General features: G+C 33.5%; 3 protein-coding genes across 4 annotated transcripts; 1 reads left to right on the forward strand and 2 right to left on the reverse strand.

The window, feature by feature from the left end:
* Positions 1-10,054: 10,054 nt before the first annotated feature.
* On the reverse strand, positions 10,055-15,174 carry LOC141688909 (lariat debranching enzyme). 2 transcript variants are annotated; one of them, XM_074493055.1, is made up of 9 exons: positions 14,951-15,174; positions 14,711-14,868; positions 13,581-13,702; positions 13,209-13,402; positions 12,382-12,564; positions 12,156-12,274; positions 11,932-12,068; positions 11,393-11,514; positions 10,055-10,421 (listed from the first exon to the last, which is right to left on the reverse strand). In XM_074493055.1, exons 1-9 carry the CDS (start codon positions 15,071-15,073, stop codon positions 10,311-10,313), a joined length of 1,269 nt encoding a protein of 422 aa, XP_074349156.1. In that variant the 5' UTR covers positions 15,074-15,174; the 3' UTR covers positions 10,055-10,310. The 2 variants fall into 2 exon arrangements, with proteins under 2 accessions (XP_074349156.1, XP_074349157.1); XM_074493056.1 differs by having other exon boundaries at positions 10,055-10,411; positions 11,395-11,514; positions 14,951-15,173.
* Positions 15,175-17,754: 2,580 nt separating this feature from the next.
* On the forward strand, positions 17,755-21,341 carry LOC141693566 (glutamyl-tRNA reductase 1, chloroplastic-like). Its single transcript, XM_074498707.1, has 3 exons — positions 17,755-18,178; positions 19,220-19,461; positions 19,835-21,341. The coding sequence occupies exons 1-3, from the start codon at positions 17,920-17,922 to the stop codon at positions 20,963-20,965; spliced, it is 1,632 nt and encodes a 543-aa protein (XP_074354808.1). The 5' UTR covers positions 17,755-17,919; the 3' UTR covers positions 20,966-21,341.
* A 12,609-nt stretch (positions 21,342-33,950) lies between these two features.
* LOC141689327 (transcription factor bHLH93-like) lies at positions 33,951-36,237 on the reverse strand. Its single transcript, XM_074493587.1, has 4 exons — positions 35,533-36,237; positions 34,867-35,049; positions 34,488-34,655; positions 33,951-34,291 (listed from the first exon to the last, which is right to left on the reverse strand). Exons 1-4 carry the CDS (start codon positions 36,118-36,120, stop codon positions 34,205-34,207), a joined length of 1,026 nt encoding a protein of 341 aa, XP_074349688.1. The 5' UTR covers positions 36,121-36,237; the 3' UTR covers positions 33,951-34,204.
* Positions 36,238-72,089: the final 35,852 nt, after the last annotated feature.

Genomic DNA, 72,089 nt, shown 5'->3' on the forward strand with positions numbered 1-72,089 from the left:
TCAGAAGAGAATGGAGTTTCTTCTTTGATTGCATCATCAAAGCTTTTAGGAACAAATGTTCAAATTTTGATGCTATCCCAATTCTGAGTCAGCACATAGGGTATGCTATTATCCATCAAACTCATTTTGATTTTGCAACTGGAATAATTGGTTTTATTGGGGATAGGATGACAGAGGATCGAGATGTTGTTTATTTTGCTAGATTCTGTCAACTTATTTACACTTACTGTACTGATGAACCTCATTTAGTCAGCACTCAAACCCCACCTTTTAAGGTTGTAAAATGATACTTTAATGACCTGGTAAATGCTGATACTAAGAAGAAAGTGGTTAGACCATTACAGATTCCTAAGTCTGTGAAACAGATCCTGGTAAATGCTGATCCTGATACTTATAGATCTGTTTACTCTGATGTCCAACCACCTCCAACCACCCAAAATCCATCAACCTCAGTACCTACCTCTCATTCTACTCAACCTACCCTCAGAACTTATCTCAAATCCTATCTCTCCACTTCACAGACTGCTCAACCTTCTTCTTCAGCACCTACTGTGAAGCCTACATCCTCTAAGCCAAAGAGAACAAAGACTGTTCCTCAAACACCTCAAAAGAGGAGGAGAATTACTTTGAGAGATGAATCAGATTCTGAGGAACAGATTCCTTCTTCAGAACCTGTGGTGGTTGAAGCTGAGAAAGCAACTTCTCAGAAGGATTCTGAAATTGGGGGTTCTAGGCTTCTCAAGAGGCTTAGACGTATGATAGTTCCTGAAACTCCCAAGGAATCCAAATCAACAAGGAAGTACAAGAAACAGAGGGCACAAAGGCCAGTTTCATATGATGAGGAGGAAGCAGCTAAGGAAGGAGATCAGGAATCTCTGATCTCACAAGACAAGGAATTTGCTCCAGTCACTTCTTCTCCATCAACTCCATCTCAGGAAGCTGTATCTGACAAGGCTAACTCACCATCTGTGTCTCTTGTTGATCCAGGCACAAGTGCTGAAATTGATATTCAGAACCTGATTGTGCCTGCAATACTTTTCTTAGAAGCTCCAACAGCAAATAATCCTTCCACAACACATGTTACTGATGCTGTTCAAACTCCAGAGTTATCAATAACACCTTCTCTGCATCAAGATGCTGATGATCAGATTTTAGGTGAGCATCAGGATATGGCTGTTGATCAGAACTTAGTATCAGATCAGCAATTAGAGGATGCTGAAGCCTCCATTGCTACTCACACTGTTGTCTTATCAGACGATACTGATTCTTTAAGTTCTGATGCTGCAAATGTTGGAGATACTGGTGAAGCTGCTACAACTGTAGATGCTGATGAAGCAGGTCCTTCAGGACATACTCCTCCACCGACTCTTCCTAAGTCTAATTGGTAAAGGAGTTTGTTATCAGGGATGCACCAGTGCCTTGGAGTGAAACTCCTGCAGGTCAGGAGTGGACTAAGGAATGGAACTCAGTTTCATGTGTTCCAAATGCTTTACATCTTGCTGAGCACTTGACTAAAGCTGATGAAATGTTAAATTCTGATGATTTTAAAACCCAGTTTAGAGTCACCGTATTGAGTACTAAACATCTACAAGGTCTTCATTCCAATACTCATGCAGAGCTACACAAGATTCAGGAGAACTTTATCAAACAGGAACAAGTTTGGAAAATTGATAAGAAAAAGTTCTTTCAACCTACCATTGACAGGATTGCTTATATTGAGAAAACTCAAGAGAAACAACAAGCTCAGATTGATCAAATTCTGACAAATCAAGCTTCTCAGCAATCGCAACTTACTGAAATCCAGACCTCAGTGGAACTACTTATCTCTCTTTTATTACCTGCTGATGCCAAAAAGGGGGAGAAGGTAATTAAGTCCAAATACAAAACCAACAAGACATTGCAAGGAAAGGATGATGGAAAAGATGACCAAGGAAACTCTGGAATGGGTAGTGGTCATAGTCAAGGTAGAAGGTTTACATCAAGACAAGCTAGTCACAGAACAAGTTCTGATACTGGGAAAAGAATAAGTTCTGCTGCTGGTAAAAGGATAAGTTCTGATGAACTTCTAGATCTTGATGAGGAAATGTCAAGACAGTTATTTCTTCAAGAAAATCCAGGGATGGACTTGGAAAGTTTAAAGGAAGAAGAAACCAGACTTAAATCAGAGAAAGTCACATCTAAATCTGAAGCTTCTGGTAAAAAGTTACTTCCAAAACTTAAAGGCATTGTGATCAAAGAAAGGACACATATTGAAGCAACATTGGCTAGATCACAACCACAGATAGATCCAAGATCCAAGGGTAAAGAAAAGGTTGGTGAACCTATCAAGGCTTATGTACCTCCTGAGGAAGAAGAAATTACTGATGGAAAAGATGATCTTGCTCTGACTTCAAGAAAAGTTCTTAAAACAACCTCTGACATGGCTCAAGTTGTTCAGAGTCAAGAAATTGTAAGTTCTGATATTCAGAAGAAGCAAGTAACCTCTGACAGAGCTCAAGTTAACTTGATATCAGAAAATAGATCAAAGACACTCCTACCAGGATTCACTAAAGCAAAACAGACTCAATCTTTGAAGACTACTGCAAGTGGTTTTGAAGCAAGAGTAGTTACTGGAAAGGAAGCTAGAGATAAAACTAGATTGGGAAGTGCTGATGAAAGAAGAGTACACAACACTAACAATGATCCAACTTCCTTGAGTGAACCAGGTATTGGAGCAACTCCTGAGAGATTGAATCAACTGGAATCTGTACAGATGGTTTACCATACCTACTTGAAAGAATACATCATGTTGTATTTCATGACAGATGGTAGGGTTTATCATATAAGACAAAATGACATTCCTTTGAAGTATTTTGAAGAATTGGAGCATGTACTTTTCTTACTTCAAGTGGATGACAGAATAACAGAGACTGCTGCAAACTACTTAAAAGAACAGATTCAGAGACAGAAAAGGCTTTATTCTGTTAAGTCTGACAGCATATATTTTCCAAAGTACAGAGATCACAATGGTGATATTGTTGATATGAAGCCTAATACTGCACAGATCAGAACGTATCTTGGTATTAAGGGACTTGAATTCAATCTTGAGTCTGACAAAGCTTATGTCATAAGACTAGATCAGGAGTTGAGAAAAGCAAAGATTAATGATCTCAGAGCTGCAATCTTTCAAACTGGTGAAGATACTGCAGAGCTTAAAGGTGTTAAAAGGAGAATGATTGATGAACTAAGATATGCTGAGAAATGTTTGTTGAAGAACTATCTCAGAACAACTCCTGACATCAGAGAGATCAGAAAATGAAGAAGCCAAGTCGAAGATCTACAACTGCTTAAATTCTGATATTTATACAGATTGAAGTTGTTATCAGAAATTGAAATTGGTAAAAACTTTAAGGACTGTAAGTTGTAGTTATCTAGTCTATTTCTCATGCATTTGTACTTAATGTTTTTGACATCATTAAATATCTGTTAAACTTGTATATTTTGTTAATTTACAAGTTGGGGAGATTGTTAGATATATTTGATAATGTCATGGCTAATATGTTTTATGTTTAGCTTTCAGATCTTACGTGAACAGGATAAATCAGTACTTAACTGTTGATCAGTACTTATACTGGAAGTCAGGACTTAAGGATATCAGTACTTATATTATCAGGAGATAATCATCAGAAGATAGATATCAGAAGTGCTGAAGGACAATCAGATAAGGACAGTAGCTGATTAAAGGAAAGAAGATCGAGATAAACATAAGAAGAGATATGCATGAAGAAGGAATTCCGTGAAGAATGGAATACTTGGAAGAAAAGATATCTGATTGATATATTTTAGGAAGTAGAATTATATTCCATATCAATTAGCGATTATCTTGTAACTGTGTAGTATATAAACACAAACATAGGGTTTACACTATAAGTGTTATCATTATTAGAAAAGATTATTCATTGTAACCCTAGCAGCTCTCGTGATATTTGTTCATCACTGAGAGGTAACAGTTCCATACTGTAACAGAGTTTATTGTTTCAATAAAGTTTGTTTTCTGTTACTTAAGTTCTTAAAGTTCGATTTAAGTGTACTATACACTGTATTCACCCCCTCTACAGTGTGTGTGTGACCTAACATAGATCAACATGCATAATTCGAATCAACTTCACACTTCATTCTATTCCAAGGTCATCTAACAATTTCTATAACACATCGTTCACAAGTCATTTTATCAATTAAACCAACTAAATTTCTTAACACAAATCCAAGAATTCGAATTTCACCTAAATCACAACATGTATGCATCAATTCAAGTTTATAAATCACCAATCAATTCTAATTATTCTATACTTTCTATAAACAACTATCCACCATCAATTTCATTATCAAAAATCAACTTAATCTCTTTTAAAATCAAAACCCATTCGGCTTTATAGAAAACACCACATGCAAACACTAAAATTCGAGTTTATATAGTCTAAAGTTCAGTTTACACATCATAACTCACCACCGGTTCATCGGAGTTCATCACCGGTGGCGGTGGCTTCACGGTGGTGCCCTCATTCGAGGGTGTCCAACCACGAAACCCCCGTTTTTCCATCAATTCCTCAAAATAACTAACATGTAAATCTTATATATCATTCATTTACAAGAAATCATGCTTAAACAAGATGATATCAACAAGAACAACAAGAACCGAGAGGTTCTCGGGTGAACACACACATCGAGCACACACAACACACACACCTACATGCAAGTGGATATACACACATGCACACTCTTCTACCTACATATAGGTGTTTATCAAGAAGATTTAGGGAGGATTGGTGAGATTAAACAAGGAAAAGAGAGGTATACCGAGAGAGATAGAAGAAAGCCGAGAGAGAGAGAGAGAGAGAGAGGGAGAGAGAGAGAGAGAGAGAGAGAGAGAGAGAGAGAGATTGATCGAGAGAGAGTGAGAAAGAAAGAGAGAGAGGGAGCCATGGAAAGAAAGAAAGAAAATAGGGGGGAATGAGCTTATATATGATAGGGGCAGGGGTAATTTAGTAATTTACTAATTCCCCTTTTGATTTGATTTACTCTCTCTTTTTACTCCAATAAAATAGAAATTGAATATTAAATATATCCCTCTCAAAAAGTTGAAAATTATTGTGGATGACAAATTTAAGACGTAGATCTCGAAATTAGCTTTCCAACCATTACTCATAATAGACTTTTGAGCGTACGGTTGATTTTATATAATTGTTTTACAAGCTCACGCTACAAATAGCATTTTATCACATAAAAATCATTTTAAAAGCAACGATCATGAAATAAATCCGTCTATCATTTTTAGAAAGTCTCTAGGACTATTTCGAAGATAACAAAACAAATCTCATGCCTTTACCTTACTCAGATAATTTTATAAAAATGTGCAAAGGTTAACTAAACCTTATTTATATCAAATAATTTCCTTAAAAATATCAACAGATCACATAATCACGCATACAGACAAGCAAGCACGTATACTCACACATCACAACTTATGTCTGATCATAAAAATTTCTCTTTTTATCATTATTCCTCTTTTCGCGTACCAGGTCACGTTCTGCCTGACGGCCCGACGCTCAGCGTTTCAATTACGCTTCACAATATCCTTACTGACCGACACGTCACTAGAACACAATACTTTACTTAAACATTCATTTCACATAATAACACATATTTCATGTTTTAAATACTTTAATCCCTTTTTAGGACGGGTTCCGTTCTACCTGACGGCCCGACAACACAGCTTAACTCCTAAGCTGACTCTTTAAATTGGAACGCGTCTATCTACACTCCCAGATACTAATATACAATAAAGATAATTAATCAATACCTTAATCACATAATTTATAATCACGTCACATAAATCATACTTTATTCACTTAATTACATCACAAAATTCTCAGTCGTCACAGCCCGTATCGCCATCTTTCTTTGCAACAACACCCACAACAACACGATCTATATTGTATATATGCATGGTTTTACTAACAACTTTTTCATTCTCAATTGCATCTGAAAGCAGCATGATTAAGATAAATAGATATCGAAAAATAATTATTCCTGAGATATATAAAAATTTCGAGGATTGGGACGGGGTCGGGGTTTAATGTCTCCCCGCCCCGATCCTCGACACTGATTGTGTGCATATATATAAATAAAAAAATATTTATATATATTATACTAAATTAATTATTTAAAATATATAGCATTTATAGTATTATTAGAACTTAAAATAATTTATAATTTATTAATCAAATTTTTACATTATAATATAATGTAATATCTTTTAATCATTTAAAATTTGTCATTTATTTATATTATAAATGAATTTTAATATATATTATTTGATGTAAAAGTTATATCCTTTATATATAATAAGTGTGAGTAACTTCTCATCCAAAACTTTGATTATGTACCGCCAAAACAATCTCAGTCGTTCATTTGATAGTTTTAAAAATAGACGATCAAGATTAAAACTTATTAAAAAATAAGATCTCTAAAATCAATTAAAAAAATTCTAAATAAAATCATAAAATAAAAAATAATTACATTATTCTACTGCCATACAATGTCCTAATAAAATTTTAGATCGAATATGGTTAGAGGTTGAACCAATGAAAAATATAAAAAGATTATATTATTCTAATACTATTCAAACGCCAAAATATGATACAATGATACAAACCCTGTTTTACTTGAAACTCTGTTTTACTTGATGATAACAAAAAGGGGGAGAAGGATGTGCACATTCAAGTCAGCAAAGTGATAGTGCCAGCTATTACTATCTCTAAGCCATCAGCCTTGGACAACATTGATCTAATCAATCTTGCAGCAGCTGAGCTCAAGATAAAATAGCAAAGGAAAAATATTGATGACGGATTGCAAAGGTTGTTGGCTCAACTGCTACTCAGGATCAATATGTCAAGCATTTCACTAAGTTGAAGCCAATCACCATGGATGAGATGTAGCTAGGAAAAGGAGATAAGGGTGAACCCTCAATGAAGAATGAGTTCAACAACTTTGTGGTGCTGAAGCCTAAACAAGCAAGTGTCACAATATCAACAAAGCACCCAATGTTGGTTGATTATTCTCTTCCTAGGCCAGATGAAGATAAGCTGATGAGTGCATCAATTACAAGCTTCAAGACCACCAAAGATGCCATGTTAAGAACAAGAATTGCAAGAATCTACATATATGGAAAGATGATTTGTGTGATGACTGGGCACCCTCAGTTTGGGGAAGCTAAAGAAGAAGAAAATTAAAGATTAGGAGCTTAGAGAAGAAGAAAGAAACAGGTTGTTAAAGGAGTTAAAAGGAAACTGGAAATGCCTGCTAAATCAACTGAAACGGAGAAAACTTTAGTTGATGAACCAAAGTATGAAGAATCAAGACCTGTGTGGGCAAAGGGGAATAGGAATAAATCCAAAGAAAAAAGGCCAACTAGTGCTACTGAAAAGGAAACTGAGCCAATTCAATCTACAACAACAAGTCAACCAACTGTGCCCACTGTGGAGCCTGTTAAATTCAAGATTCATCCATGCACCAACTTTTATGGTGAGCCTATTATACCTAAGGATGAACCCATAGATTAGGACGGTTTGCCTTTACCTGAACTCGATCTACCATTGCCACCAAAAAGAGAAATCCAAGGAAGAAAAGTATACGAGTCAAGTCAAACCCATATCAATTCAAAGTGGTCTCTAATCCTAAGCACAAAGACAACAAAGATGATCAAGATTCATCTGTGACATTAAAGAATTCTCACATATCAATCTTTTCTTGGATGAGCTGGATGAAGTAAGGGGAATTGATGCTTACAACAAGCTGCTAGAAAGATTGGTGTTTAAATACAAAGGAGGCAAGGAGATCACTTGGCCTCTACACAGAATTTTTAATGAAGGCTACAATGTCCTAGTGAAGGCGTTCTCTGCAATGAGGAAGGATTTTGGATTCACCAAAGTTGCCAAATCAGAAGTACTTAGTAAGATCATCCAAATCAGACAAAGCTGGAGAGATCCAAATACATTGCCTAGAGTTTTAACTATCTCATACAATGGTGATACAGTGCATTTGATACCTTATTGGATGATAGAGTTCAGAGATGAAAAGGGTGTCAGAAGATTTTTCAGACTTGAATACCAGCTACAAATATCAAGCAATGATACACTCAAGGACATGCAAGAGATGCTGGATCTCAATGATGAAAATGAGGCTGAATTCTTTAGACAACTTTAAAATCAAATTGGGGAAAATGATAAGAGGATGGGAAAGAGGACTAGGGATTCAAGGAGAAAGAAATGATCAGCTCAGACTAGAGGAGCACCTTGAAATGACATGTAACTATACTTCACCTTCTTTGTTCAAATTTTAATTGAAGCATTTTGCAATTTATCTATTGTTTACTGTATTAGTTTTATTAGGGTGTTTTGTTATCATCAAGTTAACCTAAATTTATTCCTATAATTTTATTAGACATAAATTTGGGGATATTGTTAGAAATATGTTGTAAACTTGATGATAACTTAACAAAACACTCTAAGTAGATAAGTTAAATGATTTTGTAACCATCAATTGATGGAGTAGCTTGTATTAAATAAGTTTTTGTAACACATTTCTGTATACTGTAATTACTTAGAAGATTAGAAGTTGTTGAAAATTCTAAGTCATGTTGACTACTAGCAAGATATGCAAAATAGGTTGGCTAATTGTAAATAAGAGATGCCTTGTAATTTTGCACAAGTGAAATAGTATCAACTGCTAAGGAAACACTTTCAACGGATAAACTACAAAGCCTCGACGAATGACTCAAGACAATTTCAACGGATAATCCATTAGAGACTCAACAGATAACTCAAGTTAAGTATCGACTGATAATACGAAAGTCTCAACGGATTACAAATTCAAATAGCAGTTGAAAGTGACTTGACGGTCATATGAGTTGATTGTATACAAAAGGAATATGACAGCCTGTTTGCAGGTTTTAAAGAACAAAGAAGCATTTCCATTTTCATGCTTAACTGAAGATATTAAAGATGCTGGATAGAGAAATGAAGCAACATGTGAATAGACTTCGATACTTGTTTTCATTGTTTGTCTTATTCATATGTAACTCGGTAGTATATAAACCAAGAGTAGCAAGTAGTTAACTAAGCAATTTGAAGTGAGAAATAGAAAAAGCAACATCTGTTAGGAATATTCTCTATTTATCTTTGTAAAATACTTGTAAATAGCTGTGTGCATTCTTGCATCACAGAGTTCTCTAATCTTTATATATATCTCTGGTGGAAAGTTCAATCCACCAGAAAGTTTTTAAACAATCTTGTTTATATACTTTGTGTTTGAATAATTGAATTCTTTTAATCCGCACTACTGCATATTCATTCACAGTTATATATATTTAAAAGAGTCTTTAAATTTTCAAAAGAAACCAGAAGTTCATTAAATCCCTCTTCTGTAAATATGTTGTTAGATTGTTGAGTATAATAATGTCTTTTTTGGTTGGTTGGTTTGGTTATCCTCATTTATGACCATCGAATCTTTTTAATCAGGTGATCAGGACCGTTAGGTTCAAATATTAAAAGAATATACACTACTCAAACTCCTAGGTTCTAATCACGCCAACAACGAATATTTATATTATTATTTATACACTATTAAAACTCCGAGGTTCGAACTCCATTAATTATTTATACACTACTCAATATTCAGGTTCCAATCCCGCCAAAAATAAATTTTATATTATTATTTATAAATATACTAATAAGTTAATGATCCAAAAAAATTATTATAAATTTAAATAATATAAAAATATTAATGATGACCCGCGGGCCAGTATAACTCAGCGATAGACTTGGGGCCCAGATAGACATTCGGGGTTAAATTTTAGTTACAACTGGGCTGGGATAACCACTGACTTGGATTAAGTTTAATAATGTGTTTTGGACATAGGACTGCCCAGCAATTGGACTGTTTCAATAATATATCAGTTCACAATTTTACATGACTTTTAAATAACCTTATAATTTACCTTTTAAATGTCTCTATATGATATAAATCAATATGGTATTTACTTAAAAAACGTATAAAACAGTTATGTACAAACGACGGTAATATTTATCAATACAATTTTAATTAATCCCTACACATTCAAAATTTTACAAAATTGATATATAAGAATAAAAATATAAATTCAACAGGTTCAGCTACTCCCACCCCATTAATGACTAATGTAGCTTTCACCCCTTAGCTTCTCCTCCCCTTTCATCGCCAACATAGCTCCTTCATAGTTTAACATCTTCATACTATAACTCCTTCATAGTATCTGCATCATTGACTTCTGAAAGTTCTTCCAATTCATCTATATCGTCAATTGGAATATCTTCATAATTATGATCAGATTGGCCTACACTTGCATTTGGAAGCATATATAGTTATATACCCTCTGAATTAACTTCTACTCTAACTTGTTTGTAAAGGAAAAATGTTCAACAAAACTATAAATAAAAGTTGCATGTCTACTGCAACTTAAAGCACAAACGAAACAGATGAAGACCTCATATTGAGAACATAACTAACATAGAAATGACCAACAAACGAAATACTCCCTCTGTCCTTTCCAATTGTTTACATTTCTGAGGAAGTGTTCGGCACGCATTTTAAGGTGCATAAAAAGTATAGTTATGCAACTTATTTTTATAATTTTCTTTTTCTGAATAAAAATTGAATGTTTCAATTTTTATTCAGAAAAACAAAATTGTAAAAAAAAATTACAGAAATATATTTTATATGCACCTTAAAATGAGTGTCGGACACTCTCTAAAAAATGTAAACAATTGAAATGGACGGAGGGAGTACATTTTTTTATCAGCTAAAACAGCAAAACCATGTGCTACATGAACCGGGATGTTAAGAATCTCGAAACTCAAATATTCCAAGTCTTTAACAGCTGAAAACACTGGTTTATAATGGACTAATATTAGGTTGATACTAAGTATGATTTATCGACATTGAGAGATCAATTTCTGCACAAAAATACAAATTGCTTTCATGAGCATTTAGTACTGTATATTATATCATTCACTTCTGAATACCTGTCAGACTATTTTCTAATATATTTTATATTATTATTCACTTCTGAATACCTGTCAGACTATTTTCTAATGAGCAATTCACATATTTTACAAAAAAAGTAACCAAGTATATCCTATATCCAAATTAGGATTGATGACACAGGACACAGGGGAGTGATTTGCAATCTTTAGCAAATATTTAAAGTTATTAAGCATAAACAAGCACCTAATTTGTTCAACACACACTAAACACTAGAGGAATAATGAAGTATAGTAATCTGGCCCAAGTGTCGGAGAAAAGTGCTGGAGTGTGTACCATTTGCAATAAGTGAGGCTGGACCATGGATTGGATCCCTTGTTTCGGATGTACTATCAAGATAATAATTAAGTTCAAGAAGCTGCAAAAAAGCTTCTGTCTGAGGGTTTCGATGATGTCCTGCAGATAAATAAAAAATAAAATTACGTTTCTTAGATTCTTAGCATATGCCTGTGAGCTAGCAGTCCAACTGTGCTGCAATGTTATAATGTTAAAATTCCAAAGCATCATTATAATTTATAACAGCCCAAAATGATTGCTAGTATAAATCATCCTATTAAAATATGCAGAAAGATATCGGACAAGGTCGTGAACAATAGAATGACACACAACTGGCAACAAGAACTTATGGGATCAGGACTATGTTCGAACATGGGATCTGAGATGAACTTTACTCAACAGTAAGCTATTAGAACAAAGAAACAGTTTTACCATATCTTTTTATAAAGCATGAGAAATCACACACACACACAGATTAAACTACAATAGATAAACTACAAAGAACAATGATATAGCACAGAGATTTTAACTCTTTACCAGTATAGGAACTAGCAGAAGACTGAGAAGGATCATATCCAGGAACAGTTTGCACAAATTTAAAAGGTTTGGCTCCTCTTGGTTGTAATTTGTGCCTTATCCATTGCATACATTCTTGCTTGTCAAGCTTCGCTAACCTGCAACCGGAATAAGAAACGAGTTACCAACTTGCCATGTATCATAAACTTATCCCAGGAACAATCAACTCTCTAAAATTCACGGACCCAAAATTTGCAGGTTTGGTAGTTGAAGGAAAGATAGAATTAAATTTCCGAGTTATCGCCAGCCATTCTTCATCAAAATGAATTTCGTACGGTCCTGGCTCTGATTCGATCTCAACAATCTAGAAAGCTCAGAAAGTTTTACGATACCAAAATTAGCTTTAAGTAAAAAAATTAAATATATATAAGTAACATAAAAAAGGCATCATGTAGGTATTTCAGCAGAAACCTGCAAAAACTTTCGTCCCGGTAGACATTTATCAAGTGCAAGAAATTTGGTCAGTGGACCACCTTCTCCATGTTGTACTAGTGCTGCAAATTTGCAGTGAAGATGAGCTGAAAACCAGTAAGGAGGTTTCAGTTTGTGCAGTAATTCTGCAGCAGGTATACTTCCCAGAGTTCTGTCCTGAATCTGTTTGGTTAAAAGATTTTAATAATCTAAAATCAATATATCTGCAATCTAAAATACATTGCATAGTACCCTAATCCCAAGAGATAAATGTAAGGCCTAATAGCATCAGGAGAGGTACAGTACTAAAGAATATTGAGATGTAAAGTATGTAATCCTCCGTCATACTAAAACTAGCTGGGTTTGACTTTTCAAAGTCAGATTGACCAAGCTTTGACTAACCAGAATACTAACAGACTACTGGAACCAGAAGACACTCAATTTGCATGCCTCCAATCCCAACAGACAACCCACGAAAAAGACATTTGAGACTAAATAAAACCAAGACTCGAGTAAATCTAGAAATACAAATAAGGAATGTTGGATTTGTGCGGGTGGGAAATCGTGGGAGGGGTTTTATTAGGGTACTAAGACACTGAAAAATTAAAGGCACTACTTGCTGCATTGTAGCAATTGTAGTATGTCAGAGGCCACATTGCAAGATAAAGTTCTGTATAATAAAAATTTACATTTCCATTCAGCTGCATTGCAATCAGAAGTTCTAACCATCCTCTATTTTACATCATACAAGTTACAAGCATGTATTTTTAAAACAAAAGAACTACATAACATTCACTTCACATTGCAATATAGGTATCCAGAATTACCTCTTTCTCAAAAAATGGTTTCTGACGAACAAGATCTTTCCAATTCCCATAGTCAGTGATACCGCAAGGCCAATCATGTGTAAGAAAAATATCAATTGGTTCTTCAACTTGCATGAGCTTTTGCACATCATATTCACGAACATGGTAAATAGACCTGATATGTCCTTCATTATATGGTAGCTTTTCATAGTGTCCTGCATATACAGAAGCTTTACTGCTTAATTTCTTATTCTCCAATGCTGGCTTACATATTTATACCATGTATTTTATCTCATATACACAATTAATATGGTTTTTTTCCACAAATGGTCTGAATATAAATGTAAAATACATCATACTAATTATTAATAAAAGAAAGAACATGTAACCGACCTAATCGATAATGACGTTCATTATAAATTCCAGATAGTCCACCTATCCGGATGTTCCCAAACTTGACCACTCCAGCAAACCCTAAGAAGTATATATTAGGTGCCACCCATCCGCCATAATATCTGTCAAAGACATAACATAAATCAGTGACATACACTATCCACCCATCTTAAGTCATAATTATCTTATATAAACCTCTGGATTAGCCAGTACCACTCAATCTTCTCGGCTAAGACCACAACTAATCAAACACTATCACATAGCAAGTAGACATTGACTATGAAACTTTAAAACAAATATATTGCTTATTACACGTATGAGTCTATTATTAACACTATCAACAACCTTAACCTCTCTCTTTTTTTCGGATCAACAAACATAGTCCAAGCTCAAATATTAAAATCCATCTGAAATAAGCTCAACTAAACTAAGGCAACGCTACATACTGTTCTAATTATTCAGTTATTTCCCCTATATTAACAACGTTACTAAAATATAGTCCAGGATCAAATATAACAATCTATCCGAAATAACTGCAATTATAACTAAGGAAATTCTACACACTAGTATAGTTATTCAGTTATCCCCCCTGTATATTATCAACATTACTAAAATATAGTCTAAGCTCAAATATCAAAATCTATCTGAAATAACCGCAATTATAACTAAGGCAATGCTCCACAGTCCACACTATTATAATGATTTTGTTATTCCCCCTATATATTATCAACATTACTAAACTATAATCCAAGCTCAAACATCAAAATCTATCCGAAATAACTGCAATTAGAATTAAGGCAATGCTTCACACTATTTTAATAATTTGGTTATTCCCCCTTATTATCAACGTTACTAAAATATAATCCAAACTCAAATATCAAAATCTATCCAAAATAACCGCAATTATAACTATGGCAATGCTACACACTATTTTAATCATCAGTTATTCCCCCATATTATCAACATTACTAACACATAGTCCAAGCTCAAGTACCAAAATCCATCCAAAATAACCGCATTTATAAAATTAGCGCAATGCTACACTGCCACTTCAATTATTTCGTAATTCCCCTAATTTAACTACATTACTAACAACAAAACATCACATAACACGAAACAAAACAACTCACAGCTCCCAAAGGTAATTAGACGCCTCGTGATTCCCTCCGATAAAAATAGTCGTAATCGGGGCAACTTTCTGCCCCGAATAATACTTCCAGAAGGACTCCATAGACTTAAATTTCGCAGGACAATTCAAACTCTCCAAATCACTCTCATTCCTAACAGCCTGCAATTAATCACATTACAAATCAAAATAAAATCCAAACAAAACTTTTAAAAAAACACACACTAAAAACACGCACAAGTACCTGAAAATCACCGCAACAGAGAAGAAGATCAATTTTGGTGTTCTCCGATTGTTGTAAGTGTAAGAGAGTGGCGTAAACGTTGTCTAAATCTCCGTGCATACATCCTTCTACGGCTATTTTCATCGCTGTGATTTGAATTTAAACCCTAGGGTTTTGAGTTTGAGTAATTTTATTCAGATTTTGTAACCCGGATGGTTAATTGGGTCAAATTTGAACCGAGATGGTACGTGTGGGGATCCGGTTATAATTTATTCAGGCGATCGATTTTTCCACGTGTACATAAATTTTAAATAATAAGAAATAATAATAATAAAATAAATTACAAAGTTATGACTATACTTTATTCTGAAATTTTAAAAAGTTGTCAAACTTTCAAATTTGTAAATTAATGATCATTTTCCGTCTTTTAACATAATATAATTATTATCGGACGGATTGTATACACTACAAATTGAAGAGTGCATCTATGTTATGCGTATAAATTATCTTATAAAATGTTTTATCTTGCAAAATATATTGCACAAATATCATTATTTCAATATAATTATGCAAATCTCATACATATAATATATATATGTTCTGCAGTTAAATATGTATGTTCTGTAATATTAATTCTGCAAACTAAGCATGTTTTGTATAATAATAATATATTATACAATGATCTACTTGTAAAATATATACAATCTGCAGAATTTTTAATAAAGTACTGATATTTTGTAAAATATCATTCGAAAAATAATGTATTTTACAATATTTTATATTAACCTATATTTTATTTACACAATGTATATAAACTCCAGAAATTCAAAAAAATATTGGACTCTATAAAATTTAACTCACAAATTCAATACATATGTATATAGTGTTTAGTGTGGGGAAGGGAGTGAGGACTAACCCCTAACATTGGGCCTCGAGGACCCAGCAATTGGCTCTTTTAGTTTTGGTAAAAAAATGTGATTTTCAATTGTTGCAGTTCCTTGTGATTAATACATGTTTGCTGATTGTTCCAGTTTTTATGATTAATCTTTGTTCTTTCGAGTTTTAATATTTCCGATTATTGGTACACAAAATCTCTCGTCTTACATCCCTTAGACGAGAGGATATTCATTTGTTCAAGTCACGATCGCTGATCAGTAACATTCATATTGGTAGCTGGATATCACAGAGCATTGAACAAGAGCATCATCCAGCAGTTTCATAGTTGTCGAATTGTACGAAAACCGTGGGTGCTGCCTTCTAAACTGATTTCTTAATCTGCAATTCTGCACTTAAAACATATAAAGTATTGGTAATTAGGTGCAAGTCATTGTTAATGATATTTGGTGAAGTAATTAGTTTCTCTTGGATCTCCAAGCTACCCTGCAATGGCCAATGAGTGCTGTATAATGAACGTATTTCCTTATTTGGAAATGAAGATGATCAGTGTTTGTTTATTTGCACATTTTTTTCTGTCAACTTGTGCACTTATCTTCTGCAGCAATTAAAGCTGTTGGATTTGCAGCAGTTTTGCACCTCAACCTTCTCAGTTATAGCACTTTCACATTTTCAAGTACTTTATTTTTATGCACTGCAGTTTTTAACATTTACAACACGGAAAATACTATAGTTCACGAAACGGTTTTCAAAACCGTTCTCAGATGTGTAATGCACATATTTGGTAATTTTCTGATAATGAGATATAATCCGTTATATATATATGCGCCCACAAATTAAAACGTGACAAATATCACGTCACGTCATTTGAGAAAAATTTGGGAACGGATTTAGGAAACCTAAAACAACTTTTATAACATTAATAAATCTGAAACAATTTTCTTCTTATAAAATTATCATTCACAAGTATCTCTTCCAAAATAGTTTGAAACCCGAAAAGCTATGGAGTCATATAAAATGGGACGGAACGAGTATTGATGTTATTAGAATAAGGCGAAAATTGATAGCCATGAATGAAGATTTGCCGGACCCATATATGTTGAAAATGAGTGCACAACTCAAGGGGGTTTACAAGGGGTTTGTGGCAGATGAAGGCCCTGAAATCCTATGAAGCAATCTCCATCACATGGTTTCACTCTTCACATATCTCCTCTTCTCATCTTATCTCTTTCAATTCCTTGGATACATCCACAAGATCACAAGCATTTGTTAAATAACTAAAATAAGAAAAAAAATGGTATGTACAAGAAGCCAAAAAAAATTTTTATAGTTGTCTTGGATACTTTATTGTAAATGAGTGATTTAATGGACGGTGAAGTGCCAAGATGAAGCATCACAAATCACAAACTAAACTCTAATCATGACAAAAACTTCACTAGTTAAATTTTAGTGGAATTTTTGGCTCTAACACAAACTATAATGTAAATATTATTCAATATTATCCTTCCCTCTTAATTTATTTAACATTCATTTATCTCTTATTTTATATATATTATAACTTTTTTTAATAATCAACTTATATATCTTACAATTTACTATATGTTCTAATAAATTTTGGGACATCCCAGTGTCGAATTTAGAAAGGGAAAAAATCAGTTTCACTCTCTATAATATCACTTTTTTAAGTTTGAGCAAATTAAAGATCTTGATTCTTTGTCAAAAAAAGATCTTGATTCAAAAAATTTATTTCATATTTTTTAAACAAAATAAATATTAAAAAAATAAAATAGAAAGGGAATAAAAAAGACCAGGGATATAGGTGCGGTATGGATAGAACGTGTATACCATCAGCCAATCAGATGACAGAATCCAAAAACCAAGATAAATTCCATTTTTATTATATAAATAATCTAATCTCGTTGCTGCCACACGCGCGTTACAAAACATCACAACTACTTGATCCTAAATTAAAAGAGGAACGAACACAAGCCAATCAGACAACATCAGCAGCCACTTCCACTTTCATATTTTCACATCTCTCTCTCTCTCTCTCTCTCTCTCTCTCTCTCTCGCTGATTGCAAATAAAAGATAAGAGATGGCAGTCTCGACCGCCTTTGCTGGCACAAAACTGGACACTATATACCTAAGAAATGCCGTTGCTGCTTCATCAACATCATTGGCATCTCCGTTGAATCATCAAATTGATCGCATGTTTTGCATGCCTAGGAAAGCCAGAAATTGTAATGGTCTCAGGTGTGAGGTTGTTCAGACAACTACTGACAATACTAGTACTACTCTCCCTTCCTCTTCAAGTCTCTCTGCTCTTGAACAGCTCAAATCCTCTGCTGCTGACAGTAATCTTCTCTCTCTCTCTCCCTCTCTCTCGCTATCTCTCTTCTCTCTCTCTCTCTCCATCTCTCTCTCTCTCTCCCCCTCTCCCTCTCTCTCTCCCTCTCTAAATATGTATGATGTATGTTGTGTCACGTGTGCAATGTGTTTGATATTTGAAATTTTGAATGTTGTGTTGCTTCGGAGTGGTAATTAGTGTTATACAAAATGGACTTTGTAGTGTACTTTCTTTCTTTCATGTTGAAATTATTATCTCTTACAAGTGATTTATTGGTGTTTTATTTTAGTTAATTATGTAGTTGATTAGTTTACGGCTCCGAATAATTCTTTGGTGCCTTATCTTGTTAAATGTTATTTTCTGTGATGATCAGTGATAGTTTAAAAGCGCAACGAATAGAAAGTTGTTATGTTCGATTTTTTTTTTCTTTAAAAGAAAAAATGTTTATAGATTGAAGAATGCAGTTCCTCTGTCACAATTATGTCTGTTATTAGCTCTTATATGTTTGGCAATTGGAATTGAAGCCATGTATGTAATGATTTTGTGTTGTTCAGCAAGTTTTGTTTTTTCGTTTCATTTTCTCTTGTTCGCCTTAGCTGGTTGGGATTGTAAACAACTTAAATCATTCTTCATATTAGAATATATATATTTTTGATAATATAAGATTGAAGCTTCTGTGACCCCTTCATAATGTGGTTGTTATGTGTTTCTGGGGGTATTTCTTGTGTTCATGAAGTGATCTTACTTTAGCCTTTGTTAGTTTATAAATTGTGAGCAATATGTTTATCTTACATTCAGCCTTTAGGATAACTTTGCTGACACTCAAAACCTGTATTTTATTTTCGTGGGAGAAGCCTTTCCAATTTATTTAATGTAAGCATTATATCTTTTCTTTTGATTTATTTTTAAAATTAACCTTTTTCCCTACCTTGATGTTTATGCTGTTATTTTTACACACATGTCACTACACAATTTTCCTACTATGTTTGTCTAATACACAATTTTCCTACTATGTTTGTCTAATATTTTTATTATCCACCGACATCAGGGTATACGAAGGAGAGGAGCAGTATTGTAGTCATTGGACTCAGTATCCACACCACACCAGTTGAAATGCGCGAAAAGCTTGCCATTCCTGAAGCTGAATGGCCCAGAGCCATAGCTGAGCTATGTAGTTTGAATCATATTGAAGAGGCTGCTGTTCTTAGTACCTGCAATAGGATGGAGATATATGTTGTAGCTTTGTCTCAGCATCGGGGTGTCAAAGAAGTGACAGAGTGGATGTCAAAGGTAATTATTTCTTGCTACGTCGTACAGACTCCTACCTTTCTTTCCAGATTCAGCTCCTTCTTTTATTTCCATGAATATAAATCGTTTTTGGATGCTCAAAATGTAAAGGAACATGAGTAATAAAGAGTAACAGGTTGTGCACTTATGAAGATTGTAATTTTTGCATCACTGAGATGTGCTTGTTGTCCACCATGGTTTATCCTTATTTTGTTCTGTCCCTTACGCTCTCTTCCCCTGCAATGCTCCAGTTTTAAACACAACATGGTCTGTTCTGTTTCACCACAGCCACCATCTCATGCAGCATTTTTCATTGTTACTACATATTCACATACTTTTTTAAGTACCACTTCAGAGCATCTATTTATTTTTGCAGACGAGTGGGGTTTCAGCTTCGGAACTTTGTGAGCACCGATTTTTGTTATATAATAATGATGCTACCCAGCACATCTTTGAAGTATCAGCCGGGCTTGATTCACTGGTGTTAGGAGAGGGTCAAATTCTTGCTCAGGTGAAACAAGTTGTCAAAGTTGGGCAAGGAGTGGTAGGGTTTGGGAGGAACATCAGTGGCCTGTTCAAGCATGCCATCACTGTCGGAAAGAGGGTTAGAACTGAGCTAAATATTGCATCAGGGGCAGTTTCCGTCAGCTCGGCTGCTGTGGAACTGGCATTAATGAAGCTTCCAAAAACCTCTCACACTACTGCTAGAATGTTGGTCGTAGGGGCTGGGAAGATGGGAAAGCTTGTGATTAAACACTTAGTAGCCAAAGGATGCACTAAAATGGTAGTTGTGAACAGAAGTGAGGAGAGAGTAACTGCCATCCGTGAAGAGCTGAAGGGTATTGAGATAATATACAAACCCCTTACAGAAATGCTAGCCTCTGCCGCAGAGGCAGATGTTATATTTACCAGCACCGCTTCAGAAACCTTGTTATTTCGCAAAGAGCATGCAGCTGAACTTCCACCTGTTAGTTCTGATGCTGGATCTGTGAGACTCTTTGTTGACATTTCTGTTCCTAGAAATGTTGGTTCATGCATCAAGGAGCTTGAGACTTCACGAGTTTACAATGTGGATGACCTTAAGGAGGTTGTCGCTGCAAATAAGGAGGATCGACATAGAAAAGCAATGGAAGCGCAGTCAATTATTGCTGAGGAATCAAAGCAATTTGAAGCCTGGAGAGACTCACTAGAAACTGTTCCAACCATCAAGAAATTAAGAGCCTATGCTGAAAGAATCCGACTAGCAGAGCTAGATAAATGTATGTCAAAGATGGGTGATGAAGTCACAAAGAAAACCAAGAAAGCAGCCGATGATCTTAGCCGGGGTATAGTGAACAAGCTTCTCCATGGTCCCATGCAGCACCTAAGATGTGACGGGAGCGACAGCCGGACTCTGTCCGAGACACTTGAGAATATGCATGCCCTTAACAGGATGTTCAGCCTGGAAACTGAGATATCTATTCTGGAACAAAAGGTTCGAGCTAAGGTGGAGCAGAACCAGAAGTAAGCTCCTTTCACATTTTTCTAGTTTATCTTAACAACACTGATTATCATCTCTTGGAATCCGAATAAGAGGGAAAATCCCTCGTCCTGTCATCGTTGTTTGAAATGTCATCATTTTTCACAAATTGAAGTCTCTGGATTACTTGATTTCCATCTAAGTGTTTCAACTGTACAATTCATGACGTCTCCAGTGGATTCTATTCAATCTCTACCGCCTAGGTGTAATTAACAGATTGGGCTTGTTTTGGCCGGTGAGTGATGTTGATAAATGTAATGAATGATATCAAACCCGCTTGACAGTCTGCGGTTTATGCAACAATGTTACTTCCTGTAATTAATATACTGGTTGATTCAAGGTATTGATGCTTGTTGTAACTTCACTTTTCTACATTGTTCTTTTAAAAGAAATAGGTTCCGACTTGTATTCCAAATATGGCTAAAAGCATTCATCTAGATAACTGTTTTGAAAATTTTGGGAGCTACGCACTCTTTGCTTAACAAGGCTCTAATACTGTGGTGTAGAACGCAACTGCAAACTCCGGTGAAGGCAATTATGAAAGTAACGTTTTATTATATTCGTCGCTGAGTAAACGGTTCGATCAGTAAGAACATGGTCGGTAGCCTATCCTGTCAGATCGGGCTCTGAAACTTGAGAGGGAAGCACAGATGCCTAGCAAGCTTTTCAATATAATTCTACAAATGGAGTTTCTAATTTTTTATCATTGTTTACAAGAGGTTCATTAGAGTTAAATGGTCTTTAAATTTGAACTGCTGAGTGACTACTGTTAGCGCCTCTAGAAACGCTATGGAATTGCGAAAAAGAAATGGTATAAGCAGATCCAAAAAACATACATTTGATAAAAAGTAGGGTACCCAGAAGTAAAATGTGCCCTAATCCTGTCAACAATTAGAAAGACTAATTTTGTTTTGTAAGTTAAGTTTTTTCTTTTTTCCCATGAGGCAAATTATCCGCGTCCAACTTGGTTGGGATATGTAATAACCGGGAAAAAATATGTGAATATTATATGTTAAATAAATAAATATTATGTGTTTTATAAATTTAAAGTAATTATTGCCATAATATTAGATGTCATAGCTGTTATGTGTGTTTCTGTACGGGCCAAAAAAAATTTCGATTGATTAAAATGTGTTTAAACTGCAATTAAATGAATCGATATGCAATTCGAACTCGTATTTATTTGCATATTTATTAAGGTACTAGTTTTATTTCATTTTACGCGTGTTTCAATGCATTTTATGAGTTATCGGGCTTTTCTGGTAATTTAGGGATCGTTCCTGTTTTTCAAAAAAATCAATGGACCGGGATCCCACCGGGACGACAAACCCCACAAAATCTGTATTTTTATTTTTATAAAATTATTCGTATTTCAAAAACCCTTTATTTTTGTATTTTCGAATTATTCGCAATTTTGTGAAATTTCGACATTAATTTTGTATTTTATCATTTTTAAAATTATTCCCCGTAATTATTATTTTGGGGCCCTAATTATTATAATTAGGGGATAAAAACACCCTTAATTAATTTTGGGGATATAATTTTATGTTTAATATAAATAGCTGCAGATTTATTTATTTTATTTATTTTTATTAAAAATTTCAGATATTAAGAAAATCAAGAAACTTGTTCTTGGAGGTGTTCTTTAGCTAGAGGATTGAATCTCAATTTTGGAAGTGATTCCGAACTCCAAACAGTAAGTATGGGTAACCAAAACGATGGGATTTTGATTATCTACCTGTTTTAATCATCAAAAACAGTTCAAGATTCGCAAATTTGAAATTTTATTTTTAGGGTTCTTGATCAAGAATTTGGGGGTTTGAATTCTGGGTATTGTTGAGTGTTTCTGATGATTATAATAGCATTGCCATGATTAGAGTAATCAATTCATTTCAAAATTATACTCGTTTTATTGCTGGGATTTTCGAACCATGTTCTTGGTTTTTGGATAGTTTTATTTTCGATTTATGTACTTTTAATGTTAGTTCGATTGATTGTGGCTATATGAACTGATTCTATGAGTCCAGAGCTCTATTGTCATGAATAGATCGTTGAATTTGGTGTCCAGTTGCGTGTTCCGCGATTTTCCGTTGTTGTCGCCGGAAAATTTCTTGATTTTGACCGGTTAATGAACCCTGTTGTTCGGTTGATGATGTTGGTGTGGTTTCTGCATTTCTGGGCTCGTGTTATTGAATATTGCACTGAAAACCCGATCAAATCGGGTTGTTTTGGCCGTCACCGGAGCTTGGCCGGAAACGGTGTCGGTCACCGGTTTCTGCACTTGGTCCGGCCAGTTCTTGGCAGGACCTGATTGTCCTCTAACCCGACCCGGTTGGTTTTAATTCCAACCCGGGTTTGATCCCTGAAACCCCAACCTCCAATCCCCAATTCTGTTTCTCAGTTTTGATTTTTAAAAATATTTTAAAAAAAATCCTTTTTCTTATTTTCAAAAATCATTTTATTTATTTCTAAAATCATTTAATTATTATTTTAAATACTAAAAAAATTATTTTCTTTAATTATTTTCAAAAATACAATTTGATTTAATTATTTATAATTCATTTTAGTTAATTATTTATAAATTTAATTAATTGATTAAAAATCAATTAATCAATTAATTTTAGTTATAAATAGCTAAATAAATATAAATTATTTATAATTAATTCAAATAATCTCTAAAAATTATTTTAAGGTTTTAAAAATTATATTTTGGTATTCAAAAAAATCAATTAGTATTATTATTAATTGATTTAAATCTATTTATTTCTTATTTTATTCATAATAATTAAACCGTTCGTCCGTTTAATACGAAACGAACATGTAATATTGCGCTTTCAATAAAAATAATTTTAAGCCCTAATTTCTTTTGTATTGCAATGTCATTTAATTTGTGTATCAGTTTGAGTCAGTATTTGATCGATAAATGCTAATATTGACCTAATTTTCATTCTGAACGCACTGAGACGTATCTTTTAACGATCTGACTTATGTATTACATGAATTATGTGATTATGTGTTATACGAATTCTATGATTACGTGCTACGTGAAATGCATGCTATCTGTTTATAGTTTTAAAATACCATGCTAGTTATAAACGATCGGGTAGATGTCAAGACGTATAGTTACGTCGATTGAGTTTGGTTCTGTCAATTAAGATAGTTCTTTTGTTTATAGAATTGAGTAGAAAGGAGTGCAGTCAAGTGTTAGACGGAGATAGTAGCCATCAGTTATAAGCTGAGTTATAGTAAGAGGTTATCGAGCATACCAGGCAAGTACCCCTAACTTCACTTATTGTTCAAGTGACGTTTAGTTTGAATCATATTATGCAAATATTATATCTTCATTTATCATTCAATTGATATTGTCTCTGAATTATATTCTTTCAATTTCCAAACTATTCTAAGTTCAGAATAGTTAAACGTTTTATATATTTCGCTATAAATCACTCTATACAGTGGAACATTGAATTGGGATTAGCGAATAACTAATTATTCTGGTTATTTCGCCATCGATTGTTGAGATAACTCTGGACCATGAGAAATGGAGAGTTATATTGTTAAGGATGTCCTTTGATTCGGCTCCTTTGATCAAAATGTTTTATGGATTGGATGAATGCGCAAGTGACCGGGACGGACGGTCCAGCGGAGGGCTATTTCTATGTGTTATATGAAATATTATGACACCATTTTTTCCACAGACATGTATATTGCCTTTTTATTTGAGTACTCGTATTTTGGGGACATGTTTCTATGAATCATGACCTTGTCCTATCACACGGGATGATCAGTATGTGATAGTACGTCCGTCGGAGTTAGATTCCAATCTAAAAATTATTGTTTATTGTTGATAGCTTGTGAAGCTTTTATTATTGATCAAATATTACTGATTTTTATCATATTGTTCAGTTATTATCAGAATGTGGTTTATCATTTCAAGCATATTTTATATTGTTTGCTGAGCATTTCTTTCGCTCATACTTGTTTATCAATCTAATCTTTCAGCTAAGCCAGCGCAGGCTTGAGATCCAGGTTTGGTCAGAAGTCGAGTGCTTGTAAATAGTGGTGTGTATTCCAGGTAGACTGTTTTGGGACGCTTGGATAGTCTAGAGGTTTGTAATAAAATTTGAATAATCTGTAAAACTAATTAGACTTATGGTTTGTAATAACACTTGATTTGTATTAGTGCCTGTTCCATACTATAACATGTGATCGATCCAGTGCAGGTAGAGAGGTCATATTTATTATATTATTCCGCTGTGATTATTTTATTTTGGTTTATTGGCTAGTGACCCCCAAATCTAGACCCCTGATTTGGAGGGCGTCACAGGTTGGTATCAGAGCTACAGGTTATGGTCACTGAAACAGGCTTAGGATTGTCATAGGTGAGTCATAGGAAGATCATATAAGATAAGTGCGTGTAGTTTAGCTCTTATAAGGTTAAATTTAGGTTATTGGGTTGGGTTATAGTTAAGTTGTTTGGGTTTCCTGTTTTGCGTTTAGCCTTAGGCCTTTGTGTTATTGCCCTGCTATTTTGTTGGTTTTGAGAATGGTAAGAAGTGATGAAAAGAGGTTGGAAGGTTGTGTTGCGACCCTATCCATTGTTTGTCGGTTTATTTGAGATTTTGAGTAAAGGTTAAAAGGTTTGGAGAATTCTTCATCAATTTTCTTTGTGTTATTATTCTCGAGATGATAAGCAGGATTATGTGATAATGATGTCGCTTGTGTTAATATGGTAGCAAGTTTATGATATTTTGGGGAAAAGATAATACTTGAGAATTTTGATATACTAAAGAATTGCTAAATATTTGACACAATGCTTGATAGATTATTATATATGTTGCTTGTTTCTTACCAGATTAATGGCACCAAAAAGGAGGAATAATTCAGGAGAGGATCGTACCCAGAGTTGTACAGATCCAGCGATTATCCAGATGTTGGGACTGATGCAGCAACATATGTTACATCTTACGCAGCAGCAGCACCACCTGCAGTGACTTTTAAGCAGTTTCAAGCTGTGAAGCCACCTGAGTTCAAGGGAAGTGCTGATCCCGTGGAAGCCAATGCATGGCTCAAGGAGATGGAAAAGGCTTTTGAATTAGTCGGAGCAGGAACTGAACAGAAGACCAAGTTTGCAAGCTACTTTCTGAAGGGCGAGGCGAACTATTGGTGGGAATCCACACGAACATTGGAAGGAGGTGAGTTTATAACTTGGGAGAGGTTTACTGAGCTATTTTTGGAAAAGTATTTCCCAAGGTACATGAAGAACCAAATGGAGATCAAGTTCTTGCACCTGACCCGGGGTGATCTTACTGTGGCTGAGTACAAGGCTAAGTTTACTGAATTGGCAAGGTTCGTGCCAGACCAGGTTGATACAGATGAAAAGAAAGCAAGAAGGTTTGAACAGGGATTGAAATTTTGGATTCAGAACAGAGTGGCCATGTTTGAGTTGACTTCATATGTGGCAGTGGTTCAGAAAGCAATGGTGATCGAAAGTAAGAGTGACATGTCTCAGAAAGGAAAAGATGGGAAGAAAAGGAAGATAGAAACTTCAGAAGGAGGTCAGCAACTAAGTAATTTCCAGAGCCGTTTTAACAGAAGGCCAGAGTTTCAGGGTAATAGGAATATGGGATTCAGAAGACCACAATTAGGAAATGAAGGACAAGGCAACCATTTTCAGAATTCAAATCAGTAGAGGCTCAATCGTCCACCAGTGCCAGATTGCCAATTTTGTGGTAAAAAGCATTTTGGGAATTGTAATGCTAATATGACGTGTTCAAGTGCGACAGGAAGGGACACTATGCTAATATGTGTCAGAATCCGACTCAAGGTCAGAATTTGGGAACTGGTTGTTATAAGTGTGGGAAGCCAGGGCATATTTCCAGAAATTGTCCAACACAAGGTATAACAAGTAACATACCAAGGCTTACAGGTGCTCCATCTCAGAGTGTGCCAAGGATTGAAGGACCACCAGCTCAACCCAAAGCCAGAACATTCAACATGTCTATGAAGGATGTTATTCAGAGTGCAGATGTGGTTGCAGGTACGCTTCCAGTCAACTCCGTAGATGCTAAAGTTATATTTGATTCTGGAGCTACAAGGTCATTTATTTCTCAAAGTTTTGTCGATAAGCTGCATTGAGAAGTTAAGTTGTTAGAACAAGCATTAATGATAGAGTTAGCTAATAAGAATCAAGTTCCCGTCGACCGAGTGTGCTCGAGGTGTGACATTGAGATAGGAGGACATCATTTCTATGCCAACTTAATACCTTTTAAGTTAGGAGAATTTGATTTTATCTTAGGAATGGATTGGTTGTCAGAAAATAACGCTCAGATTGATTGTAAGAATAGGAAAGTAAGACTTCAGGCATTGGATAGCAGAAAGAAGGTGGTATTTCGAGGGAAAAAGCAAGAGAAAAAGTTCTTAACGATAGCTCAAGTGAAGAAGTTATTGCGTTAGAATTGTGAAGCGTATATGGCCCATGTGGTAGACACCAGCAAGGAAGTTCCAGCACTAGAAGCGATTCCAGTTGTCAATGAATTTCCAGATGTCTTTTCAGACGATCTACCAGGATTACCTCCCGATATAGAAATTGAATTTGCAATTGACCTAGCACCCGGAATAGAACCAGTTTCTAAAGCTCCGTACCGGATGGCACCAGTGGAGATGAAGGAATTGGCAACTCAGCTGCAAGATCTCTTGGAGAAAGGAGTTATAAGACCCAGTGTATCCCCATGGGGCGCACCAGTACTGTTTGTCAAGAAGAAAGACGGGAGTATGCGACTATGTATCGACTATCGAGAACTGAATAAGCTGACTATTAAGAACAAGTACCCGTTGCCGAGGATCGATGATTTGTTTGACCAATTGAGAGGCGTTGTATGGTTTTCTAAAATAGATTTAAGATCTGGATATCATCAACTGAAGATCAAGCCGGAAGACATTCCGAAGACCGCATTCAGAACCAGATATGGGCATTATGAGTTTCTAGTGATGGCATTTGGATTAACCAACGCACCAGCAGCTTTCATGGATCTGATGAATCGAGTATTCAAGAAGTATTTGGATAAATTCATGATCTTGTTCATAGACGACATCTTGATCTATTCTAAGATAGAAGAGGAGCACGCAGAGCATTTGAGGATAGTTCTGGAGATACTGCGACAAAAGAAATTGTACGCAAAGTTTTCCAAGTGTGAATATTGGTTGAAAGAAGTACGATTTCTTGGGCACGCGATTAGCAATAAAGGAGTGAAAGTGGATCCAGCAAAGATTGAAGCCATAATCAACTGGGAGAGACCAAAGACACCAACGGAAGTACGAAGTTTCATGGGATTGGCAGGTTACTACAGAAGATTCGTGCAAGATTTTGCAAAGATAGCTACGCCGTTGACAAAGCTCACCAGGAAGAACCAGAAATTTGAATGGGACGAGAAATGCGAGGAAAGTTTCCAGGAATTAAAGAATATATTAGTATCTTCTCCAGTACTAGTCTTGCCAGATGAACAGGGAAATTTTATAATTTACAGTGATGCATCATACAAAGGATTGGGATGTGTTTTGATGCAACATGACAAGGTGATAGCCTACGCTTCAAGACAGCTGAAACCTCATGAAGAGAAATATCCAACGCATGATCTGGAATTGGCAGCTATAGTGTTTGCATTAAAGATTTGGAGGCATTATTTGTATGGAGAAAAGTGCGAGATCTACACGGACCATAAAGTTTAAAGTATATCTTCACCCAGAAGGAATTGAACATGAGGCAAAGAAGATGGCTCGAATTGATCAAGGACTACGACTGTACCATCAACTATCATCTAGGTAAAGCAAATGTGGTGGCCGACGCTCTCAGCAGAAAAGAAAGGTTAAGCATGATAATTTCATCCGCGGAATTGATCAAGAAATTTGAGAAGCTTGAAATAGAGATCAGTACCCCAAGTATGTCTACAGAGGTATTGTGTGCAATGTCTTTTCAACCAGAACTATTAGAGAAGATAAGAAGATGTGAGGAAGAAGTAATAAGCCATGAACGAGACAATTTGACAGGAGAAGAAATATGGACTCAAAAGGATGATAAAGGAATATTAAGATTTTCTTCCAGAATATGGATACCCAACGTAGCCGAGCTGAAAGATGAAATTCTTCGAGATGCTCACAACTCCAGATATTCAATTCATCCCGGAAGTACGAAGATGTACAGAGACTTAAGAGAAAACTTTTGGTGGCCAAGCATGAAGAAGGAAATTGCAGAATGGGTAAGTAAGTATTACACTTGCCAGCGAGTCAAAGCGGAACATCAAAGGCCCAGTGGATTGATACAGCCATTGGACATTCCAGAATGGAAGTGGGAGCATATCACAATGGATTTCATAGTTGGATTACCGAGGACCAGGGCAAATCATGATACTATTTGGGTTATTATTGACAGACTGACGAAGTCAGCGCATTTTCTTCCTATCAACGAAAGATTCTCGATGGATAAATTGGTACGGTTATATCTTAAGGAAATTGTGACACGACATGGAGTTCCAGTATCCATAGTTTCAGACAGAGATCCTCGATTTAATTCAAGATTTTGGAGAAGTTTTCAAGATTGTCTCGGAACGAAGCTGAACATGAGTACCGCGTATCATCCGTAGACAGACGGCCAAAGTGAAAGGACGATTCAGACTATCGAAGAAATGTTAAGGGTATGTGCTCTAGATTTTGAAGGAAGTTGGGACGAACATTTATCATTGGTTGAATTCTCCTACAACAATAGCTATCATGCCAGCATTGGAATGCCGCCGTATGAAGCTTTGTACGGAAGAAGATGCAGATCTCCAATATATTGGGAAGAAGTTGGTGAGAGAAGATTTTGGGTCCAGAATTGATCCAGCAGATGAAAGAGAAAATAGAACTCATTCGGAAACGATTAGTGGCAGCTCAAGATCGTCAACGCAAATATGCTGATCCTGCCAGAAAGGATATAGAATTTGAAGTTGTGAAGTAGTGCTATTAAAGGTTTCGCCTTGGAAAGGTTTATCAAGATTTGGAAAGAAAGGAAAGCTGAGTCCGCGTTATGTTGGCCCTTTTGAGATTTTGAGGCGTGTGGAAAAGGTTGCTTAAGAGTTAGCGTTACCACCTCACATGCAGCATATTCACAAAGTGTTCCACGTGTCAATGTTGAAGCATTATTTTCCTGATTCGAATCATGTGATAGAATACAAGCCAATCGAGATTCAACCAGATTTGTCTTTTGTAGAGCAACCAGTGCAGATTTTAGATAAGAAAGAAAGAGTGCTTAGGAATAAGTCTGTATCTTTAGTGCGAGTCTTGTGGAGGAATCCCAAGGTTGAAGAGTCGACTTGGGAGTTGGAAAGCGAAATGTGATCCAAGTATCCTCACTTGTTTTCCTAGGCTGATTCTGAGGACAGAATCCTGTTAAGGGGGAAAGGATGTAATAACCGGGAAAAATTATGTGAATATTATATGTTAAATAAATAAATATTATGTGTTTTATAAATTTAAAGTAATTATTGCCATAATATTAGATGTCATAGCTGTTATGTGTGTTTCTGTACGGGCTAGAAAATTTTTCGATTGATTAAAATGTGTTTAAACTGCAATTAAATGAATCTATATGCAATTCGAACTCGTATTTATTTGCATATTTATTAAGGTACTAGTTTTATTTCATTTTACGCGTGTTTCAATGCATTTTATGAGTTATCGGGCTTTTCTGATAATTTAGAGATCGTTCCTGTTTTTCAAAAAAATCAATGGACCGGGATCCCACCGGGACGACAAACCCCACAAAATATGTATTTTTATTTTTATAAAATTATTCGTATTTCAAAAACCCTTTATTTTTGTATTTTCGAATTATTCGCAATTTTGGAAAATTTCGACATTAATTTTGTATTTTATCATTTTTAAAATTATTCCCCGTAATTATTATTTTGGGGCCCTAATTATTATAATTAGGGGATAAAAACACCCTTAATTAATTTTGGGGATATAATTTTATGTTTCATATAAATAGTTGCAGATTTATTTATTTTATTTATTTTTATTAAAAATTTCAGATAATAAGAAAATCAAGAAACTTGTTCTTGGGGGTGTTCTTTAGCTAGGGGATTGAATCTCAATTTTGGAAGTGATTCTGAACTCCAAACTGTAAGTATAGGTAACCAAAACGATGGGATTTTGATTATCTACCTGTTTTAATCATCAAAAACAGTTCAAGATTCGCAAATTTGAAATTTTGTTTTTAGGGTTCTTGATCAAGAATTTGGGGGTTTGAATTCTGGGTATTGTTGAGTGTTTCTAATGATTATAATAGCTTTGCATGATTAGAGTAATCAATTCATTTCAAAATTATACTCGTTTTATTGCTAGGATTTTCGAACCATGTTCTTGGTTTTTGGATAGTTTTATTTTCGATTTATGTACTGTTAATGTTAGTTCGATTGATTGTGGCTATATGAACTGATTATATGAGTCCAGAGCTCTATTGTCATGAATAGATCGTTGAATTTGGTGTCCAGTTGTGTGTTCCGCGATTTTCCGGTGTTGTCGCCGGAAAATTTCTTGATTTTGACCGGTTAATGAACCCTGTTGTTTGATTGATGATGTTGGTGTGGTTTCTGAATTTTTGGGCTCGTGTTATTGAATATTGCACTGAAAACACGATCAAATCGGGCTGTTTTGGCCGTCACCGGAGCTTGGCCGGAAACGGTGCCGGTCACCGGTTTCTGCACTTGGTCCGACCAGTTCTTGGCAGGACCCGACTGTCCCCTAACCCGACCCGGTTGGTTTTAATTCCAACCCGGGTTTGATCCCTGAAACCCCAACCTCCAATCCCCAATTATGTTTCTCAGTTTTGATTTTTAAAAATATTTCAAAAAAACCCTTTTTTTATTTTCAAAAATTATTTTATTTATTTCTAAAATAATTTAATTATTATTTTAAATACTAAAAAAATTATTTTCTTTAATTATTTTCAAAAATACAATTTGATTTAATTATTTATAATTCATTTTAGTTAATTATTTATGAATTTAATTAATTGATTAAAAATCAATTAATCAATTAATTTTAGTTATAAATAGTTAAATAAATATAAATTATTTATAATTAATTCAAATAATCTCTAAAAATTATTTTAAGGTTTTAAAAATTATATTTTGGTATTCAAAAAAATCAATTAGTATTATTATTAATTGATTTAAATCTATTTATTTCTTATTTTATTCATAATAATTAAACCGTTCGTCCGTTTAATACGAAACGAACACGTACAGACTCAGAAAAATATTGCGCTTTCAATAAAAATACTTTTAAGCCCTAATTTCTTTTGTATTGCAATGTCATTTGATTTGTGTATTAGTTTGAGTCAGTATTTGATCGATAAATGCTAATATTGATCTAATTTTCATTTTGAACGCAGTGAGACGTATCTTTTAACGATCTGACTTATGTATTACATGAATTATGTGATTATGTGTTATACGAATGTCATGATTATGTGCTACGTGAAATGCATGCTATATGTTTATAGTTTTAAAATACCATGCTAGTTATAAACGATCGGGTAGATGTCAAGACGTATAGTTACGTCGATTGAGTTTGGTTCTGTCTATTAAGATAGTTCTTTTGTTGATAGAATCGAGTAGCAAGGAGTGCAGTCAAGTGTTAGACGAAGATAGTAGCCATCAGTTATAAGCTGAGTTATAGTAAGAGGTTATCGAGCTTACCAGGCAAGTACCCCTAACTTCACTTATTGTTCAAGTGACGTTTAGTTTGAATCATATTATGCAAATATTATATCTTCATTTATCATTCAATTGATATTGTCTCTGAATTATATTCTTTCAATTTCCAAACTATTCTAAGTTCAGAATAGTTAAACGTTTTATATATTTCGCTATAAATCACTCTATATAGTGGAACATTGAATTGGGATTAGCGAATAACTAATTGTTCTGGTTATTTCGCCATCGATTGTTGAGATAACTCTGGACCATGAGAAATGGAGAGATATATGGTTAAGGATGTCCTTTGATTCGGCTTCTTTGATCAAAATATTTTATGGATTGGATGAATGCGTAAGTGACCGGGACGGACGGTCCAGCGGAGAGCTATTTCTATGTGTTATATGAAATATTATGACACCATTTTTGCCACAGGCAGGTATATTGCCTTTTTATTTGAGTACTCGTATTTTGGGGACATGTTTTATGAATCATGACCTTGTGTTATCACACGGGCTGATCAGCATGTGATAGTACGTCCGTCGGAGTTAGATTTCAATCTAAAAATTATTGTTTATTATTGATAGCTTGTGAAGCTTTTATTATTGATCAAATATTACTGATTTTTATCCTGTTGTTCAGTTATTATCAGAATGTGGTTTATCATTTCAAGCACATTTTATATTGTTTGCTGAGCATTTCTTTCGCTCATACTTGTTTATCAATCTAATCTTTCAGCTAAGCCAGAGCAGGCTTGAGATCCAGGTTTGGTCAGAAGTCGAGTGCTTGTAAATAGTGGTGTGTATTCCAGGTAGACTGTTTTGGGACGCTTGGATAGTCTAGAGGTTTGTAATAAAATTTGAATAATCTGTAAAACTAATTAGACTTATGGTTTGTAATAACACTTGGTTTGTATTAGTGCATGTTCCATACTATAACCTGTGATCGATCCAGTGCAGGTAGAGAGGTCATATTTATTATATTATTCCGCTGTGATTATTTTATTTTGGTTTATTGGCTAGTGACCCCCAAATCTAGACCCCGGGTTTGGAGGGCGTCACAGGATACACCGGCCATAATGTTTCACTGCGACAGGTGAGTGATACCGCAATGAAATATTGCGGTTTGTGTATCTCATCCAACGAAAGTCGGGGATAAGTTTCCAATTTATGAACATACCCAACACTAAAACTGAAAATAGTTGCGGTATATGATGTCAATAAATCAACAAACCATACTAATTCAATGATTTCTTATTCAAAATCAGAAATAGTTGATCCTTTTCCATGACAAGAAGTAAGAAGACCATAACAGCCTCACTTTTACAGTTCCTAAAGAGAACTATATGTATCAAATTTCTAGAAGAAGAATAATGCTAACAATATTCCCATACATAAATTTTCACCACTAGCTTCAATTCCCTTTTTATTAATCCCTCTCATCATCACATCCCATTATGGATAATAATATTTATGAATAATAATATATTCCCCTACAAGCATTTTCCACCATATCCAGCATTTCTGAATAATGCTTGCTTTATATCTTCTGAACTCATATTTTTTCCTTGCTCCACTTCCTATATATATCAACAACACAACATTACAAATACATGTGAGATTATGATTTGTATGCTGATTACGAAAAAATGAACTTACTACTCGACCAAAAACGACGATTTTTTCCCGTCGTAAATGGCTCAATTACGACGATTTCAGTTCAAAAAAACCGTCGTAAATGGTCAGATTTGTTGTAGTGAAAGTTAATACGAGTACCTCTAAACAAGAAGCACGCATTCCAAAGTCACTGAAGCAGCTGATAACACACTGTTGAATCTCAAGACCTAGTGCTTCTAATGTAGTCACAGTTGATAGTAACAACCCTGGCTTATTAGCACAACACATTTCAATTTGAGTGTCCATGTTCCTCCTTTCCACAGCAAACTGCTCATTCATATAAAAATGCCAAATTTATATTATTACCATGATTTTAGGGGGAGAGAGGGAGAGAGAGAGATGTTTCTCCTTTCTACAGTAAACCATAAAATGCCACATTTATAAAATTACTGTAATTAGTGTGATTTTAAGGCCAGAGAGAGAGAGAGAGGGAGAGGGGGAGGGGGAGAGAGAGAGAGAGAGAGAGAGAGGTACATACTTTTGGAGAATTTCTGACAAGAACTTCATTAGCCTTAACATCTTTAAAGATGCTAGTTAAGCTTAGCTGATGGTGATGATCATTAATGGAGCCAGTCTCATTTTCTTCTTGCAGTTTTCTAATTCTTTCCAGAAGTTCATTCATGTAGTCTATAGTGTCTCCAAGTATAGATGTCCTATCCATCTGTACAGTAATTTCCAAGTGGACACAAAAGTGTAGCAAATAAAATTAGACCCTACTAACTACAAATCTCAAGATTCTAGTAAAATAATTCTTGAAAACCATTAACACACAAAAACAGAAACATACTTATAATGGAAAAATTCCATATCATTCATCTGATTATCGTTTGCTGTAAATTCTCCAACAAGTTTATCCAATTCTTGCAACACACATTTTCATCTATTCAAACTCACTCTTAGAAAACTGTTAATTTAGTAACCAGTCCATTTAAAACGTTACGCTGTCAGAAAGTCCCCAACAATATTTTACGCTATCCAACCAAAACTAACTAATTTTCCAAATTTTCATCTAATTCTTAAAAAAACCAAATCCAATCGAAAATTTTCGACCGAATCGGATTAAAGGATTCCAAGATTTTCATGTAGTAGTTATAGAAAAATGACAAGCACAAACATGCACACACAGAAGATGAACATATAGTACCTTGCTTATCTTAGGAACAACAGATCTAAGCATGGAAAGCCGGTCATTGAGGCGCTTCCTTCGTCTTCTTTCAGCCATTAAATTCTTCGAAGGCTGTCCATCAACTTTCTTGATTTTAGTCTTTCTATCCACATTGCTACTACCACCCATGTTAAAACCTGCAGGGACTTGAGTAGCTTGAAATGGCTCCATTTTACAAGAATCAGCAGCCGCTTTTACATCCAAATCATCCATAATCGACAGTAATGAATACTCTTCTTGACAAGGAAAGAATGGAGGTGTATCAAGCACATTGTTAGAAGAATCAGTGTGTTCATCTCCAAATGGACCGCAGAAGTCACTAAAATTTGTTGAAGAATTGAGGGTTTGCTGATATTCATTAAATGGAACAGTGGAAAACTCATCAAAACAAGTAGTGTTTTGAGGAATGTTAGGAAAAGGCAAGTAATTCTCAGTAACACAAGAATATCCATTGTAGAAATCATCAGATCCTGTTGGAATAAGATTGGTGTATGGTTCCCATGGCTCACTTCTATAAGCTAGAAGCTCTTCCAAGAAATCATGACCAGTATATTCCATCTCCAACATAAAAACACACACACACTTATTGGACTTGAGATGCTTAGTTACACAAGGAGGAACCTTGATAATATATTTCGAGAGATGAAGCTAGTGGGCTAATATATATAGGAGTGTTTATTATATTGATATTAGTACATAGAAGGTAATTGGCATATCTTATGGCCTTTATTAAGAAAGTTAGATAATACTTGTTGCCACATATTTTATCGCGTTTATTACAAATGTTAGAGATTTTTACATGTTGTGATTTTCTCACCTTACACGAACTAGCTATGAGTCCAAGGCCCTTTATTACAAACGTTAGAGATTTTTACATGTTGTGATTTTCTCACCTTACAATAACTAGCTATGAGTCCAAGATCCTGTTTGATATTGCTATTGTAGCAGTAGCTTTTTGGTGAAAAGATGTCATAAAGATATTGGGTAAATTCTAAAAGTTGTTGTCTGGAAAAGCGTTTTTGGTCCATACTTTTGGAAAAAGCTATTTTCAGCTTTTGCAAGAATTAGCTATCAGTTTTACCATCAAACCTTTTTAAAAACATTAATTTTATATATTATATCTAAAAATATGCATAAATTAAAAAAAGTTACCAAACATTATCTAATTTTCCTGACAGCATTTTTTCCACCGGCACTTTTTCTTACGGCACAACAATTTTCAACAGCACTCTCAAGCTACAATTTACCGTATATGAATTTAATTGGGAAAAAAAATTGTGAATCCAGCATGTTGTCTATTTACACTTGATTTATCAGCAGGGTTTTTGTCTATTCACAAAAAAACTATAACAGACGGATGGTTAGTAACAATTATTCGACAGATCAACGTATGTTGCAACAATCACCGTGGTAGAAGTGAGAACCCTACTTAAACTAACTATGGACCTGGAAAAGGAGGGCATTACTTGTCATATTTGCACCAACTAGGCTAATTACAAAGCAACTGGAATTATATAACTAAAAAAAGGAAAATTTTATTTTAATATTGCTGTTCATGTCTAGGTGATTTCATGTCTTTTTCACCGAAATCTGGTATATCAAACAGACATAATATAAAAATTGTACCGATTCTGAGAAGTTTGACTTGCATTTCTGTCTGAAACGAAAGGATGGAGTTTAGCTTCAGAGACCATGTCAGGTTCTGTATATTCATCTAATACACTTGCATGTTCATCACAAATACATAAAAATCAAGCCTCCATCGGGTTAATTTAACTTCATAAGAACTTATTCTTTTTGCAAGCACATATATGGTGTGAATGTTCAATACATATACTTTTTGTCATAATTGTTTGTCTGAGAGTGCAGTTTACTGCTAATTAACATAAGATTTATACTTCTGCAATAAATAAGGTCATTTATGATGAAAAAAATCAAATTATGATAAAATAATTAATCATAAGATAGCTTATAATTTTATTGCAGTGAAACTCATTGCTTAAACTTACGATTAGATTTTAAATTTTCTGATTGATTAAAAATAAACAAAAATTTCCTGTGATAATTGGACCATTTACCACGATTTCATTGCAAAAAATTGTAACAAATAATCTTGTTTATTGTAAGTGTTACAAAATAAAAGGGATGCATATATGAGGACCATTTACGCCAAGTGAACTTATTTTTTAGGTGTGTCTATCAAAAGAGAAACTTATAATTTCATCCGTTTAGGGTTCACTCTATCTGTATTTATTTGTCATGTTTAAAAATTGATCAATTTTTGTCAAAAATAAAATTTATGAGTTTATTATTTTAAAAATTGAAAGACAAGTATGAAAATTGATTAAATAAAGTTTTCATTAACAATAATTTTTTTACATTTCTCTCATTATTTAATAAGTATATAATTTTAGTTAAATTTTAGTTAATTTGACCACCAATTAAAAGTCAAAATTAAACAACTAATTAGATATGAATATTATCTACGTTCAGATTTTATGATCCAATACAATTTCGTGTAAAATTCAGATTTTATGATCCAATACAATTTCGTGTAAAATTCAAGTATATTAATAAATTTTCAAGAAGAGTCGATGTGCTCGAAGTTTCAAAGTATGCTTATGAACTCCAGTGAACATGATTTAGTCTAATTTTATCAACTGGGAGGAGCGAAGGGAGTAATCTATTATCTACATTAATGCAGGAGAATATATTGTCAAGTTCAAATCGAATTGAAACCAAATTCATATAAATTATTCGAGCTTCAGTCAAATTTCTTTAAAAATTTAAATCAACTCGAATTTTTTTTTCAACCCAAATTCTTATTCGAACTCATATTCATATGAAACTGAGCTGAGTGGAGATCGAGTCCGCATGTGGTTAGCATCACGATCCTAACGTATACAAGTAAATTTTATTTTATTTCGCTAATTAATTAAGCACTCACACACTGATAGTTCAAATCTTGACATTTCGCAAGATGATAAGAGCTCTACAATATTTCATTGACATTAACTAAAAATTTATAAAAATTATGAACAAAGTGTTAATATTAAACTCTTCTACCTCTTGCGGTAAGGAGTTCAATTTCTACCATATATGTATGTTATCAATTATCTAAGCAATAAATTCAAAAGATTTACTTGGAAGAAAAAAATCAAACTCACGCTGATTGCTAGTTACCAACTACTAGAGTCTAGATCGCTAGCTATGTGACCTATGTTAAGACTTCTTGAAGTTTAATTTGTAGACATGTTGTGCGATAATGTAAATGTTGAACTTTAACTCTAAAACTAGTACGTACAACACAAAAATATTTCCACTTTCAAATGAGTTGGTGGGGCTTTTTTGTCTTTTCATTAATTTTCTAATGTATCATTAGCAAACTAGGGCATACAAATTTGTCCCTTAATCTTCTTAATTAGTCTTCATGATTAGTAGCTAGCTAGGTTTTGTTTTTCATCCCCTCCTGAATGCAACAATCAATAATCAATTTAATATATAGGGAAAATGCACATTAACACCCCATGTTCTAAAAAGTCATTTGAGTGTTCTCCAATGATACATGACATTTTCATTTACGAGATTCATATAAATAAACAGAAAAATTGTTTTATTTAAAAAATCGTAGTCATGATTTGTTGGGAAACTAAGATCATAATATATTATGGCTATTTTTTTGTCTAGCAGATAAAGTAATAATATTTCTACAATTTGTTAACCAAATATTGGAATTTTATAAAAACAAGTTAATTTACTAAATTTTTTTAAGTTCAGCCCATATTTGATTCTAAGGCTCTGTTTGGAATTGTTGTGTTGTTAGAAAAAGTGTAGTTGAAAAAAGTGTTGTTGTAAAAATCCGATGACTGTTTGGTAATTTTTTGATATGTATATGTTTTGATGCAAAAAATTAAAAATAATAGTGATTTTGATAAGGTTTGATGGTGAAATCAGTATTTGCTTCTCGCAAAAGCTCAAAAGCAGTTTTTTCTAAAAATATGGAGGGATTTACTTTCTTTAACAGCAGCTTGTAGACAAAAAGCACTTTTCCGAAAATCAATTTTTAAATTTTACCAAACAATTTTTAACCGCTTTGCTGCTGTTGCTGTTAGTAACGGGAATACCAAACACACCCTGAGGCTACTTCGGTCATTGTAGGATGATAATTGAGCTAAGGGCACTATGGGAAACTATACCATTTCTTTTTCGAAACCTTTCTATGAACAATAATTCTGTTGTCATTTGAATACGTTAGTAGTATCTTTTTATATTTATAGATACCAATGCAGTTGTCATTTAGTCTACGTTGATGTCTTTTATAGATAATAATGCAGTTGTCATTTTATGTTAATGTCTTTTTAAATTATGTTAGGATGTCGAACTGAGTACAAGAATATTCAAAAGATGCGCAAGATTCCTTTTGTAGAATTCAATTCACTCGCTGGCTTCTCTTTTAAGTAACATGGTGCAACATTATGCTATGCGGGGCTTTATTTATAAATATTATAAAATATTATTTTATAATAATTTAAAATATAACTTTATTTTTAAATTGCAACAATAATACATATATTCATTTTTTATAATTATTATAATAATAAATTTAAAAAAGATACAGAAAAAAGTGGAAGAAAAAGAAAAAAACATAGAGAGAGAGATATATATAACTTTTTATTAACAAAAATGATATAAGAGCATATTTGATGATAATTCCTAAATTGGTATTAACTAAAATATAATAAAATAATGATTATCTAATTTTTTTTGTCAAATTTAGAGTAGATTTCATCAATAATTTGAAAAACATTCAATCCGGACAAATCTCTAACCGATCATGTGACCGGGTTGAAAAAATAAATAAACGAACTAAATAAGTAGTCGTTTTGTTTCCGGACTACTTTATTAACCAAATACAAATATTCTGAAGATTAAAAATGAACCAATTCAGTATGCATGCCCGAAAACAGTAGATTGGCAATTGACCTTCATATTAATTTAATGGATAGTGTATTGTTCAGAGAACTCGGTTGCAAAAACTGAGCTTAGATGCCTCATATGAACAAATATTTCTTGTGAGTGGTGAGCATATGCGATTTTTATCACCGTTCCATGTGCACCCCAACTAATTATCTACCGGACACAAACTATACACATGGCGAAAGTATTGTTATTTCGATATATCCAGATCTCCCAAAATACCGTAAAATTAACACAATCAACACATCGCATAAAATGAGAAATATCGCATGAACCGAGACAATTAAACACACAAATAATAACTCAAATATAACAAAATAAAAAAAATCCAAAAGTCAAATATCTTGGAATGATGAATTTTTTTAATATGTTGCTTGAACAGAGATTTTGAATTCAAAAACTAAATTTTATCATAGAATATGAGTTCTTATCTTAATGGATCTGAAAACTAAAGTGAAGAAGTCGTTGAGTAGTGTTTTGTGCAAGACATGCAGGTAAAATAACAAGATTAAGTCAATATGACAACCCTAAGTAAGATGTATGATTATCTATGTTTGCATTATGTATTATAATTCTTAAGTCTGTAAAAATGTTTAAGAGCAGACTGGAGTCTTTTTCTGTAAATGGTATCAAGCCTGAGAATTCTATCTAGAAGAAGATCAAGAAAATCATGTCTCAGAAGAATTGTGAAGAAGTTTGTAGTTGAATAAATCTGTTTTGGAAAAAATATTCAAAGTCAAGATCTTTACAAGTTACAAATTGAGTATTATAGAGAAGTCATTCGAGAACTCCAAAATGACTTATCGAGAGGTCATAAAAAGGTTACTAGAGAACTCAGAGATATCGACAAGCCAAATTGCAGACATGAATATTGGAGATATCGACAAGTCATTTCTTCACTAGAGAACTCTGAGATATCGACAAGTCAAAATATCACCAGAGAACTCTGAGATATCGACAAGTCAAAATATCACTAGAGAACGTTGAGATATTGACAAGACAAAATATCACTAGAGAACTCTGAGTTATCGATAAGTCAAAGTGAAGACATGAAGATGAGAGATCTCGACAAGCCAAATTCTCTTATAGAGAACTCAGAGACTTCGACAAGTCAAAACAACTGTAGAGTGATTAGAGATCTCGATAAGCCAATAAACTTATCGAGATGTCAAGTTATTTACATGCCAAACTGAAGATCTCGAGTTAAAACTCAAAGTACAAAATGCAGACCAGTTCAATATCCAATATTATCAATCAACAAACAATCTAATCATGTTAGATTGACAAGTCTACAAAAGCAACTTGAAGAGTACAAGATCAAAGGCCGAGATTAACTGGTAGAGTAAAGTCACAGGCGTGCAAGATTAGCAAGATACACTAAACCAGAAATAGAAAGATTTGATTATCTAAAAATAGGGTTTAGTACATGTTGTTGCATGCTGTGTAATAACCAGTGTTTACTGCTTTATAAAGTAAACATGGGATGTTTTGTTAATTGTAACAATTTAGAACAGAAAAATCTTGTATTCTCTCAAGTAAGAAGCTAAACTCTTTATCAACAGAGAGCCTAGAAATTTTGTAGCAAAACATTCTTAATTTTAATATAAAATTAAGTGAGTTTTGAAAGGTCCGTGTCTACTATTCTTGCTTGCTTTATTTCAGCATTAACACGTTTCACTACAAGATTTAATTTACTTTGTTCATTACCATAAATACTTCAAGAAAAGCAGAAAAATACAAAAACACACTCACCCCTCTTTGTGTGATTCATTATCCAACATAGTGTTATAGCTACCAAATTAATTATCAAAATTTGGTCTCAAATTATATGACGTTGACAATTTTAAATGTTTTGGTAGAATTTACGTGAATGCGTGCAGGGTCCACTATTATTAATTAATTTGTACCTAATCAGATTGTGACATTTGAAAATTATTTTGAGTATAAATTTGGTATTTTTAAAATTTTTTTTAGTCATTACCTAAAATTTAAAAATTAATATTTTTCAAATATTTTATAGATAATATAGGTAAGAAGCGACATGTTTTCAGAAGATATATCTTATATTATAGAAAATTATTGTTGTTGTGTCATTATAAAAATTTGTTTTTTCTCGCTAAAATAAGAGGAATAAGTTTTTTTCCCCTAATTTTTTTAAGGTACATGGAGTTGCCTTGAACCACATTTTTTTTATCCCAACCAGGGAGGGGTGTTTGTATTAGAGTTGCTCTAAAGAAGGGCTAGTAATTTGTGAAAAATAAGGTATGAAGCCTTTTTTGTGCCAAATTTTTTATATATACACTTAAGAACTCACGGGATAAAAGCTGCCGAGGCTTACAATTTCGGTCACTATATACAGAATGGAAACTGTAACTTCAGTACATCATGAACATATATACTCCTTCGGTCAATTATTATTGTTTTTTATAGAATATCTGACACGCATTTTAACATATATATAAGTATAGTTTTATATATTTTTTTAAAAATTTAAACTTTTATTCAGAAAAAAAAATTTAAAAAAATTTATCAAACTATATTTTTTATTCATCTTAAAATAACGTGACGGACATATTTTTAAAAATGATAAAAATTGGGAGGGACGGAGGGAATTGCGAGAAACTGAGGAAGTAATATTAAGGGTACAGTAATCTCATTACCAGTAAAACTGTGTGGGTGCGCAATAGATCAGAAAATTGTTGTTTTCCGTGCAAATATGAGGATTTAAACTTCATTAGTTGGATTACTCTTTTGACTTTTGGCCAAATGCATGTACTGTATAACAGTTAACTCTAACCCTAAGAATCAAGAATCTTATGCACATGCTACAAGAATTTTGAAAAATTAGTATTATATAGTTGGAGGCTTGAGAGTACCACTTACTGATACAGGGGTTAGCCAATGGTTTAACTAGTGTAATCATTGGAAGTTTAAGTAATTAAGAAACTAATCCTATGTATACTTGTCACTTGCTCGGCCACAATTCATGTTATATAGTGATTTTTTCTGAAGAAATTGTATCAAAATATCATACATTTAAAAATGGAGGAATAATAACTTCATAACTAACATTTACTATTAAAATTATTTGTATATGTGTTGTTTTTAGGATGAACCAAGATTTTGTTATGTAAAAAAAATATTATGAGTATAAAATTAATTCCCAAGTAGTTACAAAATGACACAGATAAAACTTTATTTGCTAAATAAAAATGAACCTCTGCATTCACTTAACGGGATTGATGTGCGAGGTTGTTCTCAGGGTTTTGTCTGAGATTAGAAGAATTCCTATTAAAATAATAGGGGTATTTTTGTAAATACAGGAGGTTGACTTAAAATTACAAAATTACCCATTTAAAATTGTACACAAAAATCCGATTTTCTCTCACTTAAATAACATAAATTAAATTATTTCATAACGTATTATTAACTGTGTCATGCACGTCATTTAATAATATTTTTTGGGTATTTTTTTTGAATTTGGCATTACTCAATCTATAAACAGTCCTATGAATAAATAGATGCTGAGATGTACAAAAACACGGTACACTACACCCCACGATTTCGATTGACATGCATACGTGACCAATGATATAATTTATATTTTCTTGATAATTTCGACCAATGATATTTATAAGATTTTGTTAGGGGTGTACGCGGTTCAGATCAGATCGGTTTAAGGTTAAAGTCGAACCAAACCGTAAAGAGCGGTTTTAAAAAATTGTCATCCGCAACTGTAAATGCGGTTGCGATTAACCGCGTCAATTGCGGTTGCGATTTTGCGGTTATTACGAATCGGTTTGCGGTTCAACAACTTATTTTAAAATAATTAATAATTTGCAAAAAAAATAAATTCGGAATATTAATAAATTCAAGTTTAAGTTACGTAATAAATTTACATTGAAAAATAAAATACAAACTAATGCTCCGTGTGGAGCACGAATATTAAAATCATATAAAAATATGAAGGCGAGGGAAAAAAGAAAAGGATAAAAAAAATTACATGTTGATTACAGTTTTTCCTTTATTTGGTTATATATCTTATAATGATTGTGAATCTTATAAACGAAGTCTTAATATTAACCTAATATTAGTTAATAAATGTGTATACTTATTAATTTATAGGATATCAATTATATTTTTAGAAATATATTTTATTATAAATATATGTTGCAGTTGCGATTTTGTGATTTTCAAAAATTTAGAACCGCATCCAAACTGCGAATAAGCGGCTTTTAAAATTTAAATCCAACACCAACCCGTATTTCGCAATTATCCGCAAAATGTGGTTCAGTTACGAGCAGTTGAGCGGTTGGATGTCGTTGAATGGTTCGTCTGTACATCCCTAGCTTTTGTAATCTTGGCTAAATCAAATGTAGGACAGAGTAGAGCTGTTCGCGAACCGAGCTGTTCGCGAACAAACTCGAGCTCGGCTCGTTAAGGGCTCGGTTCGTTAAGGGCTCGAGCTCGAGCTCGAACACAAAAATGTGTTCGTTAAGAAAACGAGCTCGAGCCGAGCTTTTGGCATGTTCGGCTCGAGCTCGACTCGGCTCGGTTCGGCTCGATCTCGGCTCGGCTCGGCTCGATTTTTTTTTTTTAAAAAATAGTTTTTATATATTTAATTATTATGAATTTTATTGAGATTTTTTATAAATATTTTTAAATTATTGAATTATACGAATGTCAAACTAAATTTTGAAAAAATTCAGATATTAAAAATATTTTTTTTAATTTGATATTTTAATAATTAACAAGTGATTTAACTACTACTTGTAACTAATATTTATTTCCTGATTGGTGTTTCGATTTTTTAAATATTTATGAATGATCCAACCGTACAAATGTCGATATCTATATATTTTTGTGACATGATAAAAATTTTAGAAAAAATAAATTTATTTTATTTGTCATTTTGACAATCAACCAATTGTTTGAACACTACTTGTAACTAGTGTTTAGACTTATATTAATGTTTCAATTTTTTAAAAAATATTTATGAATGATGCAACTGTACGGATGTTAATATCTATATATTTTAGTGACATGATAGAAATTTTAGAAAAATATAAATCTATTTTGTTTGTTATTTTGACAATCAACCAATTGTTTGAATACTTCTTGTAACTAGTGTTTAGTCTTATATTAATATTTTAATTTTTTTAAAAATATTTATGAATGATACAACCATATAGATGTTAATATCTATATATTTTAGTGACATGGTAAAAAATTTAGAAAAAATAAATTTATTTTGTTTGTTATTTTGACAATCAACCAATTGTTTGAACACTACTTGTAACTAGTGTTTAGTCTCATATTAATGTTTCAATTTTTTAAAAATATTTCTGAATGATCCAACCGTACGGATGTTAATATCTATATATTTTAGTGACATGATAGAAATTTTAGAAAAAAATAAATTTATTTTGTTTGTTATTTTGACAATCAACCAATTGTTTGAACACTACTTGTAACTAGTGTTTAGTCTCGTATTAATGTTTCAATTTTTTAAAAAATATTTATGAATGATCCAACCGTACGGATGTTAAGATCTATACATTTTAGTGACATGACAAAATTTTTAGAGAAAAATAAATGTATTTGGTTTGTTATTTTAACATTCAACCGGTATTTTAACTTGTACTTGTAACTAGTGTTTAGTCTCGTATTAATGTTTTGATTTTTTTTAAAATATTTATAGATGATCCAACCGTACGGATGTTAATATCTATATATTTTAATGTCATGATAAAAATTTTAGAAAAAAATAAATTTATTTTGTTTGTTATTTTGACAATCAACCCATTGTTTGAACAATACTTGTAACTAGTGTTTAGTCTCATATTAATGTTTCAATTTTTTAAAAAATAATTATGATTGATCCAACCGTACATATGTTAATATCTATATATTTCAGTCATTTGAATTTTTTTAGAGAAAAATAAATATATATGATTTGTTTTTTTAACAGTCAACCGGTGTTTTGACATATACTTGTAACTAGTGTTTAGTCTCGTATTCATGTTTTGATTTTTTTAAAAATATTTATAGATGATTCAACCGTACGGATGTTAAAATCTATATATTTTAGTGATATGACAAAAAAATTAGAAAAAAATAAATGTATTTGATTTGTTATTTTAACAGTCAACCGGTGTTTTGACCTGTACTTGTAACTAGTGTTTAGTATCATATTAATGTTTCAATTTTTTTAAAAATATTTATGAATGATCCAACCGTACAGATGTTAAGATCAATATATTTTAGTGATATGACAAAAATTTTAGAAAATAATAAAATTATTTGGTTTGTTATTTTAACAGTCAACCAGTGTTTTGACCAGATTTTTTTAATTCAGCTCGGCTCGGCTCGGCTCGACTCGTTTTGATGGAGAAAGCTCCTGTTCGGCTCGGTTAGACTCGACTTGATTTTGTTCGATAAAAGATCGTGTTCGGCTCGTTCGTTAACGAGCTCGAACTCGAAATGAGTTTTTATTCGATAAGAAAGCTCGGCTCGGCTTGTCAGAAAAAAATGAAAACTCGGCTCGGTTCGATCAAAATTCGGCTCGGCTCGGTTCGTTAAAGCTGCGGGACAGAGTGTGGAAGACAACCACACCACTCGAAATAAAAAACTATGCACACCAGGCCACTTTCAAAACAACGGCCTCTCCCTCCAAACATCTCTCCAGGAACAAGCACACAATATTTTTCTCAATACCACCTATCTCTCTCTGTCTCTCTCCCCTCTCTCTCTCCCTACTCTCTCTCTTTCTGTCTCTCTCTCATATATTTGCGGTACTACAGAAATCTATCAACTCTCTGCTGATTTTCTGTACGTTACTTTCGCAGCATAGGTCATGTAGCTGTTTTTATCAGATGTACTAGTATGAAAACAAAATTGTTTTAACCTGCTGCAATAATTTATTACCTCATTGTCATTGTAAAATTTTACTGCCACGAGAAAAACTCCTACAAACTGAAACATTCGATCATATTTTTCATTTTTACATGTTACTTTTTGCCCTAAACGCGCGCACACAATATTTGAGTTGAGTCATGTCTCAAAGAATTGCAAAGCTAAGGGAAAGAAAGCATCAAAAGAAGTGAAGATAACATGCATCTACAGATATAGAATAAGAAATTATGCTTAAATCCAAGACATGGCTATTTTTGTGCAATCACCGAATAGGATGCACTTTTACAATGACACTACTTTTCTTCACTTGATTCAACTTTTTACATTGCTCTAACTTTTTGCATATTATCGAGTTCTTTAATGATAATCTTTTCATGAAATAATAAGGACCATTGTTGTAATTTTTCAATATTTATTTTTTTATAAATGAACGATCACGTCAAATATTAGCGCTTATTATATTTGTTTTTCGTGAAAAATTATAATGATAGTTGTTAATAACAGATCATTTTGTGCCTGATTTCATATATAAATTATCTATGATCAAAGTTTAAAATACGCATTGTAAATATTGAATAATCAACTAATCTAAATTTTTTAAAATATTATAATTATTTTATTAAAATTTATATTATATGTCAATACTCTTCTCACTCAAAATTTATTTACAAGCCCAAAAGTGAATAATGAACTTGTCTTCGGATTATTTTTATCATATTAAATAAACTATTAAACCATAAAACAAACCGGTCTACAGTGCTTGTTAAGAATTTACCTGTGTTTGTTTTTGTCAGAAAAAAAATCACCTGTGTTGATTATGTTCCGTAATCATCATTAAGAGAGACCAGACATCAAATCAAGCCAAAAAAGGTTGTTAAACAAAAACAAGGGAACATCATTTCACAAAAGGAAGAAAAACATCATAAAAGTTTCACACTGTTAAACCATAGTTGTAGTATTATAAACATAATAATCTGTGCTCTTTATCAATAATGAAAACAATAATAATATTAAATTATCAAAATTATCATATTTTGGGACTCGCGTTAACTGATCTCACTTTAAATTCGGTTTCGATTCCCCACCGTAATTATACAAAATTTTTATAGAAATTATCAAAAATGTCACTTTTTTTAAGTTTTTTTTTTGTAATTTTACGATCTTTTTTAAAAATTTGCAAAAATACGATTTGCAACCAAAAGCAACCAATTATGCAATTTAACTCAAAAAGTATTGAATTTTTTTTAGTTGCAATTGAGGTTGCATTTGAGGTTGAGCGGATTCCATCTGGTTATTGCAAAGTCGTATATTTGAAAATAAAATTGTAAAATCGTATTTTGCAAATTAAAATTAAAAAAACATATGAAAAAACTCAAATATTTATGCAATTAACCTTATTTGATTTTTTTCATTGTAAGATTCCTTATTACAACTACATGATTATAGGATTTATTTATAATATAAATTTTATCATTTCACTTGAATTCAATTTGTTATGACTACATATAATTATATAAGATTTATGAATAATACACTCTTATCAAATCTAATCTCCATGAGGCTAATTTAACAAAACTTAAAATTATTTGATATTATTATTTTAATCTGGACCGTGCTTCGTGCGGGTTACGAATTAGCATAATAATAATAATAATAAAATAAACAAGAAGAGCTGGTTACGGACAAAGCCTTGAAACACCTAAACAATCAAAAAGCAAACGCGAACACAGTTTGCAAACTTGGAACAAAAGTAGTTTCGCCCACTGATTTGGTGCCCAGTTTATGGTGCGTACAAAAATAGTTATAGAATAAATAAATAAAGAAAATATCATCACTAGGCTAGGCTAGAGATGGGTCAGTTTGTCCTGTCGTAGAGGCAATAACATGGAGATTGGAGAGTGACCCTCAAGTCCCGAATCAATGTATTTCCATGTATGTGGAGCCTTCAATTTGTACATTTGATATGATCAGCTACTTGTTTTTTTTTCAATTCTTGAGTTGTACACTTGTTGGAGTTCTTCTGCATTGCTTTCAATGTTTTTCATGCATTTAGATTTTTTGGTAGACTCTTCTGACAAGTTCACATATTATTATGTATTGTTTTAAACAATCTTTTAGTTTCGTATGTATGAAAATGTGGATACTATGACCATTATTGAAGTTGTTTTCTTGTATGAACGGCTGAAAATTTCGAGATCTTGATTTTTCTTAAAGAGGTCAGGAATTGACGCGTGTGAGTTTAACTAATTTTTTTTAAAAAAATGTATTTTCTTACATATAAAATTAAATTACATAGCAGAATCCTAATTTAAATATCGTAGCGGAATACCAATCACACAATTCAGTTGGTAATATATTAAAATTCACATAGCTAAAACTACATACACAGACATGTTAAGGGAATCTTAATTTAAATATTCTAGCGGATAGTAATTTTGATTGTTGGTATTGATTAAAATTATTTAAAATACTGCTCTTGGTAAATTTTTTAATTTAAAATGGGGCTAAAATATATTTTTTAATTTAATATTAAGAGTTCAATCGAGATTTCAAGTCTTGATAGTCTCTTTCTTAATTACGCTATTGCATAATTTAAACGACTCATAGACTCATTTATAATTTCAAAAACCTTTAAAAAACCATTCATTTTTTTCATTTAATTAAAAGTTTATTATATGACCGAGATATATGTAAGATGTTTTGGGAGATTCAGACGACAGGAGAGGGAAACATTATATTGTATTACAAACCCAACAAATCCATCGACGGTATAAACCTTAAAATATCAGAAAACAGTAATAACAACGAGTATTTATTTTATAATTATATATATACACTCAACCTCTACCCTAATTCCTTATTTCTTATTTCATATTATTTTATTTTTTAAGTCGAGTCTTTAAAACATATCTAATTTCATATTAAATTATTATGACATTCATAATTTTGGAAATCGTTTATTGTTTTTTAAATTTTTGATGTCGGAGTTTTGTTATATTTTTCAGATTTTACTTAAGTTTAGTTTTTGTAAAGTATGAGTTATTTAATGATGTATATGAAAATGCGAACAATTGGAGACGGATAGATCGAAATAAGCAAGTACAATGGCTTCCATACGGAAGAGCTAAGCGTTTAATTTAGAAATATAAACAAAGTTTTTCAAAATAATTAAATTATTAATAAATGGCGATAAAAAAATATACTCGTAAAAATATTGAAGTTATTATGAATAATTTATTAAATGTAGTTTATATAAATTTTATCAGAGCCGGGCTGGGTTATTCGATTCCGAGTAATTTCCGAATTAAATGAATCGAGTCCGAGTCGAACAGCCCGGCTCGTTTAATCATTTAATCGACTCGTTTAAGTAAACGAACCAAATCAAGTTTACTTAATTGAGCTAATCCGAATTTTGTTCACAAATGATTGTGTTCATTTGCTGCCCTAAGGAGTAAGATATGAAAGCTAACCTAGCAATTAATTAGTGTTTTATTTAACTAATCATTGATTAACTTCTGACAAAATAAGGATTTTCACGTCTAATTACATATCGTTTACCAACTAACCTAATTGTAGTTATTATTATTAAACACTGATTAGTAGTTTAGTACTCAAGGATTTCATATGTCGATTCTTGACAATGACGCGCAGCAGGGAAGAATATTTATGGACTAGGTATACCATTATTCCATTATCAACAAAAGTAAGTATATTGCAATTAAATTGAAGTTTCATATTAAATCAACTAAGAAAAAACTTCATTAACCACTAAAAATGTTAATTTTTTCTTATATAAGTCACGTGATTTACCGACTATTGCGTGATATTGCGTGTGCTCGTGGAGTTTACCGCTGCGGGTTTTGTACGATAAAAAAAATAAAATAAATGAGTCATGTGCCCATGTGTCCATCAATCACCGAATACAATCAACAAAATAATGGTAGAGCTCTTATATATTTATGGAATGTCAAGAGTTCGACGTGTGTGTATGTAATTAGTCGGCAAAAGAAAAGGAACTGCATTACTAATTTAATACTAACACTAGGCCAATTTGGTTATTTCAATCAAAGGGTTGAACAGGATGCAGAGAAAAAACATATTGCAACCCATATAATTCATGTGTCAGCACCAATATTTCCACATGAAACAAAGCCCATACTATACTTGTAACTTGCATAGATGAGCTGGGGCACAGTGCCAGACTGCCAGTACACTAAATGGAATTATTGTATCAGACATATAGTCATCATATTATATCTCAGACTTTTGGATTATGAAGTAAGAAGTGAGAAGAAAACTAAACTAAAGAATCAATACCTATGTATATGATTGCTTATGGCCTTTTTTACAATTCATGGGCGTCCGAGTAAAGTAATGGATGATCGAACTATCCATGTGTTTTCTTAGGCAAGTTACACAACACAAACTCCAAATGGAATTTTTTTGCGCATACAATATTTGGGGAAAAAAGTGTAAAATTGGGATATTGATAGTATTTATGTGAGTTTAATTAAGTGATATATATATATATATATATATATGTATTTACTCCTTGGAGAAGAGAACAGTGGAGAAATATTATTTTTATTATAAAATCTCATCATAAATTGTAAAATTTTAATTTAAAATATATATAATTCGATGCTAATATAGAATGATAAATATAATAAAAAATTTAACAATTAAAATTTGATAAAATTACTTAATTTTAAATTTGATTCTACAGTAAAATAATTTTTTATAAGTGTGATTTTACTGTGATTCTGCTATAGAACCAATTAAAACTTTTTTAATAATTTCAATGATTTTTTAAATAAAAAATTGTGTAACTTCAAGTTTTTAACTTGATAATTAAAATTTATAACTATATATGATGAAAAATAAAATAAATTATATATTTTATATTTTTTAAATAATGGTTATCCACGATTCTCTATATAAGAGTGTACTCCCTGAAGTGCTACCCTATATATATATATTTCTCTTTTTTCATGATCTTTTAAAATAAAAATTAAAAATATGTGCCCCTAAAATTTATTTTATTTATATATTTTTTAATTTTTTTCCTTTAACTTCTTCATATATATTAAAAATAATAATTGCACCTGAAGGTTCAGTTTTTCCATATTCCCATCTGTTAGCATAAAGAGTTTAAATTTAGTATCAACTCTGATATTTAAATTATACGGAAAAAAGAAATTATTGAACTCTCGTTTTCTCGGACATTGTATTTTAATACGATTCATTTGCGAATCAATAAATCTTGTCATGAAAAAATGTTGTTACAATTTTAGCCTAGGGGTTAGCTAAATGCAATCTACTTTAGGGTTTGTGTGTGGATATACACATCCAACTTGCATTTTAACATTATAAACCCAACATGCAAAATGCAGTAGTTGGGAGGACAAACAAAAAAATTAATTAATTTTTTGTTCACAAAATTAAGTACGCCAAGTACGTTCTTGACCAGATCTTGGGTTACATATTTATAAATACCTAAAATATTGCGAACCGTACAGTTTAAAAGATGTTTCGAGAGCATTTCATATAAAATTGCCATTGTGAATATTAAAATTCAAGCTTCAAGAATTAATTAGCTTAAAACCTGGTCATTGTCTCCTCATATATTTTGTTTTTAGGGACCATTATCAGATCATAGCGTCCTGGGTAAATCAGTTTTACAATTTTTTAGGGTTTCAAACTTCACCTAACGTGAATTAAAAAATAAAAAGGAGAAAGAAGCTAAACTTGGTTAAAAGATTTGATCATAATTTGTTTGATGTTACAAAGTCGCACTACAAATACCCAAAATTATTTTCAAAGATACGGGAGGTTTAATTTGGCATGTTTTACAATATATACACGTGGAAAGATAGACAGGTTAATTAATTAGCATTTCGTAAATAGAATCATTTTATAAAAGTATGCTTTAATTTTTTATTTGCCGGGTACTTTAATTTATGAGAAATTACTACAAATATTAATTTTTATTTTTTTTACAATTTTACAATTTTTTGATTTTTTACAAAAATACGTAATCAACTAAAAACAACTAAAATCAATCAAAATTAAACAAATATACAACTAGTTCAATTGAGTTTTTTGGTTACATTTGAGATTGCATGTAGTCGCAGAAACTTGTCGAAAGTTGCATTTAGTTGATTCAAATTGCAAAAAAACCGTACTTTTGCAACAAAAAATTGAAAAACAATATTTTTGTAAATAAAAAAAAATATTTTTGCAATTTTTTTTTAAAAATAATAATAATTTTGCAAAATATTTTTAATTTTGAATATTTTTCAAAAAACCCTTAAATTATTAGACCCTACTCTCGAACTTTAAAAGGAAATTAAAGCAAACAAAAGAAATTACTTTAGAAATTTATTTAAGAAGCGAATCAAGTTCATTGGATATGAGGGTCAAAAAAGTTTTATTATGGATAGAAAACTTGGGTGTATTAATTGTTGTATTTATTATTAGGGTTCAGGTTCAATAGCTGCTCTCGTGTTTCGTAGCTTAACTCTGCCTTTACGAGATGTCTACGTATCTCTCTGAATTAGAGAATCAAGCCAAAAAACGTAGTTCTGATTGATGAGGTGATACCCTTTATATAGGAGTGGAACACATTGAATTAAAATAGGTCTAGGAGACTTGGTGGGCAGGTCTAGGATACTTGGTGGGCAAGTCTCAGAATTAGAATGAATTTTGAAGTCTTAGGAGATAGGAAGTTGATTTCTTATCCAATTAGGTCCTTTGGAAGCTTATCTACAAGGACTTATATCCTCATTAGAACTTATCTTAATAGCTGATTTTTCCCATATTTATCAACTACGAAAATAATAAATAATCAGGATTTTGGCCCTCATTAATTGGGCTTCATTATTGGACCGTATCAGGTCTAATTAACCCGTCATTAATTATATTTCTAGGCTATTTTTAAGCCCTTATCATTTTCCCCCCAATTTTTGCGAAACCTTGCGAAGGTTTTGCAAGAGTTGAAGTTTTTACCTTTCTTGGTTACCGCTTTTACCGTAAAGTGTGGAGCGACCTACACATTTACAACAATTTTCCTTTTGGGATCCATCCCTACGGGCTTCCCTAACTTTCTGGGATTTTCTGTGTACCTTCTGGTATTTTTAATATTTTTTTCATAATTTTGAGGAATATTCTGATACTCACAGGTATTTTTCCTTAATTTTTTCAAGAATATTTTATCAAAAACAATTTTTGAAAATTATTTTCTTAATTTTCCTGTTTTTTTGGGATTTTTTGCTTAATTTTCCCAATTTTTGGAGAATTTTAAGCAATTTTCCTGATTTTTGGCCCATTTTCTGATTAATTAAATAATCAGAAAATGGGCTCTCAAGGTGCCATGCATCATAGGCGTGGGTCATCCCCGCCTTGGAGACATGTTTCTAACAACGCCCAAGAATGTTGTCTCCTAGGTGCTGTTGGTTCCCCCATACTTTCTAGTAGAGCGAACAATTTGATACACGACACGTGAATAAGACACGAAACGACACGAAAAATACGAATATGGGTTTTAATTTTTGGTACACGAAACACGAATATACCCGAACACGAAATTACACGATAGATTTAGTGTCGAATATGGATTTCAATTTAGGTACACGAAAGTACACAAAATTATACGAGATAAATATATTTATAAATTAATATATATATATATATATAACACATGCATATATTTATGTATATAATATAAATATAATATAAATATTTACAAGTTTTTGTAGAATACTATGTAAAAATATATATATATATATGTATTTATATATACACTCTCCATATTTCATTAAATTATACATTAAAATATTTTTTTTTATATATTATATGTATATATATATAATATTAATTTTTTGTTTAATATACACGAAAAGTACACGGTAAGTACACGACACTATTCGAATCGAATATGGGTTTCATGTATGGGTACACGAAATCATTTCGGGTCGGATATGAGTTTCATGTTTACGTACACGAAACACGAAATTACACGACACGAAAGTACACGACATGACCCGACTGCCCGCTCTACTTCCTAGGTGTAATATCCGGGATATATCGTGTAATTGTTTTTGCTAATAAATAATTATTATGAATGTTTAGTGTTTATTCTGTGAATTATTTGTTAAGTGTTAAATATGTTTGGATGTTTAAAAATAATATTAATTGAGTATTTTAATTTTTATATGTCCAAAATAAAATATGGATAATTGTCATATCTTCCTAATTATTTTATGTTGATTTATGATTTTATAGAAAATATATGGATTTTATAAAAATTTTTCCGGAGTATTTAAAAACTATTTTATACAAACGGGAACCAACCAACGTCATCCGTTTTTATATTTTTATAACCCGAAACTCTTCCGAGTACTCCTTCCTAACCCAATTGCAATATTCCGAGCATTTTTCATGTTTCGACTTTTCCGATCCGGCGTACGGTTCGTCCTGCGCGGGTCCCGGCGTAACATTTTCGATAAATTATTCATTTCGGTAAATCAATAAAACTCGTATTTTCGATAAACGAGGTCTTTTTATTAAACTATCACAATTATCACCTCATAATACATGTAACCAGGCGTTGAGACCAAGACCGGAATACAAATTGTACTGGTTTGGATAATTATCCCGAAAACCGGTACCGTTTGGAACAATTTTTATAAATAAACGTACCATTTTATATCCGGAATGATCCAACGGGATACTAATTTTCCGTAATTATAAATAGCCTTTATCGTATTTTATTCCGTATCAAAAATCATTTGCAGACAGTAATTATATAATTTTCCAGAGAAAATTCATATATTCATAAACCTTTCTGAGAATCAAACAGCAATTGGAAGGTGTTAGTGATCTTTGTTTTCAACGCTCGAGTAACCAAATCAAAAGTCTTGAAGAGTACTATCAGAATCTGTGATCCATACACCTGTAGAATCAAAGGTTTATTTTCTGTAAATTTATTTATTTTCGAATTATTTTGATTAAAAATATAAATTTTTGTTTGGATGATTGTTTGAATGATTTGATGATTGCATGTTGTAGAGCTTGTTCTCCTGATGATTTTGATATATTATATGACTGATTTGGAGTTCAATAACATGTTCAAAATTGAGTTTGATTTTCGAATTTTGAAATTAGGGTTTATAACCCGTATGAATGTTCTTAATTGAAATTTGGACCTTTTTGATTTAGGGGTTATTAGCTATTGTATTATAGTGGGTTGTGTTCCTTATGAAATTTGCAATCGATTGGTGTATAGCTCGTTAACAGAGGATTAATGAATCGAAGGGAGTTGTGTTTTTAAGTTTACGTCAAGCTCGTCGGGAACCGGCGAACTTCCCGACCATTTTCCGGCTAGCTCAGGGGTTATTAATATGTTTTGATTGCATGAATAGATTCCTGGTTGTCTGTAGATCATATCTGAAGCTTGTGGTGGGGGTGAGGATGCCGGGAACGTGTTCTGCGGCCATCCCCGAAATTTTCCGGCGACCCCCTGTAAAAATTGCAGTTTAGTCCCTATAGTTTTGAAGATGGTGAAGTTTAGTCCCTGAACTTTCCAGAGTTTGCAAGAATAGGATTCCTGTTTTAAAATATTCAAAAACCATATTTCCTGTTTATTTTAATTATAAAAATCCGTTTTTAATTTCTGAAAATTCCAAAAATTATTATTTTAATTCCAAAAATTATTTTTAATTCAAAAATAAATCTGAATTAATTAGTTAATTAATTTCAGTTAATATTTAATTGATTAATTGGTCAATTAATCCAAAAATTATTTGATTAATTGATTTAATTAATTATTAATTGATTTTAATTAATTATTTAATTAGATTTAATTATTTAAAAATAATTTAAAAATTCCGAAAAATAGTTTCGAGCTTTAAAATATTATTTTAAATTGTTTTCAAGGCTCGATAATTATTATAAAATTATTTTGAAGCCAGATTTGGCCAACCGAACCCTGTTTATTATTTTAAAATTGATCCAATGACCCGTTTTAATTCCGAAAAATATTTTAAAAATCATTTTAAATACCCGAAAGCCTGTTTATGACCCAAGACTTCTTTATAAATGATATATCATTGATTGTTTGACGTGTTATGTGCTATACGTGACTTGTTGGTTAACTGTCGGTCTATATGTTCGGTGTTTACTTGTTTATAGCGTAAATTTCAATCCGTTAATCGGATTTGGGTAAAACGAAGGGTAGATAGGAGTGTATGTCGAATAAAATCGTATGAGTTGAATATTGATAGATGCTTATGATATGTGAGCAGAAGAGGCAAGGCGTAGGAAAGGGAAACAGATAGTCGAGGAGTAGACGGTTGTGATTGGAAGTTAGTATAGTATAGCAAGCTAGTACCAGGCAAGTGTTCTGAACTTTCTCGAGATATATTGTAGTTGAATGATAGTACTGTTTTATATTGCAAGTGCTTTAAAGCACTGAACCCAAAACCCTGATTCCAGTTATTGATCTTGAGCCGTAAACCTTATTCTTTCTAAACCATTGATTGTTGTTCACCCAAATACGAACCACAAATATACGATATCACTCCACAAATACATACAAACTAAATATCAAACACTGAATCGAATTACTTACATACTTAATCCATTGTACCTTATGATTTGAAAGACCAATTCCTGGTAACCCTAAAACATTGATTCCTTTGTTATCCAATTATTTCATTACCTAACAGTCAAGCTTTGAAATTGCCATACTGACCCCTTGTAAAGATTGAAACCATTTCCTTATCGAACATTCAATGTTGTTTATGATTCTGTTTATTGCTTTACATTGTTTATTCTGTCATTATAGAATTTGATTGTTTTTATAAAATTATGGACCAGATTCGTGGTCAGACCATATTAATGGTCAAGTTAGGCCAATGTGTGCCTTGGATCCAGTAGTTAGAGCAGTACTGTGTGCTTTGCTCGGGGTTAGTGCGTGACTGATCAGCAGCCTAACCTTGGTTTTTTAAAATGAAAATATAATATCCAATTCTAAATCATAATTCATTGTTCACTTGATATCATAACCCTTTTCACTTCATGATCATTATTCTCAGTCTTGTCATTGAGACTTGCTGAGCTAGTTAGCTCATTTGTGTGTTGTTGTTTATATTCTTTTCCAGTTAAGAAGGAACCAGTAGGTAGCGAGGATCCCCAGTCCAACGCGAGAGCTAGGGGTTCAGGTTGATCGAGTTAAGATAGAAGGCATCTTTTGAGATAATTTAAGTTTGTAAAAGTTTGTAATAATGTTTAATACTCAATTCTGAGTTTGAATAGTTGGGATTTGGACGGTTTGTAATATAAGTGTATGTGTGGATTGTGTGTATACTTTAACCTGTTGCGGTCCGTGGTAGTTGTTAAGTAGGGTCACTGCATATTATTATTATCTTTATTATTGTTATAAGCAGGTTATGAATAAGGTGTGTGTGTGTGTGGACCCCAAACTTCTGACCCGGTTTTGGAGGGCAACACAGGTTTGGTATCAGAGCGACAGGTTATAAGTCACTGACACAAGCCTAGGTTGACGAGAATGGGTAGAGGGTTAGGATTAGAAGAAAGGAATAGAAAAATAGAACGTCGAGAGGTTGAGTGCTACGGTATAATAGGTATTAGTATGATTGCGTCATGGTTCGAGATTCTTATATTGCGATATGATTTCAGATAGCAGTGATGGCCGACTCTTTCATCTCTGTATCAGCAGATCACTTAGAGCCTTCAGTTGGAATACCATCTTCAGATCCACGTCCTGTTGTTCCACCAGTATTGGCTATTCTACCTCCACCTGTGTTGCAGCCCATACCATTGCAGGCTATTCCACCCCCTGGCATGAGGCCACCTATCAGAGGACCCCCACCTGCTGATTCAGGCTTCACTGGTCATTCAGTTACATTAGTACCTTTCCAGTTTTCTTCCTATCCTGTCCCATATCATCAGTTCGAGGCTTGCCTTATGGAGCAGCGATTCCTACAGGGCCAGATTCAGGAGTTATTACATATCATGCATACCAGAGAGGTTGGGAGTGGTGAATGCGACTTAGAGAGAGGCTCCAGGTGTTTCGTAGAGCAGCTGTTGTGAGGATTGCTGAGGCTACTCATGAGGATATCACCCCTGATTTTCTAGTGGAGTGGGCTAAGTGGGTTCTAGAGGAACTTGAGGAGATTGGAGGTCCAGACTTGCCATGAGCCAGAGATTCAAAGATGGAGATGCTGATCAGAGCTGTTATGTTTGTGTAGTATGTACAGTAGTGTGTAGTATGTATCAGTAGACTTTTGGGTTGTATTTATAGACTAGATCTGCTGACTAGTGAGTAGGTTTGTTGTACCCTTTTGCTTTTACTTCCGAAGCATCTTTACGCTTGTACTACCTAAAACTTTTGATCTATATATATCAGTACCTTTTCTTTTCCAGCATTGTCATTTACTTTACTGCACCTGTTTTACTTTACCTTATTTATTGCACCAGTTATACCCCTGTGATACCATGTACCCTGTTTCCCGTAACTGTTTATATTATGTAAAGAAGCATGCAATTTACTTAGTTCAACTGTTACAACTGTTCTCAAAAAAAGATATTTCTGTTTTACCAAAACTTTTCTTTTATGCAAAGGTTTTGATTTAAAAGCTAAATAAGTTGTTTGATTCTTTACAGAAAAATGGCTCCCAGAAGAAATACCCGCACCAACACCCAGAATGAGGAAACCAACAATAATAACAATAACAACCAAGATAATACAAACCAGAATGTGAACCCAGGACCCATAGACCCAACAATAGCCCGGATTCTCCAAATCTTGGCCCAACAAACAGTTCACCTGGCACAACAACAATAAAGACAGACCAATCCCCAGGTACCTTTCAAAACTTTTCAGGTAGTAAACCCACTAGAATTCAAGGGTACCTTAGAACCGATTGAAGCAAATGTTTGGTTAAAGGAAATAGATAAGTCATTTGCCTTAGTGAAAGTAAAGGAAGAACAGAAGGTTGAGTTTGTTTGTTTAATATACATGAAAAGTACACGGTAAGTACACGACACTATTCGAATCGGATATGGGTTTCATGTATGGATACACGAAATCATTTCGGGTCGGATATGAGTTTCATGTTTACGTACACGAAACACGAAATTACACGACATGAAAGTACATGACATGACCCGACTGCCCGCTCTACTTCCTAGGTGTAATATCCGGGATATATCGTGTAACTGTTTTTGCTAATAAATAATTATTATGAATGTTCAGTGTTTATTTTGTGAATTATTTATTAAGTGTTAAATATGTTTGGATGTTTAAAAATAATATTAATTGAGAATTTTAATTTTTATATGTCCAAAATAAAATATAGATAATTGTCATATCTTCCTAATTATTTTTATGTTGATTTTTGATTTTATAGAAAATATATGGATTTTATAAAATCTTTTCCCGAGTATTTAAAAACTATTTTATACAAACGGGAACCAACCGAAGTCATCCGTTTTTACGTTTTTATAACCCAAAACTCTTCCGAGAACTCCTTCCTAACCTAATTGCAATATTTCGAGCATTTTCCATGTTTCGACTTTTTCAATCCGGCGTACGGTTTGTCCTGCGCGGGTCCCAACGCAACATTTTCGATACATTATTCGTTTCGTTAAATCAATAAAACTCGTATTTTCGATAAACGAGATCTTTTTATTAAACTATCACAATTATCACCTCGTAATACGTGTAACCAGGCGCTGAGACCAAGACCGCAGTACAAATTATACTGGTTTGGATAATTATCCCGAAAACCGGTATCGTTTGGATCAGTTTTTATAAATAAACGTACCATTTTATATCCGGAATGATCCAACGGGATACTAATTTTCTCTAATTATAAATAGCCTTTACCCTATTTTATTCCGTATTAAAAATCATTTGTAGACAGTAATTATATAATTTTCCAGAGAAAATTCATATATTCATAAACTTTTCTGAGATTCAAACATCAATTCGAAGGTGTTAGTGATCTTTGTTTTCAACGCTCGAGTAACCAAATCAAAGGTCTTGAAGAGTACTATCAAAATCTGTGATCCATACACCTGGAGAATCAAAGGTTTACTTTCTGTAAATTTATTTATTTTCGAATTATTTTGATTAAAAATATGAATTTTTGTTCGGATGATTGTTTGAATGATTTGATGATTGCATGTTGTAGAGCTTGTTCTCCTGATGATTTTGATATATTATATGACTCATTTGGAGTTCAATAACATGTTCAAAATTGAGTTTGATTTTCGAATTTTGAAATTAGGGTTTATAACCCGTATGAATGTTTTTTTTTGGGTAAATGAGGTCTAAGCTTCGTATATTAAACTAAAAGGGAGAAGAATTTACAAGGGGGTGGTCCTTTTCAATATTTCTATGGAACAAGACTCCAAAAGAAATATAGAAAAGGACCAAAATAAAAATAAAAGGAAAAAAACCAAGTCCAACAAGTGAAAACTTGGACGCCCAAAACAAAAAACCAAACAAAAAACCGGCCCAATAACAAAACCCAACTAAAAAACTCCTCAGCGCACCATTCATGCTCCAAAAATCCAATTCCAAAACTCTCGGCCCAACTAAAATGCAGCAGGCCCAAACAGAGGTAAGGACTAAAGAAAGAAACTGCCACCCGAGACTATACAAGCCTAACTCTAATAAGGCCCAGCCCAGAAGAATAAGCCTAGCAGAACCAACCATATAAAGCCCAACAAACAAACCAAAGACCCAACTAACAAATCCAACAGCTAGAAATCTGGACAGCATCCAGCATGCCCAAACCAAAAACACAAAAAACACCCGCATGGAACATACATGCCCAATCCAGAATCAACAACCACATATATCAAAAACTTCAACCAAACAAAATTCCAGAGAAGCAAAATAACCACAGAAAATCTGCAATAGACCCAACCAGAGCTTGAATCCAAGGCAGCAGCTTGTAAACAAAATAGACTGCAACACCAACCAAACAACTGATACTCCCCCCCCAAATAAAATCCCAAAAAATCCAGAAATTCCATTTACCTTTACCAACTGCTCTCCCTGAACCAGGAAACTAGAACTTCAAAGAAGCAAAATTCCAGCAACAAAAAAACCAGACTAAGAATCTATCTATAAAAACAAAAAAACAGAAAAAACAAAGACACCACCCAGCCAACTTAATCGACAGAATTTGCTAAATGAGACTCCTCACCATCACCAATTTCTGAACTATCTCTCACAATCCCTTGCATCATAAAGGAATCTGTTTCATTAGGATTCAAGAAAAATTCTTGTTCCTGATTTGTCCTGCATACTTCTAATTCATCCAAAAAACCATTGATCTGATGCAATTCCTTCTCTATAATTTTCTTGTCCAACTCAGGTTTCTCAACCTTAGTCATGTTACTTCCACTACAGACATAACTTTTGACCCTATCATTCCACAAATCTCCCATGGTCTGACTCTTATCCACCATCATATCATTTAAATTATTCTGAACACCCCAAGAACCACCCTTCTGACTTGCATTTCGCCCCTTGTCCAGCAAATTCAAACCCAGCTCAGCTCTTCCAGATTGCAGAAACTGGCTCTCCACACCTGGAGTTGGTAACAGGCCCTTATTATAAGAAGATTGCCAATCAGACTTATTAACATCACTCAGCAATTCAAATATGTTTTTCCCCACCATTTGGTCCCTGGAAGTTCCTGACTTATTTTTATATATAACAGGATTCACACCCTTAATAAAACTCTTATCATTATAATCCCGAATTACAATCCCATAACTTGCAACTCTAACTGGCTGCTTAACAGACACACCAATATTCTTCCCCTGTTTACCCAGACCCCTCGCCTCTACCATAGCTTCCTTCCCTTTACGTTGAACAACCATAAAACCAGCCTCCTGATCACTCACATTATTAACACCCTTACTACTATCTCTAACCTTCAACTGTTCCAGGTCTCTTTCTACAGCCAAAACAGGACAACCATGGAGAGAATGACCAAACTTCTTACACTTTATGCACCAAGAAGGGCGCCACGGGTACTCCACCTTCAAGCTGACTTCTAAAGGGTCCCTTCCATCTTCATGAGGAATTAGAACAAACAAATTATCTGGTAAAGGATTCCTAGCATCAACTTCAATAAGCAATTTAGCAAAACTCAAACGCCCCGAGGCTTGTCTACACATCTGTCCAGTCAAAGAATCTGCCATCAAAATATTACCAACCCCACTTCCAATTCTGCTCAAACCTTCTTTGTTCCAGTACTGCAATGGAATATTATAAATTTTGACCCAGATTGGGATGAATTTTGGGACCTCTTTAGATAGCTCTATTTGAGGGTACCATCTCTGGAGCACCAAGGGCTTACCTTCAATCAAACAGACTCCCTCCTCAAGCACCTCCAACAGCTCATTTTCTGATGCAAACTTAAAGAAGAAGAAACCTTCACTATTCATAATAACCTCATTCAATCCCCTTTTAGCCCACTTTCTCATTGCTATATGCTGCATAACATGGAAAGGTACCCTATTCTCAAAAAAATATCCAACCAAGCAATTTGCCCAAGCCTTTCTTCCCTGAATATCAACATGTAATGGGGGTTTAATCAAAACCTTACCTTCCACCACCTTAGGAGTATGGTATTCAAATTTCATACGAGAATACCCCTCCTTAGGCCTCACAATTTCTGACCACTGCTTACTCTCACCACCAGACTTATTATTTGGGGACACCACACCAGACTTCTTTTCTCTTTTCCAGTTCACATTCTGCAAAAACCCACCTTTCAAACCAGAATCAAGATTCTGACCATCCCCCATCTGGACTCCAGACACACCTGTACTAGCTTTCCCATCAAATTTCTGAGCAGGCACATCCATAAACACTACATCTGCACCATCCATAGACATTTTTGGACTACCATTCTGATTTACTAAAATAGAAATACTATCACTCTGACCTCCCAAGTCAACTCCATCCACCATCTCATTCGATTCTACACTAACCTTTCGGTTCAGCATTTTATCAAACACTCCATGAGCATCCATCTCTGAATCTAAGCCTTGGCTACTGGAATCCATAGGGATTTTAACATTCCCTCCCAGATGCCCACCAATAACTCCCTCAGTCGAATACTCACCTGGATTTCAAAAAGGCATTTCCTCAAACACCTTGGCTGCATCATTCACAACAGAGCTCTGTGAAACTACAGTCACCTTCGAATCACTCCTATCCAATAAAGACAAAACCACCTCCTTTTGAAACCCACTACTCTCTTCACCACCATCTCTAACCAACCCACTAACCTCCTCACCATCTGCGTTCAACCCATGGACCTCAGACTGATACAGGGGGTTCAAAATGGCCCGTTTATCATCACTATTAACAGGGTTTAATACAACCCTAGCCTTTCGATTAGCACGATTGAGCCCAACATACTGGTTCAAATCCCCAACCTTATTTGCATCTGATACTACAGATCTGGAAGCACCTTGCTTCTTCAGATTCGCCGCCGCCGAATTCGACTTCGCACCATCCCGAGTTCCATACGGGCTACTTCTGCCACCATAAATAGTTTTCTTACTATCAAATCGATTGGTGGAAGGAGGGGGAGCCATTAAAATGCAGATTAACAATAAAAAATAGAAGAAAAAAATATCAAAATTAAAGATTTAGTGGGAATCGCCCAAAAAATCGCCCAGGGAGAGAAAAAGGGGGGGAGGAGGCGCGCTGCATTTTTCCCCGTATGAATGTTCTTAATTGAAATTTGGGGCTTTTGATTTAGGGGTTATTAGCTGTTATATTATAGTGGGTTGTGTTCCTTATGAAATTTGCAATCGATTGGTGTATAGCTCATTAACAGAGGATTAATGCATCGAAGGGAGTTGTGTTTTTAAGTTTACGTCAAGCTCGCCGGAAACCGGCGAACTTCCCGACCATTTTTCGGCCAGCTCATGGGTCATTAATGTGTTTTGATTGCATGAATAGATTCCTGGTTGTGTGTAAATCATATCTGGAGCTTGTGGTGAGGTGAGGATGCCGGGAACGTGTTCTCCGGCCATCCCCGAAATTTTCCGGTGACCCCCTGTAAAAATTGCAGTTTAGTCCCTGTACTTTTGAAGATGGTGAAGTTCAGTCCCTGAACTTTCCAGATTTTGCAAGAATAGGATTCCTGTTTTAAAAATATTCAAAAACCATATTTCCTGTTTATTTTAATTATAAAAATCCGTTTTTAATTTCTGAAAATTCCAAAAATTATTATATTAATTCCAAAAATTATTTTTAATTCAAAAATAAATCTGAATTAATTAGTTAATTAATTTCAGTTAATATTTAATTGATTAATTGGTCAATTAATCTTAAAATTAATTGATTAAATTAATTATTAATTGACTTTAAATAATTATTTATTTAGATTTAATTATTTAAAAATGATTTAAAAATTCTGAAAAATAGTTTCGAGCTTTAAAATATTATTTTAAATTGTTTTCAAGGCTCGATAATTATTATAAAATTGTTTTGAAGCCATATTTGGCCAACCGAACCCTGTTTATTATTTTAAAATTGATCCAATGACCCGTTTTAATTGCGAAAAATGTTTTAAAATCATTTTAAATACCCGAAAGCCTGTTTATGACCCAAGACTTCTTTATAAATGATATATCATTGATTGTTTGATGTGTTATGTGCTATACGTGACTTGTTGGTTAACTGTCGGTCTATATGTTCGGTGTTTACTTGTTTATAGCGTAAATTTCAATCCGTTAATCAGATTTGGGTAAAATGAAGGGTAGATAGGAGTGTATGTCGAATAGAATCGTATGAGTTGAATATTGATAGATGCTTATGATATGTGAGCAGAAGAGGCAAGGCGTAGAAAAGGGAAAGAGATAGTCGAGGAGTAGACGGTTGTGATTGGAAGTTAGTACAGTATAGCAAGCTAGTACCAGGCAAGTGTTCTGAACTTTCTCGAGATATATTGTAGTTGAATGATAGTCCTGTTTTATATTGCAAGTGCTTTGAAGCACTGAACCCAAAACCCTGATTCCAGTTATTGATCTTGAGCCGTAAACCTTATTCTTTCTAAACAGTTGATTGTTGTACACCCAAATACGAACCACAAATATACGATACTACTCCACAAATACATACAAACTAAATATCAAACACTGAATCGAATTACTTACATACTTAATCCATTGTACCTTATGCTTTGAAAGACCAATTCCTGGTAACCCTGAAACATTGATTCCTTTGTTATCCAATTCTTTCATTGCTTAACAGTCAAGCTTTGAAATTGCCTTACTGACCCCTTGTAAAGATTGAAACCATTTCCTTATCGAATATTCAAAGTTGTTTATGATTCTGTTTAATGCTTTACATTCTTTATTCTGTCATTATAGAATTGGATTGTTTTTATAAAATTGTGGACCAGATTCGTGGTCAGACCATATTAATGGTCAAGTTAGGCCAATGTGTGCCTTGGATCCAGTAGTTAGAGCAGTGCTGTGTGCTTTGCTCGGGGTTAGTGCGTGACTGATCAGCAGCCTAACCTTGGTTTTTTAAAATGAAAATATAATATCCAATTCTAAATCATAATTCATTGTTCACTTGATATCATAACCCTTTTCACTTGATGATCATTATTCTCAGTCTTGTCATTGAGACTTGCTGAGCTAGTTAGCTCATTTGTGCGATGTTGTTTATATTCTTTTCCAGTTAAGAAGGAACCAGTTGGTAGCGAGGATCCCCAGTCCAGCGCGAGAGCTAGGGTTTCAGGTTGATCGAGTTAAGCTAGAAGGCATCTTTTGAGATAATTTAAGTTTGTAAAAGTTTGTAATAATGTTTAATACTCAGTTCTGAGTTTGAATAGTTGGGATTTGGACGGTTTGTAATATAAGTGTGTGTGTGGCTTGTGTGCATACTTTAACCTGTTGCGGTCCGTGGTAGTTGGTAAGTAGGGTCACTGCATATTATTATTATCTTTATTATTGTTATAAGCAGGTTATGAATAAGGTGTGCGTGTGTGTGGACCCCGAACTTCTGACCCGGGTTTGGAGGGCGCCACACTATGCGTGGGTCACCCCCTCTTAGGAGACAAGTTTGGTACCACAACTAGGAATTGTGTCCTCTAGGCGTGGTTTGGCTTTCAAGCCTTAATATATCCTAGGTATGGGTCACCCCCGCCTAGGAGACACCTTATGTACCACGCCTAGGAATCTTGTCTTCTAGGCGTGGTTTGGCTTTCAAGCCTTCATATATCCTAGACGCGGGTCACCCCTCTAGGAGACACCATATGTACCACGCCTAGAAATCTTGTCTTCTAGGCGTGATTTGGATTTCAAGCCTTAATATATCCTATGCGTAGGTTACCTCCTCCTAGGAGATACCTTATGTACCACGCCTAGGAATCTTGTCTCCTAGGCGTGGTTTTGGTACATCAATTTATACCCTGTGATTTTTTATAAATCTAGGGTAAGTTAGCCTTATGTTTTTTAGTAAAGAATTATTCTAGAATTTGAATTTTCAAATATCAAAACGCCTGGGCTTCCCGTCCTTGGTGACTTGACAGGCCCATTTCGTTTAGGCCCATTTATCAGCTGAGTTCCTTCTTTCTCGGCTATAAAAGAAGTGGAGTGCGAGTTCAATTCTCACACTCTACTTAAATCTCTCAAAAAATTCTCTCTTCCTACAATATTTTTTCTCCCTCTTTGCCACCGCAAGGCGATTTCCGGCCTTTCCTACCGTCGTAATTCTCGCCATTTTCTGGGTTTTTCTTAAAGATTCCGTTTGAATCTTCATCTCCTTCCTTCATCTTTAAGAACTTTCTGGGTTTTGAGTTTTAATCATCCATGGCGGATTCCGACTCTTCCCACTCTCAGATTCCCCAAGCTGCTCCCCGTTCTTCTAGGGCCAGCTGAGGTAAAAAATCTCTCGTCCATTCTTCAGTAATTTCTCTTAGGGATCTTTTAACCGAATTTGGGCAAGCCTTCCCTAATATGTTACACTTAGATGCATATAATTATCCTTCTAGATTTGATTCTGATAAGGTAGGGACTGTAGCCCGTTTATTTGGCATTTCACACACTTATAGAGCCGTGGCTCCAGGCCCAAATGATAGGGCCTGCTACCCAAATTGTAACACCCCCAGATCCGGGGTCGGGGATCCGGGTTGTCACGAGATCCATTTCCCTTAATAACACCCAATCTTAATACACAATCAACTACTCTGTACTGTGACCCCACCATAAACACACACCACACGTTATAGTCTCAGAGATGAACATCCACAATTAATCACAAGTCGTTTTATTCCACAATTATAAGTCAATACACCTTAAAAGGGTTCTGAATAAATTTACATTTCTTTGCCATTATTACAATTCATAAGTATACATAAATCTGGTACATCAAAAGTTGAAGCCTAGTCTATTGGTAGTTCCCTACCTCAGCTACAGTGACTTCAATGCCTATAGGAAGCTGCGGAACGCTTCCTATCCGCTCGCGAATTGGGAGCTTGGTCCTGTTCATCTTATCTATCTGATGTTGTGTGATGAAAGAAGAAAGCAAGGGTGAGCAGCAAGCCCACCAAAATAATATGTATAATGATTAACAATATATGAGTCTACTCATAATACTCATGAAAGTCTTGGTCAAAAGAAATGAACCAAGTTGATAACTTAATGCGATGAAGTCGCAAAATATTCAGTATATATATATACATATATACTTTTCAAAATATTGGAAGTCCTCTTCCATGCATAATATACACAAAATCCCAGTGTATAACTGTATATAAAAAAAATATCGTTGCAAGGTGATCTCATATATCTAACCTTGTCTCAACGTTTTTCTGAAAATCTTTGTCATACATAAGACAATTATTAATTAGATATAAGTTTAAAAGATGAAGTTACCAAATACTTCACTACACTTATATCATTCCCAAATACTACTTGAACTACCACCGTTCAAGTTATAATCAATTTCAAAAGTTCATCCCACTGATGAGACCACAAGATAAGACTTGAATAGATTCAATCTTTGAAATATTATTGAATGAAAAAGTTATGAGATACTATATTTAGTCCCGATATATATATATCCACATATATATATCCCTTTAAACATTTCCTGGAACCTCTGTTATGTAAAGTATGAACAGAGTTTGAAACATCCAATGAATTTTGGAAAGGAAAAGAATTTTGGCATAAACCCGATATCTTGCTGATCAGGCAAAGATACCAATAAGTAACCTTTTCTACTAGTAGATGGATGAATTCCTCACCGGTCATCACCCTGGCCGCATTAGGACCTCGCGCTAGACCGTACCCCGGCCCCTCACGCGTTGATGGACTGCCACCCAGCCACTTACACAATAATAGACCGTACCCCGGCCTGTCGCTTATGCCGACTCAATGAGATGGGCTTACTTCCCGAACGTTGGGCAAGTAATCAATTCATTTACCAAATCTGCAACCTCGTTGCGAATATAAAATACACCACAGAGCCGGATTCCCCAGGTTTTGAGCGAGTATTTAAATCCCCTTTAAAAAGGAAGATCTTAAATATAAAAAATGAGTTTTGGGATCCGCTCTGACTTTTAAAAATCATTTTGAAGACTCGAAAACACTTTAAAGAGTGTTTGGAGTAAGGCTGATTTAATGAAGTAAATCAGTCCCCAGAATATTTAGAAAATGACTGAATATTATTATTTAAATAATATTTCCATAAAGAATAATCTTTTATAAAAATAATTGAAGTAGAAGTATTAAAACTTATACTTGAAACGAGTATTAAATAACCCAAGATATACTTATATGAAAGTATTATCTTTATTTGAATAATCAAAAATAAGTTTGATTATTAACACCTTATTCTTTAATAAAATAAAAAATATATTTCAGCAAATAATCGGAGTCATAGATCCTCAAATGAATATTCAAATAATATTCATTAAATAATATAAACTGAGTCATAAGCCCTCGAATGAATATTCAAATAATATTCAGATAAATAAATAAAAGGAGTCATAAGTCCTCGAATGAATATTCAAAAATATTCATTTAATATAAAGGAGTCATACGCCTTCGAATAATATTCGAAATAATATTCAATAATAAAATAAAGTTAAAGTTATCGAATAAACCTTATTCGATTAATAGTTTTGAAAACTATGACCATATATATATATATATATATCCATATCCATATATATACAAAATCTACTCGGGATCCTCGACTCCCGGTTTTAGAAAATATTTTCACCTTTGGGTCCCTATACTAAGGGTATATGCAAGATACCGCTATCCTCTAGCATAGGTATTACCAACTGAACCAATAGATATATATTTCAAGAATATGAAACAGGCATGCATATATACCATATCACATGCTACAATATATCGCAAGAATTTGCTAAATAACCAACATGCATCTATCGCAAGATAATGCATATACAAGTGTATACATCACAACAACAGTATAACGGATAGAATACTTGCCTGAGCGACTGGGGTTACGAATGGCTCGGGACGAGTCTGATAACCTATAAACAACAAGTTGGAATTAAATCAAAGTCACTTGTAAATTTATATTTAACTAACTTAGACTCTAACGCTTATTCTGCGCTCACCGATTCGCTTAAGTCACTCGGGTACCCTCGGCTCCATCATTTTTAATAATTTAACCTTTACGAGTTTTAAAGCGATTCCTTCGCGAGTGACTTACCAACTGCCTAACACACTTACCATAAATGTTTCACACATTAGTTAACCCTTTTTGGTCTTTAACCTATGTTTCAAAGTAAGGCGAGGGAAAAAGTTTCGTTCGCGAAACGCCGTTACTTGAAACGGTCGTTTCTCCTAAACCGTTAATCGGAATCGGACGAACTACATATCAAAACGAAGCTCGTAACATGAGCTATCTAAACATGGCAGTGGTCACAATTTAGCAGGGGGTTCTCGGGTCCTAATGCTATGCATAAAAACAGTCCAAAGAAAATCGGACATTACGACGGCTATGTTTACGCGATTTCCCATTTTTTAAACTATCCACAATCAACACAAACCATCCTCAAATCCAACACACAACAAACACCCATCCTTATCACATCATAACAATCCCAACCAATTCAATTTTACTCATTCATACATATGCTTAACCTAACTTTAATCATGCTTAAGTTTCTTTAAATCAAAACCACAAAATTACCATCTCATTTCACTACCATACCAAATCTCAAACTCTAATCATAACAACAAGATACCATAACATCCTACTCATCAAAATCACTTATAATATATATGAACCTAGGGTTTGAAAATGGTATACCTTCCTTGGATTGGTGGGTGGAGCTAGGAAGCCTTAATAAGCTTGGAGAAGCCTTAGGAAAGCTTGGATCTTCAAGAAAAACAAGAAAAAGTTCAAGTTAAAAACTTGAAAACACTATTCATTGTCTTCTTCATTGATTAAATGAAGAAGCTAGAGAAAGAATTAATGGCTTAAACTCATGATATAGCCATAACTAAGCATAAAGATGGTTAGGGAATTTTCTTACCAATTAAGGATGCTTGGATCTTGATTTTGGAAATTTTTTTCTTTGAAA

This window comes from Apium graveolens, chromosome 10, assembly GCF_009905375.1.
Source record: "Apium graveolens cultivar Ventura chromosome 10, ASM990537v1, whole genome shotgun sequence".
Taxonomy (NCBI): domain Eukaryota; kingdom Viridiplantae; phylum Streptophyta; class Magnoliopsida; order Apiales; family Apiaceae; genus Apium; species Apium graveolens.

Excerpts from the sequence above, each read along its gene's own strand:
- LOC141693566 (XM_074498707.1), top strand. The coding sequence starts at position 17,920 with ATGGCAGTCTCGACCGCCTTTGCTGGCACAAAACTGGACACTATATAC. Across the intron at positions 18,179-19,219 it reads CAAATCCTCTGCTGCTGACA|GGTATACGAAGGAGAGGAGC; the intron begins GTAATCTTCTCT and ends CACCGACATCAG. Across the intron at positions 19,462-19,834 it reads TGACAGAGTGGATGTCAAAG|ACGAGTGGGGTTTCAGCTTC; the intron begins GTAATTATTTCT and ends TTATTTTTGCAG.
- LOC141688909 (XM_074493055.1), bottom strand. The coding sequence starts at position 15,073 with ATGAAAATAGCCGTAGAAGGATGTATGCACGGAGATTTAGACAACGTT. Across the intron at positions 13,703-14,710 it reads TCTAATTACCTTTGGGAGCT|ATATTATGGCGGATGGGTGG; the intron begins GTGAGTTGTTTT and ends TGTCTTTGACAG. Across the intron at positions 13,403-13,580 it reads TGAACGTCATTATCGATTAG|GACACTATGAAAAGCTACCA; the intron begins GTCGGTTACATG and ends CTGTATATGCAG.
- LOC141689327 (XM_074493587.1), bottom strand. The coding sequence starts at position 36,120 with ATGTTGGAGATGGAATATACTGGTCATGATTTCTTGGAAGAGCTTCTA. Across the intron at positions 35,050-35,532 it reads TTGTTCCTAAGATAAGCAAG|ATGGATAGGACATCTATACT; the intron begins GTACTATATGTT and ends ATTACTGTACAG. Across the intron at positions 34,292-34,487 it reads TGCGTGCTTCTTGTTTAGAG|GAAGTGGAGCAAGGAAAAAA; the intron begins GTACTCGTATTA and ends TGATATATATAG.